Source organism: Cricetulus griseus (genome assembly GCF_003668045.3).
Source record: "Cricetulus griseus strain 17A/GY chromosome 1 unlocalized genomic scaffold, alternate assembly CriGri-PICRH-1.0 chr1_1, whole genome shotgun sequence".
Taxonomy (NCBI): Eukaryota; Metazoa; Chordata; class Mammalia; order Rodentia; family Cricetidae; genus Cricetulus; species Cricetulus griseus.
In genome coordinates this window covers 82,942,541-83,006,184 of record NW_023276807.1, presented here as the reverse complement: position 1 = coordinate 83,006,184, position 63,644 = coordinate 82,942,541, and the positions used below count along the sequence as shown (strand labels likewise).

The following is a 63,644-nucleotide window of genomic DNA, read 5'->3' as shown; positions in this document are numbered from 1 at the left end:
ACAACCCGAGTTCAATCCATGGAAGGAAGAGGACCCAACTTACAAAAGTTGTCCTCTGACCTCCACGTGTGCCCGAATGCATGCAGTTGGCAGGACGCCAAAAAAAGTCAACTAGATAATTAAAATATATGTCATCCTGTCATTTAAAAAAAAAAGAGAAAGAAACCATCCTGTCATACAAGTACCCAAAGTGAAGGACACTCCTAAGGAAATAATTAAAATCTGTCAATTCAAAAGTGACTTCACAAAAGGTAGAAATAGCAGTTTTTTCTTTCATTAAACACAATCATAGGCAAACCACAAAGAAAAAACAACAACAACAACAAAGCAATTAGTAGGGTGAATTACGTCCAGCACTCTGGAACACACACACACACACACACACACACACACACACACACACACACACACACTCAGACACTTCAGCCTTTATTGTAGCCACATCCATGCAATATATTTTATACTTGCTTAATTGTTTTTACCTAAAGAAAAAGTAAATAGGAAGCTACATCTTGAAGCCAAGAGAGATTTAAATTCTCACCAAGTTTTTAGACCTTGTGCTGGGCAGGAGCTGTTGTTACTCTACTATGGATAAGGCTGCTAGTTATTGGGGTTTATAGAGAACAGCCTGTGGTACTTTTAGCACTGGGTGTTACATGTCTGTAATCCCAGCACACAGGAGGCAGAGGTAGGAGTAGCAGGGGTTCATGGTCATACTTCACTGTATAATGAATTTACAAAGCCAGCCTAGGCTATAGGAGAGCCTGTCTCAAAAAGAAAACACATAAATATTCTTGTTACTTTATTTCTATAAAGAAAATAAGGTGGCTGGAGTAATAGAAATTGCCTGGGTTCTCTAAAGGGGATACTCTATGGAAGTGATACTTGAGCTGAGTCAATGATTGCTATTGGAAAATCTTAACCATACAATTGATATATACTTACATTTGCAGATTTTGCCCTGGCTGATATGTTAAGCTATTAGTGTGTGCTACCTGGGGTGAAGGCAGAGCAGTTAGACTGTTGTAGTAATGGAATTGAGACCTTGACTGTACTAGTGTTTGTGCAGAAATAGTAAAAGGAGGTCAGATATTTGACGTCAGGGCTAGCTTGGAAAATTGAAGCAGCTGAGGATTTTTTTTAATGAACTTGATTTTGGCAAAATAGAGTAATTAAACTGGGTGGAATAGCACTTTCCAGTAATCCCAGGACTAGGCCAGCTGATGCCAAAGGGTCTGAAGTTCAAGGCTAGCCTAGCTTATATTAGGAGACCCTGCCTCAATCAAATAATTTTTTGAAATGGAGGTCAGTTATGACTTGAAAACTGAGCTATAAAAACGGTGATCATAAAGCTGGGTTGAAGCAGGTTGAGGAGAGACTGATGGATGTGGTAGGTATAAACTTTTGGAAGAGTGTTGAAGAAAACAGAAATGGAGTACTAGCTGGTGCAGGGTGTGGATTTATATTATGCTCAGGACTATCACTAACAACCTCAATTTCAACAAGTTAGTACAAAGCCCCCTGAGTGTTGACTGGCTCTCCTCCAGGAGTGACCCAGGTACCTTCCATATTGCAGTACCAATATTGAGGAGAACAGGCTGGGCCTGCTCTGACTTACTCTGCGATGTGGAATATCACCTAGCCACCTCAGTTACTTTTCTATCACAGTGACAAAATGCATGAATGACCAAGGTAACTTATAAAAGAAAGCATTTAATTTGAGGGCTCATGTTTCCAGAGTGTTGGTGTCCCTGACCATTATGGTGGGGAGCATGGGAGGCAGGGCACCAGAGAAGTAGCTAGGAGCCTACATCTTGGGACAACCACGAGGCAGAGAGAGAGGAAGAGCCAACTGGGAATGGTGTGGGCTTTTGAAACATCAAAGCCCACCCTGTGACACACCTCCTCATCCTTCCCAAATAGTTTCATCAACTTTGAACCAAATTAAAATATATGAGCCAATTGGGGCCATTCCCATTCAAGCCACCAAAATGAATTAATCCATTTTATAAAGCAACAACCATGACCTGAGTTATTCTGTTTTGAGTGTAAGTGCCAAAAAAGAATGAGTCTACTCTCTCACTTATAATTATCTGCCATCATACCAGGAGACACAGACCAAGCCTAAATATATCAAATGGCAATCAGAAGTGCCCCGAACATGAACTTAGTGATCATGTAACATACAATCAACCCCCTTACCTGACTCTATAAAAGAAGGAGCACCCCAAGACCAGAATGTGACAGATATGCTAACTGCCACCCAGTTAACTGCCATAATCCTCATCTAGGATAAGTGCTAGGACTCCTTTTGACTCTGTCCCAGTCTCAAGCTTCAACAGAGTCTCCTGCAGGTGACATTCAGCTCACATCAAACTGACCCTGGAAATGTCCTGTGACTTGGACTAGCATTTGACCTAAACAGCTCTGTGTCTGAACAGCTGGATGTCTGAAGTTGGACTTCTTGCCCAATCTCCCATACTCTTCCTTGTGCCTGTGTATGCTTTCTGCCTCTGAATTCTGTGGCCTCTTTACCCTTTCTTAGGCATTGTTTAACCACGTATACATGTATACACACACATACGTGTATGTATTGTGTGACCTGACCTGAGAGTCAATGCTAATAACTGAGGTTAAAATAAAAGAACTGGTCTCCAACCAGCAGCTGGAAACTACTTTGGAAACCGTAGCTGGCAAAATTGATGTACTCAATATATTCTGACATTATAGAAAGACACAAACATATCTGTCCATGTTTCTGACATACATACACATAACAAATATGTAACACCTTTTAGGCTGCCTTGCCAGGGCAGAGATGAGGGTCACAAGTGAAAGATTTATGTGGGCCTGGCACCATCTGCCTCCCTATTACTGCACAGTAGGACAGTAACACTGCCTTAGATGCCAGAGAAATTAAGAAACAGAAATTGGTAAAGGAAAATGAAAGCCAATATTGGCTAATTGCTATAATCCTAACACTTAGGAGAAAGAAGAGGGATGGTTATGAGTTTGAGGCCAGTCTGTGTTACAGAGTAACAGTGAAAGAGGGGAAGGGAGAGACAAACAAACAAAAAGTAGATGTCAGTAGGTGCTGTTAGCCTCTGGGTGGAAATTTCCTTCCCAGGTGACATGCATCGTGCAGTGTAAGGGTGGACTAGGCGGTGAAGAAGGTTGGTGATGACGGTGGAACTTTAGAGCACAGGTGGTGCTGGACAGGCAGACCTCTACTGCAATGGGGAGGGACTAGGAGCTGCCTTTGCTAGAAAGCAGACTTCTCACTTGGTTCTACAAAGCTTTAGACCACTGGTTCTCACCCTTCCTAACACCGAGACCCTTTAGCAGTTGCTCATGTTGTGGTGACCCCAACCAGAACATTTTTTCGTTGCTAAGTCATAACTGTAATTTTGCTACGGTTATGAATCGTAATGCAAATATCTGGTATATGACCCCAAGGGGGTCGAGTTCCACAGGTTGAGAACACCTGCTCTAAAAGTAGGATGAAAGACTGGTGTCTTACCTTTGTTTAGTGTCTGCATTCTTTACTCTGGCTGAAAGCACAGGGCCAAGTCACTCAGGAGCGCTGAAGTTTCAGACTTCACTAGCACATCTGTTCTTTATGTGGGTTCTTGGGGGTCTGGACTCAGCTCCTTATGCTCGTTTGGCCATCACTTTACTCACTGATATGTGTCTCTAGCCCGGGAACCATGTTTGACTCACTGTCACCTCCAGCCACTATATATCTTATTGCGATGAATTTTATTTTCCTTCCGTGCGAGGGATTACATTTAAGGCCTGGAGGAATGTGCAGTCTTTTGATATTGTTATGACACATTGTCACCTAGAAAGTTCACATGTGAGAACAGCATAGGTAAGTTGCAAAGAAAAAACTTGCAAAACAACAACAACAACAAAACCTCATACTGTTTTAAGTGTTCATGATTTTGTATTTGGTTGCACCATAGCTATCCCGGGGCACATGTGATCCATAGACTTTAGGTTAGATCCACCTGGAAACACGCTCAGCATGCCAAGCCTGCCACTGAGCTGTGGCAGTAGCCCTCTTCTTCATTTTGACTGTCACTGTCATTGGGAGATCTTTGTAATGTCTCATCTGAACAACTGGAATGTTCTAGGTAGTTTTACTTCTGTCCACTTTGAAAATGGATTCAAATCTACTGCTGCCTGAGTCACTTGTGTGGGTGCACATCAGGCCACACCACACTTGTGATTTAAAACCATCCTTGGTTCCAAACACATGGTTTCCAGTCTGTTTTGTCATCTAAACAGCACTGCCTGCTTCCTCGGCCTCTTTTCTTGTATTTTTATCCTGTGAACTGCTTTATGCCCCTGAGATGTATAAACAAAGCTCTCCCCTCCTTATCTGCTTTTGTTCTTCTCCCTCTGCCCAGGATAACTCCTTCCTAGAGATATGCCATTTTAATGCATTGAAAATTTCAGTATTGCTGAATAATCACTTCCTAGCTCTGACCCCTCCACACACACTCATTTGTTTTCAGCAGAGTCTGCACTACAGTTCTGAGCCCATAGGTGTCTATATTTTATTCCAAAACTTGGTTATAATAATATCTATTCAGTTTGGGGGCAGCTATGTCTTTTGTTCTTTCAACAAAAATCTTGTGGAACAATTTTACTTTTTATTCTTTTAATATCGTTTTTTAAAATTTATTTATTAGTTCTAGTTAGGGAACAAGCTTGTTTCACATGTAAGTCCCTTCTCCCTCTCCCTCCCCTCACCTCCCTCCTTCCTCCCCCACACCCAGCCTACCCCCCATCCCATCCTCCCCCCACTCCCCAGGCAGGGTAGGGGCCTCAACGGGGGTTCTGCAAAGTCCACCAAATCTTCCTGTGCTGGTCCTGGGCCCTTCCCCATGTGTCCAGGGCCAGAGTGTAACCCTTCACGTGGGATGGGCTCTCAAAGTCCCTTCTTGCACCAGGCAAAAATGCTAATCCACCACCAGAGGCTCCCTGGAGTGCAGAGGCCTCCTTATTGACATCCATTTTCAGGGGTCTGGATCAGTCTTGTACTGGCCTCCCAGACAGCATCTGGGGTCGATGTGCTCTCCCTTTTTCAGGTCAATTGTTTCTGTGGGTTTCTCCAACCTGGTACAGACCCCTTTCTTTTAATATCTTATCTGCAGTCATAGATCCAGAAGATATCCATTTGCTACTTAGATTTGTTAGCTTTTTGAATTATGAATTCTTCACTGCTGTGTTATTAAGAATTATGAGGTGTGTGTGTGTGTGTGTGTGTGTGTGTGTGTGTGTGTGTGTGCATGAAGGCATGGTGGTTGCTTTATCCCTTTAATCCCAGTACTTGGTAGGCAGATCTCTGTGAGTCTGAGGCCAGCCTGGTCTACATAGTAAGTTTCGGACCAGTCAGGGATGGTTTGTTGGCTTTCAGTGATACCCAGTTAAAAGAATTATTTCATATGTTTAAGACATAATCATTAGTTCGGAAATATTTCTATTTACCATCTTACTCCTGTCAGAATGTCTAAAAAAAAAAACCACCACCAACAATTTGCTGGAGAAGATGTGGAGAAAGGGGAATACTGGTCCATTGCTAGTGGGAGTACAAACTCCTATAGTCACTTTGGAAATAAGTATGGCGGTTCCTCAGTAAAATAGGAATCAGTCTACCACAAGATCCAGCAATTCCACTCTTAGGCATATACCTAAAAGAAGCACATTTATACAACAAGGACATATGTTCAACTATGTTCATAGCAGTACTATTTGTAATAGCCAGAACCTGGAAGCAACCTAGATGCTTCCTCAACTGAAGAATGGATAAAGAAAATGTGATACATTTACACAATGGAGTACTTGAAATTTGCAGGCAAATGGATGGAACTAGAAGAACCTTCATGAGTGAGGTAACCCAGTCACAAAAAGGCAAAAATGCTATGTACTCACTCATATATGGATTTTAAACATAGAGCAATGAAGTAGCAGCCTACAATCCACACCACCAGAGAAGCTAGGAAACAAGGAAGACCCTAAGAGAGACATACATGGTTCCCCAGAGAAGGGGAAAGGGACAAGAACTCCTGAGCAAATTGGAAACATGGGGGGAGGAGAGAGGGATTTAGGAGAAAGAAAAGGGGAGAAAAGGAGGGGAGAGGAGGGCATGAGGGAGGCATCAGGGGAAGAATAGAGGAGAGCAAGAAAAGAGATACCTTAATAGAGGGAGCCATTATAGGTTTAAAGAGAAATCTGGCACTAGGGAAGTGTTCAGAGATATACAAGGATGACCCCAACTAACAATCTAAGCAATAGTGGAGAGGCTACCTAAAATGCCCTTCCCCGATACTGAGATTGATGATTACCTTACATGCCATCCTAGAGCCTTGATCCAGTAGCAAATGGAAGCAGAAGCAGACATCCACAGCTAAACACTGAGTTGGAATCCAGTTGTAGAGAGAGAGGAGCGATGAGCGAAGGCTGGAGAAACACACAGAAACAGCTGACCTGAACAAGGGGGAGCTCATGGACCCCAGACTGATAGCTGGGAAACCAGCATAGGACTGATCCAGACCCTATGAACATGGGTGTCAGTGAGGAGGCCTTGGCAATTTATGGGGCCTCTGGTAGTAGATTAGTACTTATCCCTAGCATACGAATGGACTTTGGGAGCCCATTCCACATAGAGGGATACTCTCTTAGCCTAGACACATGGTGTGGGCCTAGGTCCTGCTCCAAATGATATGACAGACTCTGAAGACCCCCCTCCCATGGAAGGTCTCACCCTCCCTGGGGAGCAGAAAGGGGATGGGATAGGGAATGGGGGGGGGCAGGGGACGGGGGAGGGAGAGGGAACTGGGATTAACATGTAAAACAAGCTTGTTTCTAATTTAAATTTAAAAAAGAAAATAAAAATTAAAAAAAATTCTCCTTCACTTTATCAGGACAGTGCCATTGTTCAATAACATATGCACCTGATAATGCCCTTTACTTACCTGAATGGAAATCACAGTCTATCTTAAATGTATACTTTAAATAAGTCAACGTAATGCTTTAACAGCAATCGATATGGAGGAATAAACAGAAGTCAATAAGAAATAACATTGAGCTAAGTGGTGGTGGCACATGTATTAAATCCCAGCACTTGAGAGGCAGAGGTAGGTAGATCTCTGTGAGTTCAAGGCCAGCCTGGTCTACAGAGAAAGTTCCAGGACAGACCCCAAAGCTACACAGAGAAACCTTGTCTGGAAAAAAAAACAAAAAACAAAAAACATATAATAAATAAAAATCATTGAGTCAGGCAGTGTGGCTGACATCACTAATTCCATCACTCAGGAGACTGAGGCAGCAGGATCGTCATGAGTTTGAAGCTGGTTGGCTACATTGTTTTGCCCTGTCTCAACACAGATAAACAACAAGTGAAGCCAACCTTGATGCAACTGCAGCCTGACATTAGTATGTTATTATATGTAACTTTCACACCTTAAAATCTTTCTGAAGTAAAAATACTCCCTCAATTTATGAAGTGCTTGCATTCCTGGGAAATTCAATATATATATATATATTAAACCCACATACAAAATATGCTGCTTGTGTGTAAAGGGAGCTGTGTTCAATGCTTGAATTTGTTATAAAAGTCTTCCACCTTCATGAATGAGAATGTCCAAAGATTGGAAAGTCTGGCGATTTCTACAGTGCTTGCTGCACTGGACTGCTCCTTGCAGAGCATCGAGTAGCCTTCAGTACCCCAGAAGGATAGCCCAGTATCACTGTAATAGCCAACAGCTTGGTCACAGATTTCCGAAACATCCACGATGGTTTGAAACTGGTTTATAATTTTGGTGGTCATTAGAATCACTTCAGAAAGTTACTGTATATGCAGATTCTTTGGTCCCACTCTCAGAAATGCCCAATTAGTAGATAGAGGAGCAGCCATGCGATCTACAGCTTATTTCCTGACTTCTTAGGAATTTTGTCCTTCAGAATTCACCTTGAGAAGCTTTGCTTTAGACTAGAGGCATGAATGGTAGTCAACATGCCATTCTACAAAATCTCCAGAGACCATCTTCTAAGAATCTTTATGTTTAGAAATATTAGTTTTTTTCTTTTAGTATTGATGGTTTATTTATTTTTTATTAGTTCAAATTAGGAACAAGCTTGCTTCACATGTCAATCCCTCCTCTCCTCCCCCCCAACCTTTCCCCCTAACCTTCCACTTGCCCCCCACCCCATTCATCCTCCACTCCCCAGGCTGGGTAGGACCCTTAATGGGGGCTCCCCAAAGTCCACCACATCATCCTGGGCCCGGCCAGGGCGAGACATGGGATGGGCTCTCAAAGTCCCTTCTTATACCAGGGAAAAATACTAATCCACTAGCAGGGGACCCCTGGAGTGCAGAGGCCTCCTCATTGACATCCATGTTCAGGGGTCTGAATCAGTCCTGTGCTGGCCTCCCAAACAGCAGTCTGGGGGCCATGTGCTTCCCCTTGTTCAGGCCAGCTGTTTCTGTGGGTTTCACCAGCCTGTACCAACAACCCCTTTGATCTTCATTCCTCCCTCTCTGCAACTAGGTTCCAGAGTTCTGTTCAGTGTATATCTGTGGGTGTCTGCCTCTGCTTCCATCAGCCACTGGATGAGGGCTCTAGGATGGCATATAAAGTAGTCATCAGTCTCATCATAGGGGAATAGCATTTAGGCTATCCTCTCCACCATTGCCTAGATCGTCAGTTCTTGTCATCCTTATAGATCTCTGGAAATCTCCCTAGTGCCAGATCTCTCCTCGGATCTATAATGGTTCCCTCTGATATGGTATCTCTCATCCTGATCTCCTCTATTCTTCCCCCAACTCAATATTTCTGCTCCTCCATTTTCTCCTCTCCCCTCCTCTTCTCCTCCTCTCATTCTGGCAACTCCCTCTCCCCTACCCTCATGCTCCCAACTTGCTCAGGAGATCTTGTCCCTTTCCCCTTCTCTGGGGAACCATGTATGTCTCTCTTAGGGTCTTCCTTGTTTCCTAGCTTCTCTGGAGGTGTGGATTGTAGGCTGCTACTTCATTGTTCTATGTTTAAAATCCATATATGAGTGAGTACATAGCATTTTTGCCTTTTTGTGACTGGTTTACCTCACTCATGAAGGTTTCTTCTAGTTCCATCCATTTGCCTTCGAATTTCAAGATTTCATTGTTTTTTCCACTGAGTAGTATTCCATTGTGTAAATGTACCACATTTTCTTTATCCATTCTTCAGTTGAGGAAGCATCTAGGTTGCTTCCAGGTTCTGGCTATTACAAACAATCCTGGTATGAACATAGTTGAACATATGTCCTTGTTGTATGAATGTGCTTTATTTGGGTATATGCCCAAGAAAGGAATTGCTGGATCTTGTGGTAGACTGATTCCTATTTTTCTGAACAACCATTATACTGATTTCTAAAGTGGTCTTACAAGTTTGCACTTCCACCAGCAATGGAGGAGTGTTCCTTTTTCTCCACATCCTCTCCAGCATAGATTGTCATTGGTGTTTTTTATTTTAGCCATTCTGGCCAGTGTAAGATGGTATCTCAGAGTTGTTTTGAGTTGCATTTCTCTGATGGCCAAGGATTTTGAGCACTTTCTTAAGTGTCTTTCAGCCATTTCAGATTCCTCTGTTAAGAATTTCTCTATTTAGTTTGCACCCCACTTTTTAATTTCATTGTTTGGTGTTTTGGTGGCTAGCTTCTTGAGTTCATTGTATACTTTGGAAATCAGCCCTCTGTCAGATGTAGGGTTGGTGAAGATCTTTTCCCATTTTGTGAGCTGTCGATTTGTCTTACTGACTGTGTCCTTTGCCTTACAGAAGCTTCTCAATTTCAGGAGGTCCCATTTATTAATTGCAGGTCTGCTACTGGTGTAATGTTCAGGAAGCAGTCTCTTGTGCCTATTCATTCAAGGGTATCTCCCACTTTCTCTTCTAGAAGATTCAGTGTGGCTGGATTTATGTTGAGATCTTTGATCCATTTGCACTTAAGTTTTGTGCATGGTGACAGATATGGATCTATCTTCATCTTCTGCATGTCCGAATCCAATTGTTACAGCATCATTTATTGAAGATGCTATCTTTCTTCCATTGTATAGATTTAGCATCTTTGTCAAAAATAAGGTGTTTGTAGGTGTGTGGGTTAATATCAGGGTTTTCAATTCGATTCCAGTGGTCTATCTGTCTATTTTTGTGCCAATACCAAGCTGTTTTCAGAACTATGGCTCTATAATAGAGCTTGAAGTTAGGGATGGTGATGCCTCCAGAAAACCCTTTATTGTGCAGAGTTGTTTGGCTATCCTGGGTTTTTTGTTTTTCCTTATAAAGTTGAGTGTTGTTCTTTCAAGGTCTGTGAAGAACTGTGTTGGGATTTTGATGGGGATTGTGTTGAATCTGTAGATTACTTTTGGCAGGATTGCCATTTTTACTAGGTTGATTCTACCTATCCAAGCATGGGAGCATGTTTTAAAGCCATAAAAATTGCAGTAGTGGTATTGGAAATAAAATTTTATTGCTATCTCTTTATTATAAACAAAACCAAACATTCTATGAGCAATGAAAACTATAGTGATACTATTAGTTTTTACCACTATGGAATGCATGTAAAATTTGAAACACAACTGGTAATTGTGGTAATGGAGGGTAAATGGAAAAGGGTCGGTCAGATGGGGTTTGGGAAAGGACTTGGAGGTAACTGGGGAACACCAGGTTGATTGCTGTCTATCAAAGAATCCGAACCGATGAAAGAATGGAAGGGAAATGGCGGGCCATACTTCCCACGCTTCCTGACATCTGAACTAGGTAACATCTCTTTCCCATTGTCAGTTGAGAGCTGAAGGCATCTGTCTGTGTTTGATTAGAGGCTCTGTGTGTGAGAGAGAGCAGAATAAGTAGTTGATGCCCTAGTCCTGAGGCACTTCTTTCTGGGTCCAAGTTGTTTTCAAGGAAGTTACAAGACTGCTTGGTAAATAAGAAGTCAGGCAAAATAAGACTATTCAATACATAATGGAAGCTGTGGATAAAAGGTCTCTTGAGTTACCTTGGCTTTGCAAACTCACTTTGAATCTATGTGAAACTGAGATTGTTAACTGTAGGTCATTTAAGGGTCCCATCTTACTCTGTCTGTTTGCTCATCTGTAAACAGTGTTGTAACACAATACCTGTCCCATAGGCTTACCATGAGACCTGAACAAGACCCCTAAGGAACAAGCTTGACACATAGAATGGGCTGAAAAAATGCTAACAAGTTCCCAAAACCATTTTTATTCACTTGAGAGGCTTAGGCAAGATTGCCATGTGTTGAGGACAGATGGGGCTACAGAGTGAGTTTGAGACCATCATGGGTTACATAGTGAGACCGCGTCTTAATCCCTCTGTTCCCCAAAATTTCTACATGTAACAATAGATAGTTGCTCTGCTGTATTCTGTATCTCACTTTTTCTTTTAATTTTGTTGAACAGGGGAAGAGTTTGAATACAGCTGCTTACTATAACAACTGCACAGTTGAGTTTTCCACATTTTGCAAAGTCACAGCTGGGAAAACCACCTTCACCATCATGGTCTCTCCCCTCTCAATGTTTCTTCAGGAGATGTATGTTTCATATTCTTAGCCAGAGGCTTTTAGATGGCAGATATGCTTCTGTTTTGCCTTACACTAATAAGCTAAAATGTAGATGCTATGTTGTAGATCCAACTCCATTGCTGAGGCAGTATCCTGGAGGCCATGGCTGAGAAACAAGATGGCAGGGGGCCTAAGTGACTGCATAGAGCAGACAATCCAAAACAAGCTACATCTGATAAAGTAGATGATATTGATTGTTATGGGTATATATTAGGAAAAACAGGGAAATAAGGATAAAATCCATTAACAACAGAGTATTTTGGTTTGTTTCATAGGGGGAGAGCTGCTTTTCTTGAGACGGGGTCTTATTGTTCTAGGTATACAAAGAGGTTTATAAATCAAACATTTTACTTACAACAAATGACAAGGAAACTTATTTTAAAATATTCTTAACTATTGTGTGAGCCCAAGTCTGTAATCTCACCACTTGGGAGGTGGAGGCAGGAGGCTCAGGAGTCTAAGATCATCTGTGGCTACTTAAAGAGTTGGAAGCTGCTTGGACATGAGACTTAGTCTCTAAAACACTAAAATAAACAAAGTGATTTTTGGTATACATACAATTTTACCATTTATTAAAGATTAAAACAAATTTGCATACTGTTGAGATATCAGATGGCTTTTAAATGTTTACATAAAGTATTAAAAATTGCAGCTTGCCATGGTGGCACAAACTCAGAATTTGGGAGTAGAGGCAGGAGGCTCAGGAATTGAAGGCCTTCCTTATCTACATAGAGAGCTGGAGGGCTGTATGTGCTACATAAAGCTGTTTCTTATCCAGTTGTGATCTCAGCACAGAGGGTTACCAAGCCTGAAGCTACAGTCAGCTACAAAGTGAATTCATACCATCTATGCTACAGTGTTAGACTGTGTCTCTAAATAAAATAAAATGACAAAGTAAAAATCTTGGGTGAATATTTGATACCACAGTATGTTTTTCAAAGTTGATAGACAATTTTTTTTATAGTTGTCAATGCTGAAAATGTTATTTTTTGTGAACATAGAGAGAAAACTACCAGAAGTGTGTTTAGGGCCATTTCATAAACTGTTGGAAATTCTGATCCTAAACCAGGTCAAACTTACTTTAATGACTTTTTTAAAAAGTGGGACTCAATTTACCAACTCAAACATCAATATAAAAATGTTTTAAAGCAGAGTTTTGTGTAGCCCAGGCTGGCCTCAAACTAATTAAGTATCAGAAAGCAACCTTTAACTCCTGGTCTTCCTGCCTCCACCTTTCAAACAGACTGAAGGTGCAGGCATGTGCTGCTAGTCTAGCTAGACATGTATGTATGAAGTTCCTAGAACAGACAACTTAAAATATTTTATTATGTTTGTTTGTTTTATAGGGATGAGAGGTGGCCTATACATGCTAGAGTGTTCATGTGGAGATCAGAAGACAACTTTTGGGAGTGTGTTCCTTCCTTCCATAGTTTAGATCTCAGGGATGGGACTCAGGTCTTCAGGCTTAGCCTCACGCTTTTACCCACCAAACCATCTCGTGACCCAAACAGGTTTTTTCAGGAGCATTTTCCTGTCCAGATGAAAGGTAGTGCCATTTGGATTAACTCTTAAGAGAGGGAACAGACTGGTTTGGTGGCTTTTGCCTCTAATCTCAGCCTGAATGAGGCAGAAGCAGGTGTATCACTACAAACTGATCTATGTGGTGAGATCCAGATATGCCAAGGCCATATAATAAGACCCTGTCTCAAGAAGAAAAAAAGGGAGTGAGGTGGGGTGGTGGAAGTGGTCCTGGAGAGATGGTTCAGCAGTTAGTAGCACTTGCTACTTTTCAAGAATCTGGGTCCAATTCCTAGCACCCACCTGGTGGCTCACTTCTGTAACTCTGGTTCCAGGGGATCTGACATCCTTTTCTGGCTTCCTTGGGCATCAGGCACACAAGGGTGCATAGACATACATACATTCAGACAAGACAGCCATACATGTAAGATAAAAAATAAAAAGACAAAAAATATAGTATATATTTTAGAGTCTGTGGCTCAAGTGTCTCCTCCACTGTAGCTCCAGACCATTGACTGGGCTGCTGCTTGCAATGCATACCATTGCATTTCCTCTAGTATGCTCCCTCTCCCATCTATCTCTTGAATGCCTCTTAATACCAAGAACTCTTGGACACTTCTGTAGCCGTAGAATTCTCCACATGGTTCATTCATGCTGGAGAAAATGGGCAGGACTGATGGTATATAACTCCATTTTTTTTTCAGGATCTGACTCTAGTTGAAACAACATCTTTTCAGCCAGGTTGAGGATGGACTAGGAGAGTTTAAGACTGGAAGCAACTAGTAGAAAAACAATTGTAACAGTAGAGGGGAGAGGAGACTAAATACTTGAGTTAAGACCTTTATTTTGGGAGACATGGTAAAGAGAACTTCTGGGTTTCTTTGAGAAACTTTATTAACTGTGGTACTATTTGGTGATCTAGGAATTCTGGGAGAGGAGAAGCCCTGCCTTTTTATTGGAATAAGTCCAGACATAAAAGAGGACTCTCGTCTATTCTTCTATTCTTCTCTGTCTCTTTTCTAACACAGTCTATATTTTGTTTGGGTAATTCATCCCATTACAGTTACCATATGCTAGTCCTGTTGTTGATCCAGAGGTTGAGTGGTTTAGGGATGGGCAAATAACAAATTCTAATAAATGTAACATAAAGAGACTTTTAAATGTAATAGTTTTATTCATTCATTGAGAATTTTGTACATGCAGACTATGTTTTTTGATCATATTCACCTTTCACTCCTCCCAGATCCATTCCCCATCCCCACCCAATTTCAGGAACTTAAAAATATAATTTATGTAAAATATATATATATATATATATATATATATATATATATATATCCAAGTCTACTTTGTGCTGCCCATGTGCTCATGACTGAAGCCATCTACTGGAACATGGAGCATGGTCAAACTACTAGAGGTCACACCTTTCTCTCTCTTAATAGCTCCCCCAGCTAGGGGCAGATGGCTCATGAGGCTCCCTCCCCCAAAGTAGATTGTTAATTGAATTGATTTTGCACAGATATTATAGGCAACCACAGCTTCTGTGAATTCATGAGTTTAGTGACCCTGCCATGTCCAGAAGACACTTTTCCTCCAGTCCTTCCTGAGCCTTTGGAGAAGGGATGCGATATGGATGTCCTGTCTGTGGCCCAGCCCCATGAGGGGAAATCTGATGAGGAGCTTTGGACTAGGGTTTAAATGTGTTCCCCCAAATTAATGTGCTGAAAACCTAATCTCCAATGTGACAATACTAAGATGTGACTGAATCTAGAGTCACCTAAGAGACAGCTTCTGGGCATGTCTGTGAGGGAGTTTGCAGCATGAGTTCTAATTGGTCCTAATAAGCAGCACATATTCACAGCATACAGAAAGACCATCCCACAGCAGGAGTTTCTATAATAGGTTGCCTTAATTGAAATGAGAAGATTCACCCTGAAGTGAGACAAGATGCCCTGAGTAACGCCATTCTACGGGCCAGGGTCCTAGACTGAATAAAAGCGAAAGGCAAAATCAAGCAGAGCAGCAGTCTTTGTTTCTCTCTGCTTCCTGACTACAGATTCTGTGGCCAGCTTCCCTGGTACCCTTGCTGCCATGATGGACCTTAACCTCAAAGTATGGGCCAGGGTAGGGCCTTCTTTCCTTAAGTTGATGTTCATCTGGTCGAAGCAATGAAAATAATGCAGGTTGAGGTCTTTAAAGGTAATTATGGAATGAGGTAAAGCTCTCCTGGGTGGGGTGGAACCCTTTGAGAAGGGCTTGAGCCTAAAGGGTGGCTTCTCTTAAGCCATTCTACTTCTACATGTGATGATTACAGCAACATAGTCCTCCACAGAGGCCAGTCTCCAGCACTGGGAGAAAACAAGTTTTTGTTCTTTTTTTAATTTCCCATTCTCATGATTTCTGTTATAACAGCATAGACTAAGAGCCATCTTACGATCACTAGTTAAAAAAAAACTGGAGCAGAAAAAAATCTGGGAGGAATCTGAGGGTTTTTACATTGACATTTAATATTATTTTGCATGCATGTATGTGTCATGGCATGTGTGTGGAGGCCAGATAACAACCTTTGGGCTGGATTTTCAGTCCTTCAGCTATCTAGCTAATAGCCCAGAGCAGGTAATTTACTGAGACCCTGAACTCCCAGGACATGGTCTCCTCTAAAACACATATTTCTTTAGTCATTAAATTCTTTCTTTCTTTTTTTAGTTTTTTGTTTGTTTGTTTTTTGTTTTTTGAGACAAGGTTTCTTTGCATATTCCTGGCTGTCCTGGAACTCATTCTGTATACCAGGTTCACCCTGAACTTGGAGATCTGCCTACCTTTGCCTCCTGAGTGCTGGGATTAAAGGTGTTCAGATACCACACCCCACTTTCTATCATCTTTTTTTTTTTTTGACAGAATCTCAGCACAAGCTGGTTCAGACTTGTTATGTGGCTGAGGCTGGCCTGAACTCTAGATCCTCATACCTTCATATCCCAAGGGCTGAAATTGTAGGCATTCACCACACATGACAAATTCTATTTATATTAAGACAGACCCAGATAGTGTCTAACACCTATTATTCCAGCACTTGGGAGGCTGAAGCAGGAGAATTGCTATGAGTTCAAAGCCAGCCTGGACTGCACAGTATTGCAGGCCAGTCTTAGGTCCAGAGTGAGACCCAGTGTCAACAAAATCAAACAAAGCAATGCCAACAAAAGGGATGGAATTTAAATGTTCACTTCCTATATTATGTTCAACAGTTGCTATACTCCTGCTCTTGCCCAAGACTGCTGGCACATTTGAATAGAAAACATAGTTCCTTTGTCATAATGGAAGTTTGCAACTTTGACCAAACCTTTGACAGAGTAGAGGAAATAAAAGTCAACCAAACAGGAAGTAGGCAGAGCAGCCCAGAATTGCAGGAACACTCAGGCCTAGTATAAGAACTGTGTAAAGAGCACATAAGAACCAAACAAAATACTCAAAGCTGAAGTCTTAAAGGTTCAAACACTTAAAGGGATCACAGGAGTGGGCATAAATATGGAAGTACAGGGAGAAAGACAGTCTTTTACCAGAGTAATTATTCACAAGCAACAGAACATAGTCAGCAGAGGTAGTGGTAAAAGCAATTTAAAAATATTTCTGCAACTTCCTTGACCATTCTCCCATGAAGAGGAGACTTATAGCTTCTTTCTTTGAAGCTGGGCCAAATCATATTGACTAGTTCACCAGTTGGAGTCTGGCAGAAGCCATGCTATGCATGGTTCAGGCTAGATTATATACTCCCTGGCAGTGTGTGCCAGTGGCAGTAAGGATGAAGACACATACTGTCACCTACAGCAGCCTGAGGAGTTTCTTTTGTTGTTTTTGTTGTTTTGTTTTTGTTTTTTGAGACAGGGTTTCTCTGTGGCTTTGGAGGCTGTCCTGGAACTAGCTCTTGTAGACCAAGCTGGTCTCAACTCACAGAGATCCGCCTGCCTAAGGAGTTTCTTTAATCTCTAGAGATTTCAACTGAGGTAAAGTCAGATCCTTGGCTTTAACACAGAAAATAAGGAGAATCTAATGTGAAGCAGAGTTGGAATTTATTAAAAGACATTTAAATTTATTTACTTTTTGAGACAGGATCTTACTCTAGCACTGGCTTGCCAGGAACTTACTATGGAAATCTAGATGGCCCTGAACTCACCAGATTCTGCCCTCAGATTTGGGGCTTAAAAGCAAGTGCCACCAAAAAGACATTTTAAATATAGATTTTATGCATCGGGGATAAAAGAAAGAAGGCACTCTAGAAGAAAATGAGACACCAAGAGCATGGTATGGGCATCTCTAAGAAGTTCACAATAATACCATCCTGTTTGAAACTATTATCTTTATTAAATATTTAAAAACCATACTTTATTTTATGTATAGAAATATAATTTATGTGTTAAATAACACTATTCTAGAATGATGTGATACAGTTTTAAACAGAAGAAAAAAGGACATTTTTTCAGGTTACAGAACCCCTCCCCTCAGAACAAAATTTCTAAGTTCACTTTTTCTAAATAGGCCAATATGCCAGATGTACCGTGACTAGTCATGTCTGCTTCCTACTCCACTAGTGGTCAATGAAGTTAAAGACAGCTCGGCCTTCACAGTTGCTGCCCCAAAGGAAGAACAGGCTGCATTGTTTTAGAATGCAGAAATGGCTTTTGCTGCTTCAGTAGCCAGAAAGTTGAATGCATATTTTCAAACTATTATCTTTAAAGGACTGCTAGAGAAGCTGAAGGAGATCACAGGGTTGTTCCTGAGACTTGACAAGGATTGCTTGCAGTTGAGAAGTGACAGCCTAGAACACAGGGCAGTGAGTAGCTTCACTGTTATCAAAGTCTTGGCTAAGATTCTCAAAAAATGTCTGTGAGGGGAATGAGGCCTGACCCAAGTTCATTTACATCCATACCTTAAGCCTCATTGGTTACTATTGCAACATAAACTATCTGTATATAAAGGAAAGGTATCTCTATGTCAATTGTGCTGCAAGTCTTGCTTCTTAGCTGGCAAGAGCTTCAACCAGATTCCAGGATGAGGGTCTCCTTTCCCTTCCCATATTACCATAATTTTCCTATCTCTCTTTTCTGCTTCAACTGGAGCCTGCATTAGAGCCTTGAGCCTGTGTGAGAAGTGTTACTACCTATTTCAGCCATGTGTGAGGAAGCACAGCTAACCCATGTGGAAATCGTCATGTGTGGAGAAGGAGAGATGCTCGCTGTAGCAACCACTTTTCCAAGTACTGACATGTCTGACTGCATGACAAATCCTGCTCTATTGGATGTAAAGTGCCCCCCACAAGGCTCGTGTGCTTGGACCTTTTGTCCAGAGCTGGTGGAGCTGTTTTAGGAGGTTGTGGAACATTTGGGTGGTGGGGCCTGTGTGGAAGAGGTGGGCCTGGGGAGGGCAGAGCTTGAGAATTAGAGCTTGGTCTTATTTCTCTCCCTCTTTCTGCTCCTGTTACCTTAAAAAGTGATGAAGTAACAAGTAACAGACTCTAGCTGTTCCTCCAACCACTGTGCCTTTACTGCCATGATGAACTATATACCCTTAGACCATGGGCCAGAATAGATCCTTCATCCCCACCAGAAAAGCAATTAATAGAGATACCAAGCCAAACAGTCCACTGGAGCTCTTCCTGAATTCCTGACCCACTAATGTCGTATCACACGATGGCTGTTGTTGTTGTAAGACAATGAGCTTCAGGGTAGTTTGTTGTGCAGCAATAGAGATCTGGAACAATAGAAGAGATTATTTAAATCCTATAGTTCTTTAGCAAGTGGGGAAAGAACCCAAGGGCTCATTAGAAGTCATTATAACTAATTGCTATAACAAGCAAGGCAAACTGGTAGTTTCCAGTCAGAGGCTCTGTTTCGATAATGAAAGCAAATAATTAACTGATGTTACCAAGTAACTCCAAAGAAAAGTCTTGTTCTAGAAAAATGATAGAATGAATGTTTACATAGTGTGCCATACTATTCAAGGGGGAGTTGTATATATAATTCTCTTTCTGTCATATTGTCTTCCTTTTTTGTATTATTAACAAAGTGTGTCAGGTATTTCAAGTGATTCTTGACATGTCACAACTTGGTAGTCAAAAGCCATCAATGAAAGCCCAGAGTCAGATATCAGGATAATAACCTGAAAGATCAGAGAAACAGAGGAGCAACCACTAGAGACCTCTTTCCTCTCCAGATCCTCCAACCAAAAAGGCCAAGATCCTCTCTTCGATCAGCCTTATCACTTCCTGTCTCTCTGCCTATAGTCCTCCAAACCTCTATGGTTAACTAGTAGCTAGCTCTGCTCTCTTACTCCAAGTAAGCTTTATTTGTCAGAACACAAACAAAATATCACACAACAGGTTACCAGTTTAATGGTCTTAGAAGTCAAAAGAAACTACTGAGCCATATCTGTGAGCTAAATTTCTATATAGGTAAAATGGATATAGAGAAGTCGAAGCATTATAGGACTTAAACTCCTGGATTAATGTTCTGGTTCTTGTTTCAAAGTACTGAAAGAACATTAAGGAAAATTAAGAGACAGCTGAGATAGCCTAGTGGTTAAAAACACCTGATGATGTGAGTTCTAACCTAGGATCCATGTGGTGGAGGGAGAGAGCTGACACCCACAACAACAAATAAATAAATGTAATGGGAATAAAGAAAAGAAAATTAAGACCAACCAAAGCATATGCAGATAAATGATATGGAAAATGCTCATATGTTTGGAGTAGCAAATTAATGAAGACAAAAAGTAGATGAGTAGTTGTTTAGGGATTGAGGCATATAGGAATTGACTACTGGTGAATATAATGAGTATGGTGTTCCTTTATAGGGTGCTGAGAATATTTTAAATTTGATTGTGATGAAGGTTGCAAAACTAAATGAACAGATTGAGCATGCCAATCCAAAAGTCTAAAACACAAAGTAGTCCAAAATCTTTTGAATGCTGATGTTGTATAACTATTTCCTTCATGTATAGCATGGCCATCACTATCACAAAGCAGAATTGCAATAGAGTTCTACAGAAGACCCTAGTCTACAGTCATGGCAACAAAATGAGCAGAATAGTATAGTTGATAGCTAATCTATGGCAATGGTAATGTGTCTGTTAACATTCCCTCCTGGAAGGACAGTTGTAAGATCCTTCCATGAGATTTCAATCACTGCTTCCTGCCTTGGTAAATAGTATGGAGTATTAGGGTACATAGGTAGCAGGGCACATAGTTGGTCTTGGTAGATAGTATGGAGTATTAGGGTACATAGGTAGTAGATGTGTGACTGGTCAGGGGAGTAGAACTTCCCAGTTGTATAGCCTGTGAGTCACCCATACTCCTGTAAGTACTCCCAATAAATCTACTGACAAACAAGCTAGATTTGGATGAAATCTCCTTATCCATCTGTCAGTGTTCTCTGTCTGGTATTGTTGAGTTGCTAGGGCCACAGTCTGGGCCCTCGCAGAGCCCCTTACAAGCTAGGCTCAGTTTGTGTCTTCAATAGATCAATAAACAAACAAATAGTGAAAAGCAAAACAATTGTTTTCAGTGTGGCCATATTGGGAAAAAGAATAAAGAGGATCATACCCAACCCCTCCTCCCAACATGTTTGGGGTTCTAATGTGAGGTCTGAGGTATTCAGAACGAAGCCATTCTAGTCAAGGTGTAGTTTTGCCCACCATCATTGTGTGGGCTTCATCCTCTCCCACATGGTGGGCCAACATGCCAGAACTGTGTGCAATCTCTTTCTAGGAGATGAGCTCCCCATCAACCTGGCACCAACTTCAGTCTTTTTCTTCTCCCAGCTTGAGACTCTTAGAGAAATTCCAACCTCTTGGGATCTGTTTCAATAGTCCTATGGCCAAAGAGAGGAGTACAAGTGTCTCTTTAGAATATTATCTTTCCTGTTATTATGGTTACAGGGTGAAAAGTCGTACAATAGCTGATGTGTTACAACAAGTGAAAAATCCACCGCTGACTTCATGTGATGGGTCACAGAAAAAATACTGGCACAGTAAAAATATTGGATAACATTACCTTCAGGCTATGTATGTAAGCTATAAATGAAACACAAGTGAATTTTATCTTTAGACCTGAGTCCCATCCCCAAAATATCCCACCAATCCTCACCCTGGAATCTCCACCCTAGAAAGCTCTGGCCCCCAAGACACCCTATATCAATTCTGTCTTCTTCTCAGTTCTGTGCTGTTTCTCACCTGAGTAGAGGCAACCACCCTCCTGGGTTCTTCCTTCCCAATAAATATCTTGTGTGAAGTTTCTGTGCAGTGTGACTTTTTGTGTTTTTCCTTGACTCCCAACTGCCAGGATACTTTTCTCCTCAGAGCTGTAACACTTATATTGGTCCCATGACTTAGATAAGGCTCCCCTGGTGCCTGTGTTCCCCCTCAGGGTCTAAGCTGCATTGGGACCCTATGCCTCATTTGCAATCCACCCACAACAGGCTCACCAATTGCTTGGCACCCCATCCACCAGTGGCAGTTAGGTAAGTTTCCCCTGTGGTCTATGTAAATGTTTCTCTGAGCCCGAGGGAGTAACCATTGAGTGTCCAGCACTCCTCTAGTACTCTTGGATATGGAGGTACCCCCAGCCACAGTCTTTAAGACCCTCTTCTCCTGACCCCACCCCCAGCACCCTTGGAGCCACAATCATGCAGTTTCCTTAATTGAGCCCCTTCTGCCCTCTTCTCCCACCTTCCCTTTGGAGCTGCCTGTAATCCCACAGCTCCTTTATACCCTCCTGGCTTTTGTGACTCCGTTCTCCAACTCTTTCCTGTGGATGAGACCATCTCCCGATCAGCTTGGTTTTCTTCCTTGCCTTTTGGCCTCCACAAAAAGACCCTTTACCAGGTGCAGAGTCTCTACTTGGACTTAGCCAGGCTAAGCCCCTGACCCTTATTGAGTGTGACAATGACTGACTGAATGGCTTGTGTCTTCCTCTGATCCTCCCTTGGTGTTGGTATTTGTACTCTGTGTGACAGTGTATTGCTGTTTGGTGTAATATAAAGCTAAATGGCCAATCGTTAGGTAGGAGGTATAGGCAGGACTTCCAGGCAGAGAGAGAAAGGAGGAGGAGATAATTGAGGTGTAGAGACAACATCAACAGGACATGGAGGGAGTCAGACACACAGAATTAAAGAAAGGCAAAAGCCACATGGTAAAACATAGATTCACAAAAGTAGGTTGATTTAAGTTGTAAGAGCTGGTAGGACTAGACTAAGATAAGGCCAAGCTTTCATAATCAATAAACAGTCTCTGTGTAGCTATTTGTGAGCTGGCAGTTCAAAGAAAAACCTGACTACATTCTTTGGGCCCTGGGGATGCTCATGACTTCAGTGACACTTTTTTCCTCCCAGTCTCTTCTCATCCATGGGAACAGTGTCTTCCATACCCTCTCACTCCCCTTTAGGGCGCCTTTAGAAAACATCCAGCCTTTACACCTGGCACCCAACATGAAGGGCTCTAAATTTATTCACTTTGCAAGAAAATTTGGCTCCGATACCCCTTAGATAATCAATTCAAAGGGTCATCTAATGACCCTAAATCCCAATATTATTCAGAACCTTTACAAATACAGTGAGCAGTCAGGTAAATGAAAAGAAATTCCCCATTCCCTATTCCTTTTTTTCTCTGCTCCAATCCCTTTTTGTTTTTGCTTGCTCCCTCCCCCCCACACACACAGTGTGTAAATGTTCTATTTTTTAAGTTACCATTGATGAATATGTAAGTTTGTTGCAAAGTAGAAGCCAGAAGCTGGACCTAGCGGGAGGGGAAGAAAGCAAAGAAGTAGCCAGATGGGTGTGCACCCCTCCCCCTCCGGCACACACACTCCTTGCTTACTGGTGTATCTCTCAGCTCCCTCCAGCAGTCTAGAGCCAGGGCTCAAAATTTTCCTGTCTTTAAGCCTTCTTTCTTCTCAGCTTACTGGATTCAGTTTTACAGGGATTCAGGTGTCTTTTCAGTGTCCTTTAGTTATGAGTGGCATTAACTGTTGTTTTATGCCATCCCACTCCAATTAAAAGCTGGCCCTGGAGTTGGGGTATGGCTCCCCTCCTTTAGATCCATGCATGCTAATTTAAAAGTTCCCTACAAAATTCCTGTCCCATATCAAGTGAGTTGCCTGACTGTATGATAGAGAAAGGAGAGCAAAACTAAATAAAGGGACTATTGCTAGTCATCTAATACTCTTTTGGTTTTGATTTAACCCTCCAAAACAAGTTTGCTAAGGTATAAATCTTACCTCAAGATTAGTAAGCATATTGGGTATGATTAAAAATCTGTAACAAAAGGATTAATCTAAAACTCAAAACCCTGGGATTGATAGTTAAAAATCTATATCTAGTTAGAAGAAACATGTGGCTTGCTGTCATCTTAGCTACTGTTCCCCCATTGGGATGGAGGCAGCCACATGGCTGACAGCCTTCTTTGCTAGGGTTGGAAAGGATGGATTTTTGCCATGTGACTTCACTCCCATCTTGATTAAAAGTGACCACATTGTTATGACAAAGTTCGAGGGGAACCTTGGCAGATTCCATGGCAGGTGAGGGTGACTGAGGCGAGGGACAAACATGCCAGGCAGACAGAGCTTAAGTGAGAAGTTTTGCTAGAAAGGGGAATGGGGGAAGGAAAGAAAGAAGAGGTAAAGAGACACAGAGACAGAGAGAGAGGGACAGAAGAGAAGAGGGATACAGGAAAAGTCCTGTCTGCCCAAGGGAATCAGTGGGAAAGAGAGGAGGAAAGACAGAGAGCATAAGTGGGTGGGGTCTTTCTTTTAAAGGGTTCTTTGCATCTGTGTGCAGATTAGTAGTCAAGGAACCCTGGGCTGACCAGGGTACTGCCTGAGTGCGTTCTGCCAGGTGACCAGGGCAGGCCAGCACAATGCCTGAATCTTTACATACATGGCACAAGACAGCCAAGGAAAAACAACTCCTAGCTATTAGCCCAAACCAGAGGATTCCTCCGCTATTTTTGATCGTGTTAACAAGCCTCTCCCTTATTGGCCTCAACCCATAGTCCCTTCTCTCCCTTCTCAGCAAAAGGCCATCCACATAAACCCTCTCGGGTGCTCACTTTCAGCCCACCATCAGCCCTTAGTCGTTCTGCTTCTTGGTTCACTCTGTCATGGGACAGACGTGTTCCCTTCACCTCCCCCTGCATGGTCTAAACTGGCCACAGTTCTCCCTTTGCAGGAGATTGCTGGGGTAGATGGCTTGGTCAGGGTACACACCCCTGTTTTGGAATATTAATTGAAGATGTGTCACATTTGTTTATGCTGTGGAACATTTGTCTAATGATGCAAAAATTTATTGCATTCTTTTATGTTGCATTTGCTTAATTCTGTGAAGCTGTGTACTTTGCCTGCTTGAAAAGACCTTACTGAGCTAATAAAGAACTGAACAGTCAGTAGCTAAGCAGGAGAAAGGATAGGCAGGGCTGGCAGGCAGAGTGAATAAATAGGAGGAGAAATCTGGGAGGAGAGGAGTGAGAAAAGGAGAGGAGGATGCTGGGTGTCAGCCGACACACAGCCAGACACAAAATAAGAAGGAAACAAAAGATGTACAAAGCTAGAGAAAGGTAAATGCCCAGAGGCAAAAGATAGATGGGAGTGGATAGGTGGTGGGATGGGGATTGGTGGGGGGGGGGCATGGGAGGACGGGAGGGAGAGGGAACTGGGATTGGTAGGTAAAATAAGATTATTTTTAATTTAAATAAAAAATGAGGGAAAAAAAAGAAAATCTGGCTAGAAACATTCATAATAATAAGTCTCCATGTATTTATTTGGGAGTTGGGTGGTGGGCCCGCAAAGAGTAAAGAATACCCCTTCTCATTGAGCGAACCTTCTCAAATAGAAAATAGACTGTGGTCTTATGATGCTAGTTCTTCCCTTTATTAAAGAATTCCAATATATTACCCAATCTTACCGCCTCACCTTCTGTGATGTTTATATGATTCTCACCAACAATCTTCTCCCTGAGGAGCACAGGTGAGTCTGGGATCAGGCAGGGGCACATGCAGACAAAAATCCATCAAACTAATGCTGCCCACCTAGCCAGGGCTGACAAAATTTCCTACCAGGACCCTGTTGCAGAATATTTGTTTAACAATGCAAAGATGTGTTGTATTTGTTTAACTATGTAAAGATATGTTGTATTTGTTTATGTTGCAGAATGTTTATTTAACTATGTAAAGATGTGTTGCTGTTTTACTTTGCCTGGCTAAGGCACTTGATGGGTTTAATAAAAAGCTGAACAGCCAATAGCAAGGGAAAGGCATAGGCATGGCTTCCAGGCAGGGAGAGTAAGTAGGAGGAGAAATTTAGGCTCAGGGAGAGAATGAAAAAGAGACAACAGGGTCCAGCCAGACACAGAGGAAGCATCAAAGTAAGACATACACAATGAAAGAGGTAAAAAACCTTGAGGCAAAATGTAGGTGAATTAAAAACAGGTTAGAATAAGTTAGAAAAAGCTACTGGGACAAGCCTAAGCTAAGGCCGAGCATTCATAATTAATAATAAGTCTCTGTGTCTTTATTTGGGAGCTGGTTGGTGCTTCCCTTGAAAAAATTCCAAATATGGGACCTAGAATGGAACTGCAATACCCCAGGGGGCATCCTTGCTAGGGATCAATTTATAACTTGGCTCCTGGCCAGTCTCCACAAGGCCACCTTTAAAGTGGTAAATTATGAAAAAAATTCAAGAGATCATCCAGAACAAACACAAAACCCTGTCTCAACTCCTAGGCCATCTTACAAGGGCCCCTTATAATATACCAATCTGGATCCTGAGACCCCAGAATAAGAACAACTCCTTATGACCTACTTCATCTCCCAGAGTTTCCCTGATATGAGGGCCAAACTTAAATGTCAAGAGAAAGGAACTCTGACTCCACGGGCAGAAGTCTTAGCTATGGTCTGCAAGGTGCACCATGGGAGAGATGAAAAAACCTGAAAACAAAACTATCTGATGCTAGCTAAGGCCTTCCAGCCAGTCTGCAGCTTCCCAGGCTCCTTGGCCTCCCAAAGCCTGAGAACCTCTGGGTGCCCATTTCAGGAGGGTCGCTGGGCTTTGGCCTGTCCTGACCCTTGTAAACCACCTGAACTATGTCCAAGTACCATCAAGAAGGGCATTAGGGTGTTGACTGCCCCCATGTCCCTCATGAAGAAGGGTCATCAGGCCCAGATTACCCTCCATCTGACCTCCTAGGGTCTGTCTATGGATGATGAGGGGGGCGTAGGATCCCTGGGCTGGCCCACTGCTCTGACAGGGAGCCTTGGGTAGTCATCACAGTATCACAGTGATCCGTCTCCAACCTTCTGGAAATCAGGGCCACTGTTTTAGTCCTGACAGAGTTTCGGGGACCCATCAATCCTTCTCATTTCCTCTATTGTCAGGATAGGGGGACAGACCTACCAACCTCACCAAACCCTACGACTTTTAGGAGTATTCTCTTGCTAGGAAGGGACCCCCTAGCTAAAGTAGGAACCTCTGTTTCTTTTGCTCCCTGCTCCCCCATCTGTTTAACCCCACTTTCACCAACCATTTACCCCCTGCTTCTCCTTCAAACCACACAATCTGCCACACCTTTTCCATTTCTGGCTTCCCAGATGGATTCCTGAGTATAGGACACCCCAAACCCCCCTATAGCTAAATATCATTCCCCTCTCATCATTCAACTACAAAACCCTTTCACTCCAGTCCAGGGCAAAAGGTGAGACATAGCCCACCCACCAGATTCCTGGTTGTTTGGAAAGTTTTGTGTTTCTGTTTTCTGTGTGCAGATGGTGAAAAGTTTTTATACCCCGATAAGCCTCTCCGCCAATACAGCAATCCAAATGAGACCAAATCAAACCAAATTAGAAAAAGCCCACGTTTAATGGACACAGCACTCCCGGATGGCCTTCCAGCCCCCACAGAGAGGAGGGGGGATGGAGACCTGAGTCTGTTCTCTAGGGGGCAGTTTAAATACCCTGTGGGAGTGGTCTTGAGCATCTCTGGGGGAGGGGCCATCATTTGGCAGGCTTTCTGAGATGCAGTGGGTTTGGAGGGAGATGAGGGAGGGTGCTTGGGTGGAACCTCCACCATAACAGATGGGTCTATGTTTTCTGGTGTATCTATAAGTTTTGTTGTAAACATGGGAGCCAAGATGGAAATTGGTAGGGCTAAGGAGAATGTTAGTGATAGTTTTGCTTCTGACTGGCCTTCTTTGAGTGTGTGAGCTTTCTGTATTCTTTGTTTATTGGTTTTGTTTTTGCTTTCCCTGCCTCTGCCAGCTGCCAGCCTCCTGCCACCACTGATTGCTATGAATGCTTTGAAAGCCAGAGCTCAGAATTTATCTCTGGGCTTTCTGTTCGCTGGATTCAGTTTATGAAAGCTAGGACTTAAAGACAGTACTTGTTTAATAAGGTATTAAAGCTACATCTCCAGGCATTCATGTAGAGGAATGTACCTCTGGCCTCAGCCAAACTTCTTAAATGTGAATCAAAGAAGTTAACCTTCAGATCACCTATTACTGTTCTCTCTCTTCATCACTTGTCCCACCTTCTAACATACAAAGGCCTCCAAACACTCCTCCCTTCAGGTAGCATTGGTGGAGAATGCCATACTTACTTTTCAGCCATTCCCGTGTCTTAACATTTCAAACTGACTCAAGTTGCTGGTTAGATATCTAAATGAGCTCTCTCCTCCTCTGTTTTTCCTATCTACACCTGTCCAGGGTAGCTCTTACATATGGATGTTTATTGTCCAAGAGATAGTTATACTTTTGTATGGACCATGAGCTACCTCTAACCAACAGCCTGTCCTAATAGAGTCAAGATATTGCTCTATATTAGGCTGTCAAGGGCCGATTTAGTCTCCTACAACACCTTTATCCATCTCTTTCACCAGAGCTTACCCCCATGCCTGTTTTCTGTATGACAAAAAGCAAGATTAATGTAAAAGTGGCCAGAAATGTAGAGGTTAACTATATTGGTCTTTCTAATACCATGGGACAAATCTGGGTTGTCCTATTGCTTACCAGCTGTGGGGAAACTAAGCCTCAATGGGCCTGACAGCTGGCCTAGAGCATGCTCAGTTGATATCTACCGACAGCGAGCCTGGGTGTGCCAGAGGACCTTGAGAACAGCAGATGAGAGATGATGTGGACCTGTGGACAGCGACTACATCACCCCAGCAGCCACCTGCCATAGGGTTGGGGAGTATATAAGGCTTACCCCTTCCTGGAATAAACTGAGCTTGTTGTTTCAACTTGTTCCCTATGCCTGTGTGATGGGGGAGGTCCTTCTGAGTATATGTTTGTCTTATTGGTTGATAAAGCACTGTTGGCCAATAGGGGAGCAAGTAGGCGGGACTAGGAGAGAAGGAGGATTCTGGGAAATGTAGGAAAGGGACACAGTCGCCATGTGATTGCCAGGAAGACAGGACACATTCTGCTGGTGTCCTTGATAAGTCTTTATAAAATATATAGATTAATAATTATGGTTGATACTTAAGACAGATAGCAAAAACAAAAAACAAAAAAAAATACAAGCCGGGCGTTGGTAGCGCATGCCTTTAATCTCAGCACTCGGGAGGCAGAGGCAGGCGGATCTCTGTGAGTTCGAGACCAGCCTGGTCTACAAGAGCTAGTTCCAGGGCAGCCTCCAAAGCCTCAGAGAAACCCTTTCTCGGAAAAAAACAACAACAACAAAAAACCAAAAAAACAAAACAAAACAAAACAAAAAAACCAAGACAGAGATAGCAGATAAGAAATCCTAGTCATTGCCCAGCAGCATTGTAATTAATATAAGACTGTGTGTTATTTCGGGCGCCCACGTGGCGGCAGGGCTCGGGCAGATTGGCAGAAAGACTTATGGTTACACCTGTGTCATTGGCGTTGCGCCTACTTTCTCCCACCCCTAAGGGACACCTGCCGGGATCCTGAAACATCTGGCACCCTGCAATGTGGGGGTCGACATGGATGCAAGTGACCAGATCTTGCATTCTTTTTTTTTTTTTTTTACTTCTCTGCCTGATGGATCCCTTCTCCTTGCTCTTAGTGCTAGATAGTGCCCCCTGATCAGTGTTTTTGGTAAGTAGGCCCCTTTGTGTTGAGTGTTCCTTTGGTCCTGCCGTGGGACCCCCTCTTTTCTTTTTGGTGTTTGTCTTTGTTTGTCTCATGAAAGTGGTAGGGAGGCACACATTGTCATAGTTCACCCAGCACCTCTATATAAGGATTGACCCACCGGGAGGTGGGACCCAGGAAAGCCTTACATGGTCCTTACTGTCCTTATCACCACAACCCATCCAGAGACACTGTGCACACATCCTTTCACTTGTCTGCATTTCCTCTATGGAAAATCTGCCTTCTCATTGTAAGAGAGCTCATATGGGGCCCTCAAGTTCCTTTTAACCAGCCAAGGGCTTTGGACCAGATCTGGGAACCCAGAAAAATTTTGGACTGAGGTTGTGGTTTTAGTGCCTGGGATCTCCCTAGGGAATATATGGAATTGTGTTTCATTGGTCATTAGTGATGATGGGGCCCTTGGTGCTGAAACCTTGAAAGCAGGGTGGGAGATGGAGGAACACCTGTTTTTTTGGAATGTGGATAGTTCTTAATTGACTAACATTTCTCCCTTTTGTTCATTATAAAGGTAAGGAAAACTATGGCTGGTGAGGTAGGAGTGAGGGCCCAATACTGTTTAGGCTGCTTTCTGTTGTTAGGGGTACTGACATCTTTGGAGACCCAACGCTGACCAAGGCTGGGAAGAGCAGACTGTTTTCACTATTCAGGCTCTGTGGGGCCTTCTGGGGCTAGGGAAATGCAGACCAAATTGGAGTAGTTTACAGTCCTTAATTGATTGGAAATCTGATGAAACAGATGCAGATTAGGGACAGAAGGAAAAGTTATAAAAGTTAGGAGAATATTTTTACATTGGGTGTACACTTAAACTTTCAAGGCCACAGTCCTGGTAGTTGGTGAAGAGGAACCCCAAGATCAGGGAAAGGGGGAGAGAGCCCATCCTCAGGAAGAGGCAGGTAGGGAAACATAGGCGTGCTTATCTAGATTCCACTTGACCTTCAAGAGGTAGATCCAAGTTGATTCCCTGAAGCTTACATGATTTTTTTTTGTTTACAAAAAGAGGTAAAAGTTTTAGCTATGTTAACATTAACACTGTTTGTAGTCTGTACTGAAATTCACAGTGTAGAAAGGCAGTTGACTCATGCCTTTGAGACATAGTGAAAGCTAGAGAATGCACAATGAGTCTGGGTTAAAAGCATCTGTGAGTTTATCTCTGAAAAGCTTCTATACCCCATAAACTTCTCCACCAATGCAGCAATCCAAATTAGACCAAGTCAAACTGAATTAGAAAAAGCCCACGTTTAATGGATGCAACATTCCAGGGTGGCCTTCCAGTCAGTCCCCCAGAGAGGAGACAGGAAAGGGAGACTGAAAAAACCACGAGTCTGACTGTAGTAGTCTGCAAGGCTGCATCGTCCCAGATGTTTTAGGTGTTGGATCACCTGGGTCAATGTTTCAGGGGGTCTTGCCTGATCAAACCATCTGGAGGGAATCCACAGCTTTTCATCTTCTGTGGAAACAAAAAGAAAATATCTTTTCCAAAGTAACATGTCCTTAGACTTAAATTTAGAATTCAGGGCATTTTCAAAATTTATAAATTGGATTAATCCAGCAGCATTTATAATCAAATGTCTGTTAGCAGCTGTTGCTCCTTCCTCAGCAAACAATTCAAAGACAACAAACACAATAGCATTCAGTATCCAGACTCTCTGTGTATTTTCCATCTTTACATGGCTTTTTTTATTACTCTATTTCTTTTACTTTTTTGTTGTTTTTTTGAGACAGGGTTTCTCTGTGTAACTTTGGCTGCCTTGAATTCACTCTGTATACCAGGCTGGCCTTGAACTCACAGAGATCCACCTGCCTCTGCCTCCCGAGTGCTGGGATTAAAGGTGTGTATCAGCACACCCAGCTACGCTATCTCTTTTTTAACTACTTAACCTTTTTATTTTTCTCCCAAACCTATGTGTATATTTTTAAACAGACTGTAAACCCTTTAGAGATTTTTCTTCATTTGAATCTGTCTTTACTGTACATCATCTCTATCTTTCTGGCTACGAGTTTTTTTTTTTTTTTTTTTTAATCTGCCAAACAGCATTTCTGAAAGAGCCATGTGGTTTTTGCCACTTATGCTGAGTCAGGAAGCCTCTCTCTCTCTCTCTCTCTTTTTTTTTTTTTCCTCGAGACAGGGTTTCTCTGTGTAGCTTTGGCACCTATCCTGGCACTCACTCTGGAGACCAGGCTGGCCTCGAAAGGAAGCCTCTTTTAAAGGAGCCATGAGCCTCTGCTTGTCTCTAGCAAACAGAGCCAACCTGAGAAAATGCTGCTACCAAGAAGCCATGCTTGACTTTGTTCTTTTGATTTTAAAATCCCTTTTAAAGCTTTTGTCAGGTTTAACATGGAAATTCTCACCCCAAGTATTGGCGCCATTTTGTTACTGGTGGTTTCTTTCCATCTTTCCAGCCAGGTGTCGTCCATCCCCGCCCCTCAGCCCAAATGAACACACAGAGACGCTATATTGGTTATTAAACTGTTGGCTGATGGCTAGGGCTTCTTACTGACTAGCTCTGTCTTAATTATTAACCCATTTTTATAAATCTATGTATTTCCAAGTGGTCTTGACTTACCGGAGAATGTCCAGACACCTGCTACATCACATCTCTGACAGGCTCTCCTGCCTACCTTTCCCAGAATTCTCCTTGTCTCCCAGTCCCACCTATCTTCCTGCCTCATTGGCCAAACATCAACCAATAAGAGAAACATATATACAGAAGGACATCCCCCATCAGCTTAGTTTAGCTAAATAGCTAAAGCTTAACAAAGTGAGCAGAGACAAAGAAGCTAGACAGATATTACTGTGAACGTGAGTAGACCTTAGGAATTTATAAACCTTATTTATCAAATATACCGTATCAAACATATGTTGTTATTTATCTAAATTTTCTAGAATCCTGGTGTTGAACTTTTGGCAAAGACATAAGTAGTTAGGTGTCTGTCTCTAAGTCAGCTTTGTTAATCTGAGTAGATCTTTATAACCTTAAAATTTTATCATCATACAAAAATCCATATCAAGCCAAAATATTTTGGAGACTTGTGTTTCGTTAGACTAAAAAGGAGTTACAATAATAAGCAGAGAGCTCAGTAGGACTAAGAAGTTTTATAATTGCTGTTTTATACCATGTAGTCATCTTAAGATGGTGAAACCACATGACATGTACTCTTTAACCTAGTAAAGATGGCCACCAACCATGTGGTTGCTACCTAAAATATCTATTTTTTAGATCTGTTTTTAAACATGAGTTGAATCTAAGTTACATATACAGTATATTCTAAACATGAGCTGAATCACATGTATAGTATGTTGTAGTAAATAAACATTACCTATGTAGACTATTAAATTATAAGCTTTTTGTTGTGGGATAACCCTTCTGTATGCTGTGAATATATATTGCTCTCAATGGTTAATGATAAAATGATTTGGCCTATAGCAAGGCAGAATAAGGCTAGGCAGGAAAGCTAAACTGAAAATACAGGGAGGAAGAAGAGCAGAGTCAAGAGAGGTGCAAGCAGCTGCTGGGAAAGCAAGATACTAGAGGACATGTAAATCCATGAGCCATGTGGCAAAATATAGATGAATAGAAATGGGTTAATTTAAGTTGTAAGAGCTAGTTAGTAATAAGCCTGAGCTATAGGCTGAACATTTTGTAATTAATATAAACTTTTGTGTGATTATTTGGTGTCTGGCAGTCTGGACAAAAGAAAAGCTCCACTACTATTTATGGTCTTTAGTGATAAATTTAAAGTCAAATTTTGTTACAGATTTTATAAATTTTAAACCATACCCAGTGAACTTACAAATCTTGAGATAGAGTTTACAACATGTCTTAAGAGATTTTTTTGAGAGAGAAGAACACAGAGAAATCATAGAGATAAAAGATTTTTAAGAGTGGGAAGTTGAAGAAGTGAAAAGCAGAGCAAGTTTAAATATAAGAGATTTGGGGATCATTTGTTTGTGTTGTGGCAGTTGTTATGATTTGTGAGATTTGGAAAACAAGTGTGCCAATTTTTGGTCATTGATCTGTACTAAGCTGTTTGTAGTTCAAGAAGGAGAGAGGGTCAAAAAAAAAAAAAAAAAAAAAACCTCCACTGAAGGGAATTTCTATAAGTTCCAAGATGGAGCTTAGAGCTGGGGAACTGCAGGCTGGAGCACAGAGGTGGCATAGTGGGTCTGTAGGTGGGACTGAAGTTCCAAGGGGGAGGCAAGACAAAGCTATCTGAGTAGGGGCAAAGGGAGAGGATAAGTGTCTTTAGTGGGGATAGCAGGCCAGAGCCTAGAGATACAACACAAGTGCCCAGGCAAGTGCCTTGGGAGGTGTAGATGGCTCTAGGAGCTGGAGAGACACTTATGGCATCAGCAGGGAGAGGAATGGTTAGAGCATGTGGAGGGGAGAAGTAGCTGAGAAGGCAGACTCTAGAATTTGGGGTCAAATTTGATGGATGGTAGGAGCCAGTTAAGAAACAAATGATCTGTACATACCTCGGGAGAGCCAGGTTGGCAGCTTGGTTCAGAGTGGCTGAGTTCTTTGGGAGGGAACTCATCTATTCTACTCCTGAGGTTTCGGTACCAGATGAATGAATAAAAGAGATAAAAATGAAGGATGTGATTGTTCCTAAGGATGGTGGGGGAGAAGGTTTATTGTAGATAAAAGGGAGAGCATAGCCAGATGCAGGGACATCTGGGAGAGTCCAGAGTGAATGTGTCCCTGAACTGGACCATGTGAGGAGAGGTGGGTGGGGAGAGGAGCGCCAGGTGGGTAAAGGGGAGATGTAAAAGGGTAAGGGAGCCAGGATGCCTGCATTATATAGGAAGGGGCATCTGGGGGAACAGGAAGAACAGAGAGAAGGCTTAGAGATAGGAAATTGCTGAGCCCTGGTTATAGACAGAGGATGTTACAGAAGGGAGCTGAGAGATGAACCAGCCGTCAAGGAGTGTGTGCCTGGTGTGTGCATGCTACAGCTGGCCTGCTCCTTTACTTTCTTTTCTTTCCCTCCCCTAGGTCCTGCTCCTGGCTCCCACTTTGCATCAAACTTACAGATCCATCAACGATAACTTAAAGACAGGACATTTATCCAGTGGGTTAGGGGGAGACCAGACAAAAACAAATGGATTGGATCAGAGAAGAGATAAAAAGGGAATGGGGAATCTCTTTCCATTTCCCTGATCACTCACAGTATTTATAAAGATTCTGAATAATATTGGAATCTAGGGTGCGAATTGCTTATCTAAAGGGTATCTGAAGCTAAATTTGGCTGCAAAGGTGGATAGATTTGGGGCCCTTCAGGTTGGGTGCCAGGTGGAGATGCTGGAGGCTTCCTAAAAGGCATTCCAAGGGAAAGCCAGAAGGTCTGGACAACATAACACTAATCGGCGGGCCAGGGGCTAATTAAACCCCTAAGAGACTTGGTGCCTGGTACCAAGGCTTTTGAGTGAAATCAAAAGGTGAAAAACAGCGCTCAAGAGTGAAGCTTCGCCCAAGGGAATGGTGGGGAGTGGGGCAGGTGAATAGGGTCAATAGTGGCCTTAAAGACCATGGGCGGGATCCCTCTACCTCTAAGAGTGCCAGAGGTGTGCTGAAGGATTAAAGGTCACTTTGGACTCAGGGAAGCAGTTGCCGGTGATAGATGGAGGGCCAAGTGATGGGTGACCTGGAAGATGAGCCTGTTGCAGATGGAGCAGATGGGCAGGGCCCCAGTGTGGCTCAGACCCCAGAGGGGAGCACACACATCAGAAAGCATATCCTAGTTATGGCACCAATGAAAGGATTTGTGGTAAAAGAGTATTGTGGTGATGGGGAGGGCCAAGGAATACCACAAAAACCACATCACGCAACAGACTGCACACAAGAGATTTATTTGGGTGGAGGGGGACACAAACTGGCTGCCTCTGCGTGGGGGATGGAAACAGTGGCAGACCAGGTCATGATGAATGGCAGGCTTTTGGGGGTGGGGTGTGGAGCATGTGCCCAGGAAATGCAGTGATGGTTGTGAGGGTGGAAATGTGTCGCATTGGCTGTTAGTGCTGAGTCCTTGAAGGGGGGTGGGTGTGGGGGAGCACCTGGTTCTGGATTGGGGGTAGTTCTTAGTCAACTGAGAGGTACTGTCATTTGTTTTCTTAAAAACAGAGTAAAATAAAAAGCTGTCTGCTACAGCTCTAGGTTCCTTTCTCATATCCCCTTTTGTTAGCCCTTCGTTCGATAAACTCTTTTGACCAGGAGTAGTGGGTTTTCTGGAAATCCTGAAATGCTTAACTTAAGCTTCATAACGTTTTTAGCTCTGCATTCTCTCCCTTCTCCATTTTCATTCTCCTGAAATAGCCAGTCAGGACCTCAGCCAGTGAAGTACAGTCCCTCCCCCTTGCATTAGGTTAAATGACAAAGGCCATATAGGTCTTATGTGCTGCTTCTCTCTCTCTCTCTTGCTTGGTTTGGGGATATGACATACACTTTACAAAAGAAATTGCCTTGCTGAATTACTTTTGCTTCATTTGTGTAACATTTAGTTTAGTTTTTCCAACAAATGTTTTCCAACATTTGCCATAGAAGAAAAATTCCAAATGTTTGACATATTAGTTTCTGTTAGTGTCGTAGTTTGAAAGACAATGGCCCCCAAAGGGGGTGGCACTATTAGGAGATGTGGCTTTGTTGGAATAGGTGTGGTCGTGTTAGAGGAAGTATGTCATTGTGGAGGGGGGCTTTGAGGTCTCATATATGTTCAAGCCACACCCAGTGAGTGAAAGGTTCAGGCTTTGACGCTGATTGGCTCTACTTCTTTAAGAGACAGACCCTGCCTCCTGACAAGTCAGGGCATGCACAAGAAAATGTGCCACGTCATCACCATGTCACCTGCCACGCATGAGGACTCTGGGCATGCGTGGAACCTCAGTGTGCATGAGCACACTTTAAAAGCTCCAACTTTTCTGCTTCACTCTCTCTCTGCTTCCTCTCTTTCCACCAATTCTCTACTCTCTGCTCACTCTTTCTCTGCTCTTCTCTTCTCCCACCTATGCACTCTCTCTGTCTCTCTATGGTGACTGGTCTGTTCTTCTCTTAGTCTCCCTACTCTGCCAGGCCATATAATAAACTAGTTAACATGTCTCATCTTGCAGCTTTCTCTTTTCCTCTTTTAAAATAAAAACATAACATTGGCGCTCAATGTGGGAAGTTATAAAGGTCTGAGGATAAAAAGGCTTAAGTGATGATAAAGTGAGTTGAGACATTAAAAAGAATAAAATATGTTCTTGATTTCTCTATTTCTCATGCTACTGTTCATAGTCAGTTCTACAATACCACTGTACAATCATAACTACTAGGTCAAGATTAAGATGCTTTTCATTGTCCTAAAAAAAAATTTGTCAATTTTAAAATGGTAATGCTTTCAGCCAAGTCGTTTCTAACATAAACATGCTGCTAATATGTCTAATACTTATGTTTCCACAAACTCTAAGGATTCTTGTAAGTTCCAGGGAGCTGAATTGGATCCAAACAAACAGGTCTAAGAGGTGTCAGGGAGTTCCGCACAGCCTGGACTGCAATGAAACAACCAGCTACCCCAGGACATGGCAGCACTCCAACCTTCTCAGGTCCCTCAAAGATGGTCAATGCCCCTCATGTCAGCAGGAAGCAGTCTTGAGAATTCGATGCCCTAATTCCTTAACCTGCCATGTCTAACACCCCACCTTTTTTTAATAATAAGTAGAGGTGGGAATGAAAGGTTCAGGCTTTGACGCTGATTGGCTCTACTTATTTAAGAGACAGACCCTGCCCCCTGACAAGTCAGGGCATGCACAAGAAAATGTGCTACGTCATCACCACGTCACCCGCCACGCATGAAGACTCTGGGCATGCGTGGAACATCAGTGCACATGCGCAGTCTTCCCTTTAAAAGCTCCAACTTTCCTGCTCCACTCTCTGCTTCCTCTCTTTACACCGTTTCTCTACTCTCTCTCCGCTCACTCCTTTTCTGCTCTTCTCTTCTCCCACCCACGTGCTTTCTCTGACTCTATGGCCACTGGCCTGTTCCTCTTCTCTCTTAGTCTCCCTACTCTGCTGGGCCATATAATAAACTAGTTAATATGTCTCACCTTGCAGCTTTCTCTTTTCCTCTTTTTAAATAAAAACATAACAGTGAGATAGTTCACTTCCTGTTATCTGCAAGATATAGAACACTTACCTTCAGCACCATGTCTGCCTGCACACTGCCCTGTCCCACCATGATGATAATGGGTTAACTTCTGAACTGTATGTGAGCTACCACCATTAAATGTTTTCCTTTATAAGAGTTTCTGTGGTCATGGTGTCTCTTTACAGCAACAGAAACCCTAAGACTGTTAGAGGTAGCTAAGTAGAAATGAGCATGCTTGGCTGCTATTTTCAATGGATCCCATCCTTCATAATCAGTTTCAGGTGTCACCTGCACATTTAACATACTAATTTTGCACGTGAAAACAGTGATAAGAAAAGGAAAGGCCACATGTCACTGTTGCCCTTCCAAGGACATGCCTGTAATCCCAAAACTTGGGAAGTGGAGGCAAGAGGACCAGAAGTTCAAGGCCAGTCTCAGCTTAGTGAGTCAGAGGCTACCTTGGATATGGGACTATCTCTCAACAATGCCCCTCCAAATCTAACTCTACCTGCCCCCCCAAACACACAAAAATAAATGCATACATATAAGATTTTCTTTCTTTGGAATTTGAAACATGGTATAGAAGAAGGGAGAAAACATCACAACAGCTCCCATCCTTAAAATTTAAACTATCACATAACAAGATAGTTATTGATTAGACAAAGGGAGGAAGGTGAAGGTAACAAGGCTTTATTGAAATGCTTTAAGAGAAGGCTACACCCTCCTACAGAGTGTAGCTTTTCTACAGATTCATTTTTATTGTTCTTTTAGTTCTTTATTTCTTCTTAATCTTCATTGTCAAATGATTTTTGGTCAAAATAATGGGTTAAGAATTGTATCTCTGGCCCTGGGTGGAGGTAGAGAAATTAACATTCTAAATTACCCAAAGACCATAAGATAACTACTTAGTTTGAGGCTTTCTGGTAAAAATATACTACTGTTACCTCTTTCAGTAAGAATTATTTCAAATGGACCTGTCAGTCATCCAGGCAGCATTTGCTCCTCGGGGAGCTGTTATAGGGACTTTAAAAAATCTTATAAGCCTATTTTAAAACATAGTCTGACACATGTGCATTCTAACACAGAGTGGTTTCTTTTATAAAGGTCCCTTTGGCCATGGCTCACTCTCATCTCTGAGGGTGCCTTAAATTATTCTGTAATTAATTCTGCCTGTCTTCTACATTATGCTCTGTGTGTCCCATCTGAGTTCATTCATGAAATGATAAGGACCAGGGAACTGAAGGGAGGCCGGTGGAAGGTTCTGGGAACATGTTTTGGGGTTTCTAGCCAGTTGTGATCTGAGCTCCTTTATCTTCATAATGGTAAGTTGTGGACTCCCCTGCCTTGATCTGAAGCTGGAACAGCATAGAAAGGGAAGGTTAAAGGGACATGAGAAGGGAACAAAGCCCCTGGCCCTGGAATCTAGTTTTCCATACCTGCTGACTGAGAGTAAAGAAACTTCAACACAACTGATAAAGCTAAAATTGCCTGAGAGTGTTTATCCCAAAGATGTGAGGAGAAAGACCACAGACTCAAATCATCATGACCAAATTAACTAAAGCACGCTTTTTTTTTTTATTCATGTACATGGGCTGCCTTCACATAATGTGGGATTCAAGAGGTCAGTATTGGACATGGGAAAGATAAGGGCTTTTATAGCTCAGGGTCAGGGGGTTTCCAAATGGAGGATTTAGAAGGCAAATAGGTGGGGTTACAGAAGCAGAACATACCATAACAAGTTGGTCATGACAAACTTTTGAAACAAAGATGTAGCTGGTCTTTGTTTGAACCACCAGCTCCTGAATAATGACACAGACTTATTATAAATTATGAACTCTTTGCCTTAGCTTAGACTTGTTCCAAATCAGCTCTTAAAGCTTAAATAGCCCCTTTATATTAATCTACATTCTACTTTGTAGCTTATTACCCTCTTCCAAACTATATGTCCGATTTCCTCTGTGTCTCACTGGAGAATCCTGCCTCTCAGATACTTCCCCCAAGTTCCTCTCTTCCCCTGGAGGTCCTGCCTATCCTCTTCTAGCAACTGGCTGTTCAGCTCTTTTTAAAAATCAATCAGAAGGTGCCTTAGCAGAGACACATCTTCACAGCATACAAAAAGATTATCCCACAACACAAAGACATAATTGCAAGGTAGTCATAACAAAGTGGTCATAATAACCATTTGAAACAAAAGCATGGTTGCCATTTCTGGAGCAGACAATACAGAACCATGTGTAGTGAAGGTTACAGAAGGGGCATAGCCCAATCCTTGAGAAACAGAGGTTTACCATAAAACAGGAATGAACATAGTTTGTCTTTATTATAAGATGACTTTCAAGCCCAAGATGGAGGAGGCTGGTTCATCAAGAGACTGTTTTTTGAATACATCTCAAAGCAGGGATGTAAAAGACAACAGATAAACTGTTTACTCAGGGCCGGAATGTTTATAACCTTGGGTTTTACCATAATTAATTCATCTCTCTCATCATTAAATCCAAACAGTGCATCTCATAGAACCACCTTACAGTTCCACTTACAGAAGGAAATAAAGAAAAGTTAAAATAAACAAACAAACAAACAAAAAGCAAAATCAGCACTCTCCTGCTGCTGCCAATGGCATAGAGGCAGAGGCAGAAGCTGGACGTGTTCACAATTAGGCTTTTCCCATAATTCAGTGTCAAGGAGGGAGATGGCATCATTGCTGGAGGAGTAATGGGTATCAATACTGCTGCTTCACAAGAGGTGCTGAGGACCATCCCCATCTAACACACAGCCATTGTGGAGGAAAACTCTGCTGGAGGAGGAGGAGGAGATGCTAACACTGTTTTAAAAGAGGCCTGAAAACCACCCTCATCCACTATGCCCTGGTACATGGAATTTATGAGCTGCCAAAGCCTTAGAAAAGTGCTAAGCTGCTGGGCATTGGTGGCACACACATTTACCCAGCATCCAGGAGGCAGAGGCAGGCAGATCTCTATGAATTTGAGACCAGCCTGGTCTACAGAGTGAGCTCCAGGACAGGCTCCAAAACAATACAGAGAAACCCTGTCTCAAAAAAAAAAAAAAAAAAAAAAAAAAGAAAGAAAGAAAGAAAAGAAAAGAAAGTCCCAAGCTTACCTTTTTGTTGCATCTAACTATGATGAGCCTGTGTATGTCAAGTGTGTGGAAGCTGTTTGTACCAGTCAACCTCACTAAGGTTGATGACAACAAGAACCTTGAAGAATGAGTAGGCCTCTTTAAATGTGATTAAGAGAGGAACCCCTGTAAATCGGTTTTGGTTGTAGTTGTGTATTTAAGGACTATGACAATCTAAGGCCAAGGATGCCATCAAAGAGTACTTCAAATACAAAGAATGAACAGATTTAGAAATTGGGTTTATCTTCTGAAAGAGAGAAGAGACCATCTGAGATGGTTAATCCTGATGGTCAGCTTGATTGACTCTGATATCAACTAAGAGATATGCCTCTGGGATAGTCTGGTCTGTAAGGGCATTTCCAGAAAAGATTCACTGAAGGGGAAGTCTGTCCCCAAGAGTGGGCAGCACCTAGCGACAGCCCAGATATAGCCGACGACAGGAGAGATGCTTGTTCATTTGGTTCCCCGTCCTGCTGGTGAGTGTGTTTATCCCACTGTTGTTGCTGCTGTGGCTATTAGAACCTAGTCTTCACATGGTGTCTGTAGCAACAGGGGTGGGGACGCTTTCCTTTCTGCCTCCTGCAGAAGCCTGAAGTGTTTCCTTCTCCCCTGTGGACCTCTGTTCAGGCCAAACAAAGATTCTTGGCTTCAACACAGAAAGTAATTTCAGGATAAAGCAGTGTGAAGCAGAGTTGAGGTTTACAAAAAACAAAAAAAAACAAAAAACAAAAAACAAAAAACATTTGTAACATGAGTGTTGAATGCAGGCATTAACAGAGAGGATTAGTGGGGGGTGGTTTAGTTGGTAAAGTGCTTGCTCTGTAAGCATGAGGATGCAAGTTTGACCCCTAGAACCACAGCAAAAGACTGAGCATGGAGGTGGGCACAGTGCTGGGGAGGTGGGCACAGGGGAATCCTTGGTTTGCTGGTCAGCTGTCCTAGCGTACTTGGTGAGCTCCAGCACAATGAAAGACCCGGTGGAATAATACCTGAGGCTGACTTCTGGCCTTCACATACATGTGTACACACATTCTACACACATATGTGTATATGTGTATATGTGTATGTTCAAGTGCAGGCATTCACACACACACACACACACACACACACACACACACACTCACACAGAGGAAACTTGGACCTTTCCCCTATCACCCAAGAAAATTGGTTTTCACTGACCAAGATTCTAGGATGGGGTAGGACATGATAATCCCAGTTCTCAGGCTCCCAAACAAAAGGGGGATGCCCCAATCCTTCAAATTCCACTTTGATTCCTATTGTCTCACCTCTCAAATGTATCTTTCATCATTGGAATGAATTTGATTACCAAATCCTAAAGAGGAAGAAATCAACTTGGCCTTCTACAAGCAATGTGGCCAAACAATTTCAATTAGATGTCAAGGAAAATGACTAATAGCTGACAGCTCTTGATCAGGGGCCCAGTGGAAACCCCAGTGTCTTCTGAGAGCCCCACAGGAAGCCAAACAGAATTAATGAACTCTCTTCTCTGGAGATAAAAGCCTTTTCAGGGACAGATCCATAATCTGCTCCTGACATCAGAAGGAAATTACAGAAATTGTCATTGATACTCCTGACCCCATGGTGGCCTGCTAACTATTACAAATTCTGCTTTCCATGACTGGTTTTTAAGGGAGAGCCAGAAGGTATAGATAGGATAAAGGGTGCATGAAATTTTGTTGATGTCAGTCCACTGAACTACTATCTAACAATAGTTTAGAATAGCAGATAAGAACAGAATAGAACACTTACACATCATGTAGAAATCTTCAAGATTTACCAGAGGGAATATAAGGAGGCCAAAGCCATTAGAAAGAGAACAGAAGACACAGAATTTCTTGCATCCTTACAGGGTGGCATGAGATCTGCCACCAGCTCTTCTTCAGGCTATGTCTGTTGGTAGACAGAAGACAACTGCCTGCATTTTAAGAATTCTCTGAAGACTCCTTGCCCTCAATATGGCAAGATAGGACATTGAAGGGCTAACATCCCCAAGTGGGGAACATCTAGACCAGAACCCTAAATATTATCACTGGAATAAAGAGGCCCTCAGTAGCTGCTGACTTCTCATGTGAACATCACCATTGGTGGACTGACATCAACAAACATTTCATACACCCTTTATCCTGTCTATGTATGGAACAGTAGTAGGACTTCCTGAGTACACTCTTCCTTTATTGAGATGAAACCTACTGACAAAACCTGGAGCCCACTGATCTTCAGCTCCTTACAGAATCCTACAACAATGGCCACCATCACCTCTCCCAAAGAGACAACAGATTCAGTTCTTAAAGGCCTGCTCACTAACTCCCACTTTGGGCTACCAACATATCAGACAAGGAATCAGATTAAAGGGCAGTCATGCTTTTCCTGACTGAAAACAGTATTTTTCCTGGCTTGAAGCCTGAGAAAAACTTCAATACCTAATGTAATTAACAGTAAATTCATCTGTTGTGGGCTTTAACATGCTGTAGTATCCCATGCTGGATGTTAAAATGATTTCTTGATTTGGTCTCAAGCAAAATTCTTCAAATTGATAGTGGTCCCTCCTTTATTTCCCAGATCTCACAATCTATAGCTAAACCTCTAGTAATTAAATATTATATTTATTTCTCTAAAGTGTCCAGTCTCCAGAAATGTCGAATGTGTTAATCAGACCCTAACAGCATACTGATGTCCCCTTGAAGAGGTAATCCACTGGGAAAAGTGCTTGCTGCACAAGCTTGAGGACCTGAGTTTTGTTCCCCAGTACCCACATAAAAGCTGGTCATGACAGAATGCATCTGTAACTCCAACACTGGGGAAGCAGAAACAGGTGGATCACAGGAGCCCACTGACCCTGTCTTACCTGAATTTAGTAAGGAGCCCTGACTCAAATAATAAAGTGGAGAATGATTAAAGAAGACACCCAGCACTTAACTTACTTCTGGCCTCCCAAGGAACACACTTGTACATGCATAAATTTACACTTGTATTCACACATGTACACACCCACATGAACATGTGCCACACATGCTACCTAGAAAGCCACTGAGGAAGCCATAGCTCTGGTGTCCACATGCACTCATGTGCTCACATCCACACAAACACATACACAAAATTGTTTTAGATTTATTTTTATTACTTTTAATTGTATGTGTGTGGGGGGTTATGTGTATGTGAGTGCAAATGCTTACAAAGGCCAGAAGAAGTTGTTAGATCCGCTTGAGCTGGAAGCACAGGCAGTTGTGAGCTGTCTGATGTGGGTGATGGGAACTGAACCTAGATCCTCTCCTAGAATAGTATACAGCTCTAACCCCCAAGCCATCTCTCCAGCCCCAGGCATACATTTATGTTTAAAGAATTCATCTAAGTGAGGTTGTCAATAACTGGGACAGGAAAATGTCTTTTAGGAAGCTATTCTGGGGACTTTATAAAGGCCTACCTAAAAATGTAGGTTGACACAATTTCTCTCATCATTATCCACTCTTACCTTACATCTTATATTATTCCATACCTCACATTGGTGAGAGCTGAAGACGAGGATGTAATGATATCATAGACCCAAGATAAATGTTAAATGGGTGTTTATTGGGGAACAGTTACACAGAAAAATACAAAGAACCACTGGAGCATTTCCCTGCCCTTCCTACCAGATCTGCTGACCCACCAGAAAGAGTGCACAAAGGAAAGCCACGCCTCAAGCTCTTCTTCTCTTTCTTTCCATTTTTGTCTGCCTGAAACCACACCCAAGGGAGTGTGGCCACCACTACAGGTCCACGGACCAGAAGTCTACAGAGAGCACCTTATATTATTCTGTAATTTGTTATGTCTGTCTTTTACAGTACAGTCTTTGTTTATGCCTCCTCTGAATTCATTTGCTGGAGATGAAAAGAAAAGGGAGCCTAGGGGAAATCAGAGCAAGACTGCAGTAACAGTTTTTCCAGGCTTCTGCAACAGTGTAACTCAAACTGCTTAAAGTAACAAACACTTACCATCAAATGGGTCTAAAGGCCATGCTAATCAGACCCTGGAGACATGATAATGGCTCCTTGAAGATTTAATCCAGTGGCTTGACTAGACTTGCTTCACTCCTACAGGGCTAGGGAAGGTCCTTCCTTGTCTACTGTTTTGAAACTTCAGGTTTTCCTTGACTTGGGGTAGCATAAGTTAGATTTCTGTCTCCATCCTTTTTTTTTTTTTTAAACTGAGGGGCAACTAAGTGAAGATTATTGAGAATTCAAGGAAACAGTTCCTTGCAGCCTGAAGGAGACTTGAAAATGTGTTACTGAGTCTCTATCTTTTAAAAAGTTATTTTTTAGCTTGAGATAGGGTCTCATGTAGCCCAGGCAGACCTCACATTTGCTATGGCTCTGAGGATGACCCTGAACTTCCGGCACTTCTGTCTCTAACTCCTGAATGCTTGGATTAAAGATATGTGCCACTGTCTTAGGGTTTATATTGCTGTGAAGAAAAAAGAAGACAACATGACCATGGTAACTCTTATAAAAGAAAACATTTAATTGGGGCTGCCTTCCAGTTTCAAAGGTTTATTTCTTTGTCAACATGGAGGGACATGGCAGCATGCAGGCAGATGTGGTACTGGAGAGGTAGTTGTGAGTTCTACATCTGGATCTGTAGGCAGCCAAAAGACAGAGCCACACTGGGCCTGGCTCAAGCATCTGAAACCCCAAAGTCCACCTCCACAGTGACACATTCCTCCAACAGTGACACACCTACTCCAACAAGGCCACACCTCCTATTAGTGCTACTCTCTATGAGCCTATGAGGGCCATTTTCTTTTAAACCACCACAGCCACCATGCCTAGTTTTTTGTTTTTCTTCAATCATTGTTTTATTTTTTAGACAAAGTTTCACTATGTACCTATGGTTGGCCCTAAGCTCACAATGTAGACTAGGCTCACCATTAACTCACAGAGATCCACCTTCCTCTCCTACCTCAGTATTTGGTTTAAAGGTGTGCATCCCCACGCCAGGCTTATCTCCTCTTATAAGGACACAAGTCATACTCCAAGTCAGTATGGTCACATTTTAAATAAATAAACCTTTAATAAATGTGTCAAATCTATTTACAGATATGATCACATTCATAGAAGTTAACACTTGAATGATGTAGTAGTTTGAATAAGTATGGCCCCATAGACCCATGTGTTTGAATGCTTGGCTCATAAGAAGTGGCACTATTAGGAGGTGTGGTGTGGTCTTATTGAAGGAAGTATGTCACTGTGGGGACAGGCTTTGAAGTCTCACATGCTCAAGTTATGCCCAGCATGGGACACAGTTGTTGATTCTGCTGCCTTAGGATCATAGAACTCTCAGCTCCTTCTCTAGCACCATGTCTGCCTGTATTCTGCCATGTCTTGCCATGATGATAATGGGCTAAACCTCTGAAACTGTAAGCCAGCCCCAATTAAATATTTTTCTTATAAGTGTTGTTGTGGTCATGGTGTCTCTTCATGGCAATAGGAACCCTAATGAAGACAAATTACTTTCTTTATGGGAACAACAACTCAACCATAATAGCAATGGACTTGAGTACCCTGTAAGAGCATTGGCTCAAAGGTGGCCTCCACCTTGTATATCTCTTAAGACAGTGCTTCTATTGATGACCACACAAATTACCTTTGGTCTTATCCTAGAGAGTACCAGCAGCCTTGGAACAAGGCTGACACTCTATTTGAACATTTATTTGGTTGGTTATTTTTTATTTGTTTGCTGTTTTAAAGCCCTTAATTATTAGTTGCCTTCATTGGAAATATTGTATTTATGAGAAGGAGTGCTAGAATTCATTTTATCTTATTATGAAAAGGGGTGCGGCTAGAATTCATTCTATACTAGAATGAAAGTCTTTCTGCATTTTAAGACTTCCTGAAAGCTTCATAATACACCTAAGATTTCTTTTTTTTTTCTTGGAATAGAGTCTTGTTGTATAGCCAGGCTGATCCTGATGTCATGATCTTTCTGCCTAACTTCCTGAATACTGGGATTATAGACGTACCCTGCCACATCTGGCTCTTACCTGAAACTGAAGACAATGGGGCAATTTTTGTTTGGCTGTGATAGCATAAGTCATTCCATTCATTTAACAGATATGTATCCAAAACTCCCCCTCCAGCTATCAAGGTGTTGCTTGGTCCTGAGACCTAAAAGTAAATAAGGCAGTTATGGTGTCTATTTTTTTTTTTTTTTTTTTTTTGGTTTTTCAAGACAGGGTTTCTCTGTGGCTTTGGAGGCTGTCCTGGAACTAGCTCTTGTAGACCAGACTGGTCTCAAACTCACAGAGATCCGCCTGCCTCTGCCTCTCAAGTGCTGAGATTAAAGGCGTGTGCCACCACTGCCCGGCTTATGGTGTCTATTTTGATGGAGTTTTGAATCTAGTGGAGGAAGCAAAACTGAGAAAACACTTATTCACATAACTATGACAAGTGTTTTACAGGATCAGGTCAGGAGCTGTAAGAATGCATAGCCAGAGGCTGATTTTAGGTAAAGAGGGACAGAGAGAGGGTCTCACTAGAACTGTGAGAGCCGAAGGCTACAAAAGGCCTGAGGTAGAATAGAGCCAAAGCACTTTCAAGGATCAGAGAACTCAATATGCTTGGATAATATGGGTTAGCTCCTGACAGGGTAGAAATGGTAGGCAAGGGCCAGTTCTTGTCTGGATTCATTGTTTTGTTTTGTTTGAGAATATAATCTATCATGGAAAAAACGTGTGATGGCAGGAATCTGAGGCAGCTGGTAACATTGCATATATAGTCAGGAAACAGAAAGGGGTGAATGGTGGTATTCAGCTTGCTTCCCCATCCTTTGTTGAGTTCAGGAGCCTAGACCATTGGATGATGCTGCCAATTTTCAGTGTGAGTCTGTTCTCTTCAGTTGACTCTCTGTAGAAATACCCTCACAGACATGCCCACAGGTTTATCTCAGTTGATTTTACATCTAATCAAGTTGACAGTGAAGACTGACTGTCACAAATCTGAATGGCAAATGGTTTAGAGAGTAGGAGAGGCCTTATTTCTAAAGGTTATTGTGATGGTTAATATTGAGTGTCAGCCTGACAAAAGCTAGAATCAATCTCCTATGAGAAAAATCTCTGGGCTCAGCTGTGAGGTTTGTCTAGATTATTGATAAGTTAATTGATATGGGAAATGAGATGAATATAGTTGTTTGTTACTTTTTCCTCTGTTTCGGGTGCATTGTGGTCAGCTGCCTCAGGCTCCTGCCACATACCTTCCCTACCATGGACTACAGCCTCAAACAATGAGCAAAGACAAACATTTTCTTCCTTAAGCTGCTTTTGTCAGTTATCTGCCTTATTCCTGAGACAAGTAGCTGATAGTTTTGATCATTTTGTCAAGAACTGATGGTGGCCTTTACAAGGTTGTATCTGTGATGATGAAGGAAAGCAAATGGATTAGTGATAATGTCCATAGACAAGATATAAAATATTTGAAAATTCTCTCCTAGAAGGGTGAAGATGACAGTATGAAGAGCAATTTTTAGTTCTCTGCTATGCCCAACTGTGTGACTAATGACACAATGAAATAAAACACAGAACATTGGAAATGACCCAGGTTTGGGTGCATGAAGAGAAAAATTATGGGTTTGTTTTGCATATGTTCAGTTTGAAAATGGCAAGATGATTGCCTGAAGTTGGAAATCTAAATCTGAGGGTAGTCATTGGGGTTTGAGGGGAGCAATGAGAGTCATGACCCTTACTTTCTGAATTCCCAAGCAGTCTGAGAAATCGATATGATCTTGGGGCTCAGACTCTCAGCTCTGCCAGTGGGACATTGCATTCTAAGACATCACTTTGATCTGTAGACCAGGTTGTGTTATTAACTTTCCCTGGACTTCACTTATTTGTCCAAAACTGCATGCCTTCCTCTTTATGGCAAAACAGCCTGGCTCAGAGTGAGTGTATTATATAGGAGAAGATCAGAGAGGAAAGGAGGGGCCCAGGCTACTATGAGTCACTCCTGAGGGAAAGAGGGAGCCCTCAACAGGAAGCTAATAGTGCACTCAAAGGCTAAGAGTCATAACAGAGAATTTACAAAAGGATGCTTTGCAAAGGTGTGGACAACATCAAAACTACCAATAGGGAGATGCATCCAGGAATCGGCTACTGGGAGGCTCTAGGAGGGAGGAACAAGAGATGAGCTCTTACCAGAACTTAGCCAAGGCATAGGTATTGCCTAACAGGAAGGAGGCAGACGAAAGAAGCCTGTGCCCAAACTGGTCCTTGCTGGGCAGAGTGATGGCAAGTGGTGAATTGTGGGAAGGCAGATAATGTCTGGTCTATTTGCTCTTCCTACCTCCAAACTACCTGAAATACCAGGCCCTCCAAAAGTCTCTAGAGAAGACTACTAAGTAGGAAATACCTCTGTAACTGTAGCTGCCCAACACAGAACAGGGAAGGAAAGATGGATGGAGAATGGGCCATCAGAACAGTCAGCAGTCTGGACATCAATTCTCATCAGGTGTGTACTGAGAACGAGCTGCCCTCACCTCACGAAGTTTGCCTCCATTCCCTCTACATACCAAACCCTCTGCTTTTGAGTTCTAATCACTGACGGGTAGTTTAGTCTTTGCTCTAAGAAGGCTCAGGAACAGAGCAGAATGAGTCTATATAACTAAATTACCAATAGTCACGAAACCTTGAGATGACAATTTTTTACCATCCTATTTCTTAGTCTCCCATCCAAGTACTAACCAGGCCTGCCCCTGCTGAGCTTTGGAGATCAGACAAGATTGGGAGCATTCAGGGTGGTATGGAAGTAGACTCTATTTCCTAGTCTCATATTTCCTCAGCTGATCAGTCCAGCTCTCTCACCAGAAGTTACACGGTGCGATTAGCTGATCATATAGTATCTTTTATAAAATTCAATGAAACTGTAATACTCCCAATAACCACCTTCTATTACAGTATTCACTGTTACTAAGATGTGGATTTTCACATCAAAATTTTTCTGAAACTGGAGCTCATGTTACAGTCATCTCAGCCAAAGGACATTCTGATGGTGTCATTGTCTGTATCAAAATTTGCACACTGTATTCCAGTGGCATAAGAAGGTCTTGGAGACAGAAGAGAAGTGGCACCCCAATGCCTTTGATGATACAATCACTCTGTCTGAGGTAAATACAGTCCATTTTGAGTTAAGTTCAATCACAGAGACAGGAAATTGATTTGCGATTGTAGGGATTGGAGAGTATAGAGCAAGAGCAGCTGTTAATGGATATGGGGTTTCTTGGAGGGTGATAGGAATGTCCTGGAACAGGTCATGTTGACGGCTGTACAACTTTGTGAGTGCACTAGAACTATGAAGTTATTATGTTATGTGAGTTAGATCTCATTTTTTAGATTTATTTATTTGTTGTTTATTTGTGTGTGTGCATGTAGGTGTGTCGAGGTGGTCAGGAGATAGCCTGTGGGCAGTTGGTTCTTGTATTAGTTAGGGATTTATTGCTGTGAAGAGACACATGATCACAGCAACTCATAAAGAAAACATTTAATTGGGGTGGCTCACTGACACTTTCAGAGGTTCAGTCCATTATCATCATGATGAATAGCATGGTTGTATGCAGGCAGACATGATGCTGGAGTACTAGTTGAAAGTCCTACATCTTGCCAGCAACCAGAAATTAACTGAGACACTGGACAGTATCCTGAGCAGAGGAAACCTCAAAGCCCATGACCACAGTGACACACTTCCTCCAACAAGGATGTACCCACTCCAACAAAGCCACACCTCCTAATAGTAACACTCTTTATGGGGACCAGTTATACTCAAACTACCACAGTTTTCTTCTTCCACCATGTGGGTCTCAAAGATCAAACACAGCTCATTAGGCTTGGTGGCAAGCACCTTTATCCACTGTGTCATCTTGTTGACCCTCATTTCTTTTTTTGATTCAGGGTCTCACTATATAGCTCTAGCAGGCCTGGAACTCACTATATAGTCTAGGCTGGCCTCAAACTCAAAGATCTTTCTGAAAGCTAACTGGTATGTGCATACACAGAAACTTTTGGTCCTAAAATTTATTTTAAATTTACTCTGATAATGTCATGCATTATATAATTATCAGATTCTGATCATACTTACCCCATCCCACTTACTCTGCCTCCTACCCTGTCTTAGATAGAATTTCTGTTGCTGTGAAGAGACTCCATGACCTTTGCAACTCTTACAAGGAAAACATGGAATTAGGCTGGCTGGCTGACAGTTTCAGAGGATCAGTCCATCATGATCATGGCAGGGAGCAGGGTGGTGTGTATGCAGACATGGTGCTAATTACAACTTGATATGCAGGCCACAGGAAGTCAACTGTCACACTGGGCATAGCTCATCCCTACAGTGACACACTTCCTCCATAGGGCCACACATACTCCAACAAGGCCACACTTCCTAATAGTACCATTCCCTATGAGAATGGTACTGGCTCATCTTCGTACTATTTTTATAACATAGTCACATCTGAAATTATTTAAATATAAAAAGCTTAAAGTGCTTTTTTGGGATAATATTCAAAGTTAGGGCTTTATATAAAATCAGAATCTGTATTCAGAATACATTATAGTATATAAACTATCTCATAGGGAGGAATGATAATCAATAAAAACTCCTTTTCACTAGGTAGTGGTGGTACATGCCTTTAATCTTGCCCATTGTAAGTCAGAGGCAGGTGGATCACTGTGAGTTCAAGGCTAGCCTGCTCTACAGAATGAGTTCCAGAACAGCCAGGGCTGTTACACAGAGCAAACCTGTCTCAAAAAACAAAAACAGACTTTTTCAACTTTGAAAACAGAATGATTCAGAAGACTTGGATTTTGGATAACTCTTTTTTTTTTTCCCGAGACAGGGTTTCTCTTTGGCTTTGGAGGCTGTCCTGGAACTAGCTCTTGTAGACCAGGCTGGTCTCGAACTCACGGAGATCTGCCTGCCTCTGCCTCCCAAGTGCTTGGATAACTCTTAATAATTTATTATTTTGTTTATATTTTCCCTTGTAAGTGTATAGATGGGTAATGTGGTTTTTAAAAATCTACAGCTAGGTAAGTATAAAAGATTATGTAAACTAAGTATAAAATGATGACTTCGGGTAATCAAGAAGCATTTTTCTCTGTCTAGTTGGCAGCCGTCCCCTCTTTCCTGTTCAAGGGGTTAACAGGATGCAGAAGATTATCAAAGTGCCAGCCCCACACCTAAGAAACTTAGAAAACATGTGTAAATCTGCCAGTTAACAGCAGTTAAACCTGTTATGTTGGTTGTGATTCTAGGTTATGAGCCACAGAAACCAAGGATTCCTGAGTTAAGCAAAGAAGGAATTTGTACATAGCCCATGGGGTAGCTGGGGAATTACAGGGACAACCGGAAATCCTGACTTTGAGTTGGTGTGGCCTGTGAACTAGTTCAGAGGAGAATGTGTTGCTGGCAGCTGAGCTGTATGGGTAATCCCACCATCATGAGGATTCTCTATTGAACTTCATCTGTGCAACACTAGCTCCTGACTCAAAGGTCAACATGGCATCTTACTAGCTGAGCCTTGATCACACATCTGTAAAGGAAGCTGAGAAAGTGCGGGATGTGTTACTCTTCTTTTGAAATTTTTTGTGTTTTCGAGGCAGGCTGGCCTTGAATGGCTAACTCACTCTCCTCTTCCCCAGTACCAAGGTTATAGGCATATAGTACTACATCTGTCTCATCTCTGTCTCTATAAAAGGAGATGGACAGCCTCACCAGCAGCCACCTGCACTTGCACCTGAAGGGACAGGTGAGTGTCTGACATCCCGACTGGAGAACACTACTCTCTAGGCTTGAGCCCCTGCCTCTCCCCACCCATGGCACCCCTCGAAACCAGGCAGCAGCACCTGCTCCACCAATCATTCCATGCCACCTTACCAGTGACTATCAGAGCCACAGTCTTCAGCTCCACCCAAAGGAAGAGACCCCAACTGCCCATGGAGAAAGAGGAACCACCAGAGCTACAGGCTCCACCTGCACTGATTGGAGGAAGAGATGAGTAGATGACAGTGTAAGAATACACTTAACAACACAAAGAGCAATACAGCACCACCAGAAACCAGTGGTCCTACATCAGCAAGGCCTGAACAGCCCAACACAGTCTTAAAAATAACTTGTGTAGATGATAGATGCCCTTAAAGAAGATATGAAAAATTCCTTTAAAGAAATGGAGGAAATGACAAAGAAGAAATTGGAAGAAATCAATAAATCACTTAAAGAAAATCAAGAAAAAATAATCAAACGAATCCAAGACTTGAAAACTGAAATAGAGGCAATAAAGAAAAAACAAACTGAGGGAAATCTGGAAATAGAAAATCTGGAAAAATGAATAGGAACGACAGATGCAAGTATAACCAACAGCATGCAAGAGGTGGAAGAGAGAATCCGGGCATTGAAGATACAATAAATTCACTGACCAAAGAAAATGTTAAATCCAACAAATTCTTAACACAAAACATGCAGGAAATCTGGGACACCATGAAAAGACCGAATCTAAGAATAATAGGAATAGAAGAAGGAGAAGAAGTCCAGCTCAAAGGCACAGAAAATATATTCAACAAAATCATAGAAGAAAACTTTTCCAACCTAAAGAAGGACATGCCTATGAAGATACAAGAAGCTTGCAGAACACCAAATAGACTGGACCAAAAAAAAGTCCCCTGACCATATAATAATCAAAACACTAAAAACATACAGAATTGAGAAAGAATAATAAGAGCAGCAAAGGAAGAAGACCAGGTAACATATAAAGGCAAACCTATCAAAATTACAGCTGACTTCTCGATGGAAACAATGAAAGCCAGCAGGTCTGGGATAGGCATTCTGCAGACACTTAGAGACCACAAACACAAAATCCAGCAGTTTTCAATCACTGTAGATGGAGAAAACAAGATATTCCATGATAAAACCAGATTTAAACAATACCTATCCACAAATCGGCCCTACAGAAATTATTAGAGGGAAAACTCCAACCCAAGGAAGTTTGCTGCACCCACAAAACACAGGCAACAGGTAATCTCACACCATCAAACACCAAAGAAGGGAAACACAAAAACACTATCACCACAATCAATAAAACCAAATATAACAGGAATTAATAATCATTGATCATTAACATCTCTTAATATCAATGGTCTCAACTCACCTATAAAAAAGACACAGGGTATCAGAATGGATAAGAAAACAAAATCTTGCTTCATACAAGAAATATATCACAACCTCAAAGACAGACATTACCTCAGGCTAAAGGGTTTCGAAAAGATTTTCCAATTTAATTGACCTATGAAACAAACAAGTGTAGCTACCCTAATATCTAACAAAATAGACTTCAAACTAAAATTAATTAAGAGAGATGGAGAAGGTCATTTCATATTCATCACAGGGAAAATCCATCAAGATGAAGTCTCAATTCTTAACATCTATATCCCAAATACAAGGGCACCCACATTTGTAAAAGAAAGATTACTAAAGCTTAAATCACACATCAAACCCCCGACACAGTGGGAGACTCCAATATTCCACTCTCACTACTGGACAGGTCTGTCAGATGGAAATTTAACAGAGAAATAAGGAAACTAGCAGATGTTATGACTCAAATTAATTTATCAGACAGAACATTCCACCCAAACAGAAAAGAATATACCTTCTTCTCAGCACCTCATGGAAGCTTCTCTAAAATTGCCCACAAATTCAGTAACAAAGCAAACCTCAACAGATACAAAAAAATTGGAATAACACCCTGTATCTTATCAGGTCATCATGGCTTAAAGTTAGAATTCAACAACAACACTAATTGCAGAAAGCCTATATACTCATGGAAATTGAACTGTGTTCAACCGAAACATCACTGGGTCAAGGAAAAAATAAAGATTGTAGGAAATTAAAGATTTCCTAGAATTCAATGAAAATGAAGGCACAACATACCCAAACTTTGGGACACTATGAAAGCAGTGCTAAGAGAAAAGTTCATAGCACTAAGTGCCTACATAAGAACGTGGAGAAATCTTATACTAGTAACTTAATAGCACACCTGCAAGCTTAGAACAAAAAGAACCAAACAGGAAATAATCAAATGGAGGGCTGAAATCAATAAAAGAGAGACAAAGAGAACAATACAAAACAAAAAAAACCCAATGTAACAAAGAGTTGGTTCTTTGAGAAAACCAACATCATAGACAAATTATTTTTTTATTTTAGAGGCACTCATATTTACATATCCATCCTCCCATTCCCTGCCCTCCCATCCTCCCATGTTCCCTACCAATCCCCCCAACCCATCCCCCAACTCCTCCCCAGGGATAGTGAGGCCCTCCACCAGCGACCTTCAAAGTCTGTCATATCATTTGGGGGAGGGCCTAGGCCCTCCTTGTTGTATCTGGGCTGCAATAGTATCCCTCCATAGGGAATGGGCTCCCAAAGTCCATTTGTGCTCTAGGAATAAAGACTGGTTCCACTGTTTGAGGTCCCATAGACTATCTTGGCGGCCTAGCTGGCACCCACACTCAGAGGGCTTGGTTCGGGCCAATGCTATTTCCCGAGCTTTATGACTAGGGTCTCCTTGCTCTCACTAGGTCAGGTCAACTGTTCCTGAGTGTTTTTCCAGCACCATCTTGGTTCCTTTGCTCATCCCTCATCCCTCTCTGCAACTGGATTCCAGGAGTGTGGTTCAGTGTTTAGCTGTGGGTGCCTGTTTCTGCTTTGAACAACTACTGGATGAAGGCTCTCAGGCAGCAGGCAGAGTGCAGAGGGGGGCCAAGCCTTGTACAGCCACTTTGGAAATCAGTATGGCAGCTTCTGAGAAAACTGGGAATCAATCTACCCCAAGATCCACCAACACCACTCTTAGGCATATACCCAAAGGATGCACAATCATAACACAAGGACATTTGCTCAACTATGTTCATATCGAAATTATTTGTAATAGCCAGAACCTGGAAACAACCTAATGCCCATCAACTGAAGAATGGATAAAGAAAACGTGTTACATTTACACAATGGAGTACTACTCAGCAGTAAAAAACAATGACATCTTGAAATTTGCAGGCAAATGGATGGAACTAGGAAAAAACCATCTTGAATGAGGTAATCCAGACCCAGAAAGACAAACATGGTATGTACTCATAAATGCATATTAGATGTAAAGCTAAGGATAACCAGGCTACAATCCACAACTGCAGAGAATCTAGGTAGAAAGGATGGCCATAAGATGGACGCACATAGAAGGTCCCAGGAAGGAAAAATAGTTAACATCTCCTGGGTAAACTGGGAGGGGGTAGAAAGGAAGGGATGGGGGATGGGAACAATAGAGATTCAGAGACCAAGTTGGGGGAGGGATCTACTGGGAGAGCAATTAAAGTGATACCTTGATAGAGGGAGCCATTATGGGGTTAGGGAGAAACCTGGTGCTAAAGAAATTCTCAGGAATCCACTAGGACGACTTTCTTGCTAAGACTCCTACCAATAGTGGAGAGGGTGTTGGAACTGGTCTTCCCCTTTTATCATATTAGGGACTACCCTAGTTGTCGTCATAGAACCTACATTCAGTAACTGATAGAAACAGATGCAGTGACCCACAGCCAAGCACTGAACCGAGCTCCTGGAGTTCAGCTGAAGAGAGGGCGGAGGAATCATATGAACAAGAGAGGTCAAGATCATGATGGGGAAAACCACAGAGACAGCTGACCTGAGCTTGAGGGAGCTCACAGAGTATGGACTGACACCTGGAGAAACGGAATGGGACCAAACGCTCTGAATGTGGGTGAAAGTTATGCGACTTGATCTGTTAGGGGGGCCCTGGCAGTTAGACCAGGGCTTATGCCAGGGCCATGACTGGCATTTTGGAGCCCACTCCTTATAGTGGGATACCTTGCTCAGCCTTGATACAGGCAGGGAGTGGGGGGGACCACTTCGCCCTACCTCAACTTGCTATGACAGACTTTAATTGACTCCTTAAGGATGGTGGCCTTACCCCCTCTGAAGAGTGGATGTAGGATGAGGAAGTGGGGTGGGGGAGAAGGGGAGGGAAGGGAACAGGTTTGCATGTAAAATGAAAAATACATTTTTAATAAAAAAATAAAAAAACAGGAGATGAACTCCAACTGCTGCTAAGATGCCAAAGGAGAAGTTCAACTGATGAACTGATGAATACCCACTCTACCATCCGAAATGTATACACAGAAATGGCATTAACTCAATACCCCACTGGTATCTGAGAGAAAGAGAAACAACAGAAAATACATAAGAGAATAATAAAATTATTTAAAATTACTTGACTCATAAACTTTACAATGTGCTGAGGAATTTTTTTCTTTTGTAAAAAGCTAACTTTTATCTAGATTTGTCATATCACATCTGGAAATTGAGACCATTTTAGCCTCTTGAAAATTTACAAGTTTCCCCTTCCTTTTTAAAATAAGATCTAGCCTCCAGTGAAGTCTAGCAACCGCCTCTTGTGAAGTTCCCATGCCCTGAATGCTCTGAGGTTTTTCAGTCTTTTAAACCCCTTTCCCTTCTTCTATGCGGCTGCTAGTCTCACTGCATTGCTAGCATCTATGTCTAACTCAAAAGGCATGTCTTGCCTCCTGTCTGCCCTATTGTTTTTCTCTTAAACGCTAATAAAATCGTCCTCGGAGCTTCAGGTAAAAAACAAAAAAACAAAAAACAAAAACAAAAACAAAACAAAACAAAAAAAAACAAACACGGTAGCCACGGAAAGACAGGCATAGTCCCAGGTCTACTGGGACGTCAGTGCGTGAGGCCTCAAACAAAACAGTCCTTACTTAAGACCTAGCGGCTACAGAATCAGCAGCTCTGCACACGGCCAGAATCCAAGAGGCAGCGCCGTGTGTGACGTCATCCCGGGCGCAGGCGCAGTGAAATGGCAGTGAGCCAGAGCAGACTGACGGCGTTCGCGGAGCAGAGTGCTGGGCAAGGGCAGGCACGGGTTTGGTAGCCGGGGAGGTGGTGGTGGATGCGTTGCCGTACTTTGACCAAGGCTACGAGGCGCCCGGCGTGCGAGAAGCGGCTGCGGCCCTGGTGGAGGAGGAAACACGTAGATACCGACCTACCAAGAACTACCTGAGCTACCTGACAGCCCCGCATTATTCTGCCTTCGAAACTGACGTAGTGAGAAACGAATTTGAGAGGCTGGCTGCTCGACAACCAATTGAATTACTCAGCATGAAACGATATGAACTTCCAGCCCCTTCCTCGGGTCAGAAAAATGACATTACTGCATGGCAAGAGTGTGTAAACAATTCCATGGCCCAGTTAGAGAGAGCATCAAGCAGTGCGAATTGAGAATCTGGAACTGATGTCACAGCATGGGTGTAATGCATGGAGAATATATAATGAAAACCTCGTTCATATGATTGGACATGCACAGAAGGAGCTTCAGAAGTTAAGGAAACATATTCAAGATTTAAACTGGCAGTGAAAAAACATGCAACTCTCAGCTGGATCTAAATTGAGAGAAATGGAGTCAAATTGGGTATCCCTGGTAAGCAAGAACTACGAGATTGAAAGGACTATTGTGCAGCTGGAGAACGAAATCTATCAAATCAAGCAGCAGCATGGGGAGGCAAACAAGGAAAACATCCGCCAACACTTCTGACCTTGGGTAGAAGGGAAGAGAAACCTCAGGCCCCTGGACTTTCTCAGAGCAACTGGTTAGGTGTTTAGAGGCTGTGGACTGTGTATGCTGTTGTGTTGCTTTATATGTGTGTGTTAGCAAAATAAAGATTTTCAACATGTTGCTATTTTTGTAGCTATAAAAATCCGAGTTTTCAAAATGAGTATGACTTTAGAATAATGTCATATTTTGTAGTAGAAGTTCTTTATTCAAATTTTGTAACTAAGCTGCTTTTTTTTAAAAGACTTCTAACATGTTTGGGAACTTTGAGTTTATGTTTTTGTTGAATAAAATACAGTTCGAAGCAATAAAGTAAAATAAGATCTATTTATTTTATGAGTATCAGTGTTTTATCTGCATGTATGTATGTGCACCACATGCGTGCAGTACCCATAGAGTCCAAAAGAGGGCATCATATTTCTGGGATTGGAATTAGATAGCTATAAGTCACCATGTGGGTGCTGGGATTCAAACCTTGACCCTCTGAAGAACAAGTTCTCCTAACCACTGAGTCAACTCTCCAGCTCATCTTTGAGTAAGGTTTATCCTGTAGTACAGTTTGGCTTTAAACTCACTTCAATGTTCCTACCTCAGACTCCTGAGTACTAGGATTGTAGATCCAGATACAGTTTTTACTTTCTTCTTCTGTGTGTGTACATGCACAGGTATGTGCATGTGTGTCATACAGAGGCAGAAGCTGATATTGAATGTCTTCCTTATATGCTTTCAACCTATTTATCCATCTATCTATCCATCCATCCATCTATCCATCCATCCATCCATTTATCTATCTTTCTAGCTATCATCTGTCTATTGATTGGGTAAATCAGAGTTTCATTGAGCATAGAATTCACTAATTTGGTTGGAACTGACTGTCTAGTGAGCTCCAGAGAGCTGCCTTCTCTGCCCCTCCCACACTGGGCTTACAGACTTGCACTGCCATGCCCAGGCTTTTATGTGAAGACTTGGGGTCTGAACCCAGGCTTTTATGCTTGTATGGGAAACATTTTGCTGACAGAGCCATCTTCCCAGTTCCTTACTTCTGTTAGAAATGTTTCAGTAGTGCATCAGTATGTATTGGAGACTCCTTGTTTCTCCATTCTGTATACCTGCAATCCTGTAATCCCGTCATTTCTGCTTCCTCCATGTTTTCGTCTATTTCCATGTTACTATAACTGATTAACACAAACCGAAAAACCTATAAAGAATTAAAAATACCTCTTGTAGTTCTGAAGTCTAGGAAATCCAAAGTTAAGGGGTTACATCTAGTGAGAGCCTGATTAATGGTAGGGAATCTCCTCAGGGTTTCTGTGTGGCATAGGCATTACATGCTGAGATAGAACAAGCTTGCCAGAAAGAGCTTCAGTTTAAAACAAGCTACTTTAGTGTGGTAGCTCATCAATCTATTAATTTAGATTGATGGATTGATTCATTTATAGTATCATATCTTTCAAATATCATTTACATATTATATGGGGGATTTAAGTTTCCAATAATGAAAGTTGGAAGACATATTCAAGAGCTGTGGAAAATTCCAGTTACATTCTTCGTGGAAATAATAAAAACCAGTCTTAAAAGTCTCGTGGAAGCACAAGACACCTTGGGTAGCCAAAGCAATCCTGAGGTATCACCATATCTGACTTCAAATTATATCACAGAGACATAGTAGTAAAAACAGTATGGCACAGGCAAATAAATAAGTATACCAATGGAATAGAATGTGTTTAATTTGGAGAGGTTGTAGAGTTCAAGAAACTAGAAATGGGAAGGGTAGGAGACGATTTCTTAAGGGGTCAAGGGATACTAGAACACATGATTTGAAGGTTGGGAGAAGGGAATACTAGGAATTGAATGTTTAAACAAGGATGGCAGACATAGAAGAGGCAGTGAGGAGGTGTGTAGGGGGCCAGTTAACCAAAACTAAGGATGTTTGAAAACCCCTTACAATCTACAACTACATAAGCTAATTAAAAATGCAGTTTAACAAAAAGTTTTTGAGAATGGGTACTCAGTATGGGTAAATAGTGTTTCCACAAGAAGATATGGGTTATTATATGACAATCTTAGTGCCTGGTGTGGGAGACTGCCCTAGAAGTTTTGGTTCAGGAAGGCCCTAGAGGCTCTCAAAACAACATAGGCTATTTCCATTGCTCCTTTTTACCAACTGAAAATAAATGGTGACTGGTCATTGGTGGCACACACCTTTAATCCCAGCACTTGGGAGGTAGAGGCAGGTGGCTCTCTGTGAGTTCAAGGTCAACCTGGTCTATGGAGTGAGTTCCAGGACAGGCTCCAAAACATTACAGAGAAACCATGTCTCGAAAAAACCAAATATATATAAGGCTCAGTTGCTGAAGACAGCACACTTTGGTTTCAGGACATATAGAAATCAAGCTCCAAATCATCTTAAAGCTTTCTCCCTATTGGCTAGTTCTCATAGTACCAGAATGTGTTAATGCAGGGGTTCTAGGGGAGAAAAGCCAACAATGGTATTATCCAGTGTGAGCTCTGCATTCTATAACACCAACCTGACATGCAAGCAACTGGTACAACAGTGGCTGGAAGGTTATAGAGGCAACCAACCACTTTTGTCTTGGTTTTGAAGCCTGCTACACAAGAAAGAATTCATGCCTGTTACTATAACCCTGGAGGCCTGGGGTGGGGGGGTCCTACTACTATTATATTAAATGGTCATGTTGTCAAACTTCCTTCTATATATTTATGTTTATGGATAGAAATGAGTACCTTTACCAGAGAAGCTTCTCTTTGCAGTGGTCAACAGAGTTCTGTTGGAGCCTCTGGCTCACCCCTGAACCATCTGGGAAGCCCCCCACCCCAACCTAGACCACTCAGAGAGTCTCTGAACAAAGAAAAGGCATCAGAAAGCCCAGTTTTGAATTCTTGGTGACTATTGCATCAGGGGAGGACCTGATGCCACCAGCCACCCGAGTCCCTGCCTAAGCACTCAGCTTTTGACCATTCTTGGGCACAAACCCAACTTGTGGCAGACATGTCATCACCCTTAGCCTACAACATATAAAGTCTCCCAATATACCTGTTGTTATACTTTTTCAATTAGGCTTGATCTGGCTTACTGTGTCAGTGGAGACACTTATTATTGGGGCAGAAAACCCATTAAGCTGTCCATGCAGAGACTCATCATTGGTTAAAGAACAATTCTCAAATAGGTGACTATTGAGTGCTCAGCCCTAAATGAGACATCTCTATCAACACCCTCTCCCTAAGGCTCAGGGAACATTTCACAAGAGAGGGCAGAAAGAATGTAAGAACTGGAGGGTGGGAAGTAGTGTTGCAAAATGGTCTCTTTAGGACATGGCATGGCCATGCACTTAGGAAGTCATTGCAGCAGTCTACCTGCACAAGATCAAGTGACAAGACCAATCAGTAATACAGTGACTTACGAACAAGACAAAGATAATGGTAATAATAATAATAATAATAATAATAATAATATAATATAATATTGAGGAGGAAGAGGAGGAGAAGAAAAAGGAGGGAGAGAAAATTGGGGGTTCATATTATAATATACATTGTTTACTTGTATTAAATTGTCAAAGAATAAATAAAATATATTCTGCTGTGGAATAATCCTTTTGCCTACTGTGAAGATGTTTTGTTCTCATTGGTTTAATAAAGAGACAACTGGCCAATAGGTAGGCAGAAAGAGGTTAGGTGGGAGAGCCAGACTGAGAGAATGCTGGGAAGAAGGGGAATGGGATCACCACCCAGACACAGAGGAAGCAGAAGATGAACATGCCATGCTGAAAAAAAGGTACTGCCATGTGGTAGAGCATAGATAAGAAATACAGGTTAATTTAAGATGTTAGAGTTAGTAACAAGTCTAAGCTCTCGGCCAAGCATTTATAACTAATAATAAGTCACTATGTGGTCCTGATGAAAAACTCTGCCTACAATATTTTTTTAAGAGCTAGAGATGTAGTTCTGTGGTAGAACACTGCCTGGCATGTAGCAGAGGCCATGGGTTTGAGCCCTAGAATTGCCAAAGGAAAGAAAAGTGGAACCATACTTAAATCACAGAACCCTACGTCCCTGTCAAGCCAAGGACACAGCCCACATCCTCTTGCGAGCAGTTGTTGTAATGGTATGCTGGCACATTGGCATTCTAGGTTTTGTGTGTGTGTGTGTGTGTGTGTGTGTGTGTGTGTGTGTGAGAGAGAGAGAGAGAGAGAGAGAGAGAGAGAGAGAGAGAGAGAGAGATTTGTAGTGTTTACACTTTCCTTGATATAAATATATTCACTATGGAAGGTTTCAAGCTGCCAAAGGTGTTCTTGCAGAATCTCTGAATTATTTTTTGTCTCCTGAGTCCTGCAAGAATTGTCCTTTGCCTAGAATTTCTAAGGTCTTGGTTATCTGTCTCCAAAATCAGCTTTCTCACTTGTTTAATCTGAAGATTAAACTCAGGATATTTTTGAACTTTAGTTGCTAGTAAATAACTTCTGAGGGCAGATGTCTATGCACACACAGTCCAGGGACTGACCTAACTAAGGTAGGGAGGGAATGAAGAAGTGACAGACACACATAATGAGAAGCTAGGGTTGGGCACTCTGGGCTCTGGAATGGAGAAACCATCGTACCTGGAAGCTCGGCGTGTTCATTATATATCGTTGAACAGGGAGGCAGGGTTATTGCACACAGATAAACAGGGAGGCAGGGTTATTGCACACAGATGAACAGGGAGGCAGGTTATTATCTACAGCTGAACAAGGAGGCAAGTTTAGCCAATCTTGGTAGAAGAAGTAGGTGAGTAGTCATGAGGCTATAAATAACCAGGAGTGGGGGGAAAAGAAAGTTATGGTGGACATTTTCTGTACACACTGTAAACAGTCCCTGTCAGTGTCACCTGGGGAAGGCTTTGCCATTCCCATGGGGCTCAGGCATTGAGGTCCTTGACTTGGCTGTGCCCATGTCAAACAATACACATTCACTCAGAACTTAACTGGCTCCCTGCAAGGAGAGGTCTTTATCTTATCCACATCTGTTCTTTCTCCATCTCTGTGGGGATTCCTGCAAACATCTTTGCCAGCAGAGTATCTATCTATGTGAGGCAAGAAGAAAATCCAGTTCAACATGACTCAGGAGCTGGTGTTGGTTCAAACTTCTAGAGTCTGACCCCATGCAGTTTATTCTAGGTATATTTAAGATCAGTACAACTTTGGGGGAAAAAAAGTTTCCTGGTAACAATTACCATTGAAACTCTCTGCAAAGTACATGTGACCTCTTCCATAAGAGCTCAAGGGCCTAGAGGAAGATCAGGTGTGGTCTAGGTCATCATAGAAGTCACCAAGATACAAAGGTCAAGTGACATCTCCCCTATGGACAGTTCCTACTAACTGAGAAACAAAGCTTAAGCTAAAGGTCTAGGAGGAAGAGCCTGGGATAAACATACTAGTCTGGAGGATCAGG

At 42.2% G+C, this 63,644-nt stretch overlaps 1 pseudogene; it reads left to right on the top strand.

Moving 5' to 3' along the window:
- The first annotated feature begins 10,741 nt into the window (after positions 1-10,741).
- LOC100761831 lies at positions 10,742-58,210 on the top strand (annotated as a pseudogene).
- The last annotated feature ends 5,434 nt before the right edge of the window (positions 58,211-63,644 follow it).